This window comes from Bombina bombina, chromosome 5, assembly GCF_027579735.1.
Source record: "Bombina bombina isolate aBomBom1 chromosome 5, aBomBom1.pri, whole genome shotgun sequence".
In the NCBI taxonomy this organism is placed as follows: Eukaryota; Metazoa; Chordata; class Amphibia; order Anura; family Bombinatoridae; genus Bombina; species Bombina bombina.
Window position 1 is genome coordinate 39,947,243 of NC_069503.1, and position 72,089 is coordinate 40,019,331.

At 39.2% G+C, this 72,089-nt stretch overlaps 1 pseudogene; it reads right to left on the reverse strand.

Moving 5' to 3' along the window:
• Positions 1-21,826: 21,826 nt before the first annotated feature.
• Positions 21,827-40,241, reverse strand: LOC128659784 (gastrula zinc finger protein XlCGF26.1-like; annotated as a pseudogene).
• Positions 40,242-72,089: the final 31,848 nt, after the last annotated feature.

Consider the following 72,089-nt stretch of genomic DNA (forward strand, 5'->3'; position numbering starts at 1 on the left):
CAGAGATAATCTCTTTCAAGTCAGGGCCAAACAGCGTTTTCCCCTTGAAAGGAATGTTAAGTAGCTTGTTCTTGGAAGACGCATCAGCCGACCAAGATTTCAATCAAAGCGCTCTGCGCGCCACAATAGCAAACCCAGAATTCTTAGCCGCTAACCTAGCCAATTGCAAAGTGGCGTCTAGGGTGAAAGAATTAGCCAATTTGAGAGCATTGATTCTGTCCATAATCTCCTCAAAAGGAGGAGAATCACTATCGACCGCCTTTATCAGCTCATTGAACCAGAAACATGCGGCTGTAGCGACAGGGACAATGCATGAAATTGGTTGTAGAAGGTAACCCTGCTGAACAAACATCTTTTTAAGCAAACCTTCTAATTTTTTATCCATAGGATCTTTGAAAGCACAACTATCCTCTATGGGTATAGTGGTGCGTTTGTTTAAAGTGGAAACCGCTCCCTCGACCTTAGGGACTGTCTGCCATAAGTCCTTTCTGGGGTCGACCATAGGAAACAATTTTTTAAATATGGGGGGAGGGACGAAAGGAATACCGGGCCTTACCCATTCTTTATTAACAATGTCCGCCACCCGCTTGGGTATAGGAAAAGCTTCTGGGAGCCCCGGCACCTCTAGGAACTTGTCCATTTTACATAGTTTCTCTGGGATGACCAACTTGTCACAATCATCCAGAGTGGATAATACCTCCTTAAGCAGAATGCGGAGATGTTCCAACTTAAATTTAAATGCAATCACATCAGGTTCAGCTTGTTGAGAAATGTTCCCTGAATCAGTAATTTCTCCCTCAGACAAAACCTCCCTGGCCCCATCAGACTGGGTTAGGGGCCCTTCAGAAATATTATTATCAGCGTTGTCATGCTCTTCAGTATCTAAAACAGAGCAGTCGCGCTTACGCTGATAAGTGTTCATTTTGGCTAAAATGTTTTTGACAGAATTATCCATTACAGCCGTTAATTGTTGCATAGTAAGGAGTATTGGCGCGCTAGATGTACTAGGGGCCTCCTGAGTGGGCAAGACTCGTGTAGACGAAGGAGGGAATGATGCAGTACCATGCTTACTCCCCTCACTTGAGGAATCATCTTGGGCATCATTGTCATTGTCACATAAATCACATTTATTTAAATGAATAGGAATTCTGGCTTCCCCACATTCAGAACACAGTCTATCTGGTAGTTCAGACATGTTAAACAGGCATAAACTTGATAACAAAGTACAAAAAACGTTTTAAAATAAAACCGTTACTGTCACTTTAAATTTTAAACTGAACTCACTTGCGAAAAAACATGAAGGAATTGTTCAAAATTCACCAAATTTTCCCCACAGTGTCTTAAAGCCTTAAAAGTATTGCACACCAAATTTGGAAGCTTTAACCCTTAAAATAACGGAACCGGAGCCGTTTTGAACTTTAACCCCTTTACAGTCCCTGGTATCTGCTTTGCTGAGACCCAACCAAGCCCCAAGGGGAATACGATACCAAATGACGCCTTCAGAAAGTCTTTTCTAAGTATCAGAGCTCCTCTCACATGCGACTGCATGCCATGCCTCTCAAAAACAAGTGCGCAACACCGGCGCGAAAATGAGGCTCTGCCTATGCTTTGGGAAAGCCCCTAAAGAATAAGGTGTCTAAAACAGTGCCTGCCGATATTATTATATCAAAATACCCAGATAAAATGATTCCTCAAGGCTAAATATGTGTTAATAATCAATCGATTTAGCCCAGAAAAAGTCTACAGTCTTAATAAGCCCTTTTTGAAGCCCTTATTTACGATCGTAATAAACATGGCTTACCGGATCCCATAGGGAAAATGACAGCTTCCAGCATTACATCGTCTTGTTAGAATGTGTCATACCTCAAGCAGCAAGAGACTGCTCACTGTTCCCCCAACTGAAGTTAATTGCTCTCAACAGTCCTGTGTGGAACAGCCATGGATTTTAGTGACGGTTGCTAAAATCATTTTCCTCATACAAACAGAAATCTTCATCTCTTTTCTGTTTCTGAGTAAATAGTACATACCAGCACTATTTCAAAATAACAAACTCTTGATTGAATAATAAAAACTACAGTTAAACACTAAAAAACTCTAAGCCATCTCCGTGGAGATGTTGCCTGTACAACGGCAAAGAGAATGACTGGGGTAGGCGGAGCCTAGGAGGGATCATGTGACCAGCTTTGCTGGGCTCTTTGCCATTTCCTGTTGGGGAAGAGAATATCCCACAAGTAAGGATGACGCCGTGGACCGGACACACCTATGTTGGAGAAATATACTTTTTACCTCTGTAATTACCCTGTATCTAAGCCTCTGCAGGCTGCCTCCTTATCTGTTATAGAAATATACTTTTTACCTCTGTAATTACCCTGTATCTAATCTTCTGCAGGCTGCCTCCTTATCTGTTCTAGAATTATACTTTTTACCTCTGTAATTACCCTATATCTAATCTTCTGCAGGCTGCCTCCTTATCTGTTATAGAAATATACTTTTTACCTCTGTAATTACCCTGTATCTAATCTTCTGCAGGCTGCCTCCTTATCTGTTCTAGAATTATACTTTTTTACCTCTGTAATTACCCTGTATCTAAGCTTCTGCAGGCTGCCTCCTTATCTGTTATAGAAATATACTTTTTACCTCTGTAATTACCCTGTATCTAATCTTCTGCAGACTGCCTCCTTATCTGTTATAGAAATATACTTTTTACCTCTGTAATTACCCTGTATCTAAGCTTCTGCAGACTGCCTCCTTATCTGTTATAGAAATATACTTTTTACCTCTGTAATTACCTTGTATCTAATCTTCTGCAGGCTGCCTCCTTATCTGTTATAGAAATATACTTTTTACCTCTGTAATTACCCTGTATCTAAGCTTCTGCAGGCTGCCTCCTTATCTGTTATAGAAATATACTTTGTACCTCTGTAATTACCCTGTATCTAAGCTTCTGCAGGCTGCCTCCTTATCTGTTATAGAAATATACTTTTTACCTCTGTAATTACCTTGTATCTAATCTTCTGCAGGCTGCCTCCTTATCTGTTATAGAAATATACTTTTTACCTCTGTAATTACCCTGTATCTAAGCTTCTGCAGGCTGCCTCCTTATCTGTTATAGAAATATACTTTGTACCTCTGTAATTACCCTGTATCTAAGCTTCTGCAGGCTGCCTCCTTATCTGTTATAGAAATATACTTTTTACCTCTGTAATTACCCTGTATCTAATCTTCTGTAGGCTGCCTCCTTATCTGTTATAGAAATAACATAATTTATGTAAGAACTTACCTGATAAATTCATTTCTTTCATATTAACAAGAGTCCATGAGCTAGTGACGTATGGGATATACATTCCTACCAGGAGGGGCAAAGTTTCCCAAACCTTAAAATGCCTATAAATACACCCCTCACCACACCCACAAATCAGTTTAACGAATAGCCAAGAAGTGGGGTGATAAGAAAAAAAGTGCGAAGCATATAAAATAAGGAATTGGAATAATTGTGCTTTATACAAAAAAAATCATAACCACCACAAAAAAGGGTGGGCCTCATGGACTCTTGTTAATATGAAAGAAATGAATTTATCAGGTAAGTTCTTACATAAATTATGTTTTCTTTCATGTAATTAACAAGAGTCCATGAGCTAGTGACGTATGGGATAATGACTACCCAAGATGTGGATCTTTCCACACAAGAGTCACTAGAGAGGGAGGGATAAAATAAAGACAGCCAATTCCTGCTGAAAATAATCCACACCCAAAATAAAGTTTAACAAAAAACATAAGCAGAAGATTCAAACTGAAACCGCTGCCTGAAGAACTTTTCTACCAAAAACTGCTTCAGAAGAAGAAAATACATCAAAATGGTAGAATTTAGTAAAAATATGCAAAGAGGACCAAGTTGCTGCTTTGCAGATCTGGTCAACCGAAGCTTCATTCCTAAACGCCCAGGAAGTAGATACTGACCTAGTAGAATGAGCTGTAATTCTCTGAGGCGGAATTTTACCCGACTCAACATAGGCAAGATGAATTAAAGATTTCAACCAAGATGCCAAAGAAATGGCAGAAGCTTTCTGGCCTTTCCTAGAACCGGAAAAGATAACAAATAGACTAGAAGTCTTACAGAAAGATTTCGTAGCTTCAACATAATATTTCAAAGCTCTAACAACATCCAAAGAATGCAACGATTTCTCCTTAGAATTCTTAGGATTAGGACATAATGAAGGAACCACAATTTCTCTACTAATGTTGTTGGAATTCACAACTTTAGGTAAAATTCAAAAGAAGTTCGCAACACCGCCTTATCCTGATGAAGAATCAGAAAAGGAGACTCACAAGAAAGAGCAGATAATTCAGAAACTCTTCTGGCAGAAGAGATGGCCAAAAGGAACAAAACTTTCCAAGAAAGTAATTTAATATCCAATGAATGCATAGGTTCAAATGGAGGAGCTTGAAGAGCCCCCAGAACCAAATTCAAACTCCAAGGAGGAGAAATTGACTTAATGACAGGCTTTATACGACCCAAAGCTTGTACAAAACAATGAATATCAGGAAGAATAGCAATCTTTCTGTGAAAAAGAACAGAAAGAGCAGAGATTTGACCTTTCAAGGAACTTGCGGACAAACCCTTATCTAAACCATCCTGAAGAAATTGTAATATTCTCGGTATTCTAAAAGAATGCCAAGAAAAATGATGAGAAAGACACCAAGAAATATAAGTCTTCCAGACTCTATAATATATCTCTCTGGATACAGATTTACGAGCCTGTAACATAGTATTAATCACAGAGTCAGAGAAACCTCTTTGACCAAGAATCAAGCGTTCCATCTCCATACCTTTAAATTTAAGGATTTCAGATCCTGATGGAAAAAAGGACCTTGAGACAAAAGGTCTGGTCTTAACGGAAGAGTCCACGGTTGGCAAGAGGCCATCCGGACAAGATCCGCATACCAAAACCTGTGAGGCCATGCCGGAGCTACCAGCAGAACAAACGAGCATTCCTTCAGAATCTTGGAGATTACTCTTGGAAGAAGAACTAGAGGCGGAAAGATATAGGCAGGATGATACTTCCAAGGAAGTGAAAATGCATCCACTGCCTCCGCCTGAGGATCCCGGGATCTGGACAGATACCTGGGAAGTTTCTTGTTTAGATGAGAAGCCATCAGATCTATTTCTGGAAGTTCCCACATTTGAACAATCTGAAGAAATACCTCTGGGTGAAGAGACCATTCGCCCGGATGCAACGTTTGGCGACTGAGATAATCTGCTTTCCAATTGTCCATACCTGGGATATAAACCGCAGAGATTAGACAGGAGCTGGATTCCGCCCAAACCAAAATTCGAGATACTTCTTTCATAGCCAGAGGACTGTGAGTCCCTCCTTGATGATTGATGTATGCCACAGTTGTGACATTGTCTTATCTGAAAACAATGAACAACTCTCTCTTCAGAAGAGGCCAAGACTGAAGAGCTCTGAAAATTGCACGGAGTTCCAAAATATTGATCGGAAATCTCACCTCCTGAGATTCCCAAACCCCTTGTGCCGTCAGATACCCCCACACAGCTCCCCAACCTGTAAGACTTGTATCTGTTGAGATTATAGTCCAGGTCGGAAGAACAAAGAAGCCCCCTGAACTAAACGATGGTGATCTGTCCACCATGTCAGAGAGTGTCGTAAAATCGGTTTAAAGATATTAATTGAGATATCTTTGAGTAATCCCTGCACCATTGGTTCAGCATACAGAGCTGAAGAGGTCGCATGTGAAAACGAGCAAAGGAGATCGCATCTGATGCGGCAGTCCTAAGACCCAACATTTCCATGCATAAGGCTACCAAAGGGAATGATTGTGACTGAAGGTTTTGACAAGCTGATATCAATGTTAAACTTCTCTTGTCTGACAAGGACAGAGTCATAGACACTGAATTTATCTAGAAACCTAAAAAGGTTACCCTTGTCTGAGGAATCAATGAACTGATTGGTAAATTGATCCTCCAACCATGAACTTGAAGAAACAACACAAGTCGATTCGTATGAGATTCTTCGAAAATGAGAAGACTGAGCAAGTACCAAGATATCGTCCAAATAAGGAAATACCAAAACCCTATTCTCTGATTACAGAAAGAAGGGCACCGAGAACCTTTGAAAAAAATTCTTGGAACTGAGGCTAGGCCAAACAGTAGAGCCACAAAACTGGTAATGTTTGTCTAAAAAGAGAATCTCAGACACTAAAAGTGATCTGGATGAATCGGAATATGCAGATACACATCCTGTAAATCTATTGTAGACATATAATGCCCTTGCTAAACAAAAGGCAGGATAGTCCTACAGTAACCATCTTGAATGTTGGTATCCTAACATAACGATTCAATAATGATAGATCCAGAACTGGTCTGAAGGAATTGACCTTCTCTGGTACAATGAAGAGATAAAATAAAACCCCAGCCCCTGTTCCAGAACTGGAACTGGCATAAATACTCCAGCCAACTCTAGATCTGAAACACATTTCAGAAATGCTGAGCCTTGCTGTGTCAACTGGGACACGGGAAAGAAAAGAATCTCTTAGCAGGAGGCCTTAACTTGAAGCCAATTCTGTACCTTTCTGAAACAATGTTTCTGAAACCAGAGATTAAGAACGGAATTGATCCAAATTTCTTTGAAAAAAACGTAATCTGCCCCATACCAGCTGAGCTGGAATAAGGGCCGCACCTTCATAGATACTTAGGAGCTGGCTATAGGTTTCTATAAGGCTTGGATATATTCCAAACTGGAAATAGTTTCCAAACTGATACCGCTCCTGAGGATGAAGGATCAGGCTTTTGTTCCTTGTTGTGAGGAAAGGAACGAAATGATTATTTACCCTGGAAAGAAAGGGAAAGCAAAGTTGACTTAGAAGACATGTCAGCATTCCAAGTTTAATCCATAAAGCTTTTCTAGCTAAAATAGCTAGAGACATATACCTGACATCAACTCTAATGATATCAAAAGATGGTATCACCAATAAAATTATTAGCATGTTATAGAATAATAATAATGCTATAAAATTATGATCTGTTACTTGTTGCGCTAAAGCTTCTAACCAAAAAGTTGAAGCTGCAGCAACATCCGCTAAAAATATAGCAGGTCTAAGAAGATTACCTGAACATAAGTAAGCTTTTCTTAGAAAGGATTCAATTTTTCCTATCTAAAGGATCCTTAAATGAAGTACTATCTGCCATAGGAATAGTAGTACATTAGCAGGAGTAGAGACAGCCCCATAACCTTAGGGATTTTTGTCCCAAAAAACTCTAATCTGTCAGATGGCACAGGATATAATTTGCTTAAACGTCTAGAAGGAGTAAATAAATTACCCAAATTATTCCATTCCCTGGAAATTACTTCAGAAATAGCATCAGGGAGATAAAACACTTCTGGAATAACTACAGGAGATTTAAAAAACCTTATTTAAACGTTTACATTTAGTATCAAGAGGACCAGAATCCTCTATTTCTAATGCAAATAACACTTCTTTAAGTAAAGAACGAATAAATTCCATCTTGAACAAATACAAAGATTTATCAGCATCAACCTCTGAGACAGAAACCTCTGAACCAGAAGAACCATTATCAGTATCAGAATGATGATGTTCATTTAAAAATTCATCTGAAAAAAAGAGAAGTTTTAAAAGACTTTTATGTAAACTAGAAGGAGAAATAACAGACATAGCCTTCTTAATGGATTTAAAAAATAAAATCTCTTATGTTATCAGGAACACTCTGAAAATTAAATGTTGACGGACAGCAACAGGTAATGTAACAGTACTAAAGGAAATTTTATCTGCATTAATAAGTTTGACATGACATGCAATACAAATAACAGCTGGAGAAACAGATACCAAAAGTTTATAGCAGACTTAGCTTGGTAGCTCCAGCACTGTGCAGTGATTTTCCTGTAGTATCTTCTGACTCAGTTGCAACGTGGAACATCTTGCAATATGTAAAAGAAAAAAAACAACATATAAAGCAAAATTGATCAAATTCCTTAAATGACAGTTTCAGGAATGGGAAAAAAATGCCAGTGAACAAGCTTCTAGCAACCAGAAGCAATAAATAATGAGACTTAAATAATGTGGAGACAAAAATGACGCCCATATTTTTTAGCGCCAAAAAAGACGCCCACATTATTTGGCGCCTAAATGCTTTTGGCGCCAAAAATGACGCCACATCCGGAACGCCGACATCTTTGACGCAAAATAACGTCAAAAAATGACGCAACTTCCGGCGACACGTATGACGCCGGAAACGGAAAAGAATTTTTGCGCCAAAAAAGTCCGCGCCAAGAATGACGCAATAAAATGAAGCATTTTCAGCCCCCGCGAGCCTAACAGCCCACAGGGAAAAAAGTCAAATTTTTGAGGTAAGAAAAAATATGATAATTCAATGCATAATCCCAAATATGAAACTGACTGTCTGGAAATAAGGAAAGTTGAACATTCTGAGTCAAGGCAAATAAATGTTTGAATACATATATTTAGAACTTTATAAACAAAGCGCCCAACCATAGCTTAGAGTGTCACAGAAAATAAGACTTACTTACCCCAGGACACTCATCTACATGTTTGTAGAAAGCCAAACCAGTACTGAAACGAGAATCAGCAGAGGTAATGGTAAATATAAGAGTATATCGTCGATCTGAAAAGGGAGGTAAGAGATGAATCTCTACGACCAATAACAGAGAACCTACGAAATAGACCCCGTAGAAGGAGATCACTGCATTCAAATAGGCAATACTCTCCTCACATCCCTCTGACATTCACTGCACGCTGAGAGGAAAACCGGGCTCCAACTTGCTGCGGAGCGCATATCAACGTAGAATCTAGCACAAACTTACTTCACCACCTCCCTTGGAGGCAAAGTTTGTAAAACTGATTTGTGGGTGTGGTGAGGGGTGTATTTATAGGCATTTTAAGGTTTGGGAAACTTTGCCCCTCCTGGTAGGAATGTATATCCCATACGTCACTAGCTCATGGACTCTTGTTAATTACATGAAAGAAATACTTTTTACCTCTGTAATTACCCTGTATCTAAGCCTCTGCAGACTGCCTCCTTATCTGATATAGAATTATACTTTTTACCTCTGTAATTACCCTGTATCTAAGCTTCTGCAGGCTGCCTCCTTATCTGTTATAGAAATATACTTTTTACCTCTGTAATTACCCTGTATCTAATCTTCTGCAGGCTGCCTCCTTATCTGTTATAGAAATATACTTTTTACCTCTGTAATTACCCTGTATCTAATCTTCTGCAGGCTGCCTCCTTATCTGTTATAGAAATATACTTTTTACCTCTGTAATTACCCTGTATCTAAGCCTCTGCAGACTGCCCCTTATCTGTTATAGAAATATACTTTTTACCTCTGTAATTACCCTGTATCTAAGCTTGTGCAGGCTGCCTCCTTATCTGTTATAGAAATATACTTTTTACCTCTGTAATTACCCTGTATCTAAGCTTCTGCAGGCTGCCTCCTTATCTGTTATAGAAATATACTTTTTACCTCTGTAATTACCCTGTATCTAAGCCTCTGCAGACTGCCTCCTTATCTGTTATAGAAATATACTTTTTTACCTCTGTAATTACCTTGTATCTAAGCTTCTGCAGGCTGCCTCCTTATCTGTTATAGAAATATACTTTTACCTCTGTAATTACCCTGTATCTAAGCTTCTGCAGGCTGCCTCCTTATCTGTTATAGAAATATACTTTTTACCTCTGTAATTACCCTGTATCTAAGCTTCTGCAGACTGCCTCCTTATCTGTTATAGAAATATACTTTTTGCCTCTGTAATTACCCTGTATCTAAGCTTCTGCAGGCTGCTCCTTATCTGTTATAGAAATATACTTTTTACCTCTGTAATTACCCTGTATCTAAGCTTCTGCAGACTGCCTCCTTATCTGTTACAGAAATATACTTTTTACCTCTGTAATTACCCTGTATCTAAGCTTCTGCAGACTGCCTCCTTATCTGTTATAGAAATATACTTTTTACCTCTGTAATTACCCTGTATCTAAGCTTCTGCAGGCTGCCTCCTTATCTGTTATAGAAATATACTTTTTACCTCTGTAATTACCTTGTATCCAAGCTTCTGCAGGCTGCCTCTTTATCTCAGCTCTTTTAAAAGACTGGCATTTCAGGCAATTAGTGCTGACTCTTAAATAACTAAATAAAGGTAGAAACATACAAACACACAGACACACTCATACACTGAAACACACACACACACTCACCCATAAGGATTCACATATAGACACTCTAGCAGACACGCAAAGAAACACACTCAGACACAGAGACCCAAACAGACACTCAGCACTTGTTTACATTGACCTGACAAGTAATGAGGTAGACTACAGTTTTGTCACAAAAGGAGATTTACAAGGAAAAATATGGAGTAAGGAAGATGCCAACTAAATGATGACAACAGCATGCAGTGGCTGAAAGGAAGGGCCCTGAACTGACTAAACATTAAAGGTTAAATGGTGGATTAGGTGACTTCCGTAAAGGTCTCATTAGTCTCAAAGTCTGTAGAAAGATGGGAATAATCAGTAGTAAGATCAAAATGTCCTAAAAAGGAACAGACAATGGACACACACACACACACACACAAACTCAAACACAAACTTGCACATACACCCAAGGAAACACCAACAGAGACAGTCTCAGAAGACATACTCACACACACACTGAGACACCCACATAAAACACACAAAGACATACATACACACCCTCATTGAGATATCCACAGAAAACACACAAAGACATACACACATTCTCACAGAGACACCCACAGAAAATGCACAGACATACACACACCCTCACAGAGACACCCACAGAAAACACACACCCTCACAGAGACATCCACAGAAAACACGGACATACATACACACACACACAAACACCCTCACAGAGACATCCACAGAAAACACAGACATACACACCCACCCTCACAGAAGCATCCAGAGAAAATACACAAAGACAAACATACACACACCCTCGCAGAGACACCCATAGAAAACGCTCAAAGACATATGCACACACCCTCACAGACATCCACAGAAAATGCACAAAGACATACACACCCACAGAAAAAAAATACATACACTCTCATAGAGACACAAACCAAAGCACAAAGACATAAACACAGACACCCACAGAAACACTCACAGGAGCAAACATTTATGCACCTTGCATCCCCTAAATCAACAGTGTGTGACATGCATGATAAAAAAAATTGCAGAAATTAAGAGATCACTTTTTAAAAGAACCATATTTGTAAATGTGCAAACAAAAATAATTCTGTGAATTCAAAATTGTACATTAATGATCTGGGTAGATGGCTAGTTGAAGAAAAGTACTTTTAAAAGGTTGACATATATATATATATATATTTTTCCCATTTTCCCCAACCAAGAGCACCACTCAAATATAGTGTACAAATGTTCCCATCTGTCAGCTGTACTTATGGATTTCGAAAATGCTGTACTCTATATGGTCTTGGTGGAACCATAAGCTGTGGTACTCATACCATTAGATCTGTTTAAATGCAGGATTTAGGCTTGTTTGTAGGTATTTCAAAATTAAGTCAGCTGTACTGTAAACTGAACAATTTTAAGTTAACCTGTTTTATTAAACAATGAGCAATCTTAGTCTGAGAGTATATCATTTTATGCAGATGTAAAAATCTTAGATAAAATGCCTCCTTGCATCTGGAAATTCCTTGCATAAAGGGGCAGTAAACTGTGATGTTTTTATGGACCCCTGGCCCCACCATACAACTACTACCACACTGAAGTTACAATCCGAAATTGCACAAAGAAATAAAAAACATTTGCTAAGTAAGTCCAACCTCCTCTGCAAATGAAAGTGATCTACCGTCTGACTCACACACTGTACAAACAAAGTGCCAAGTCTCTCACACTGTAAATAGTGGTTTAGTGCACACTCAGAAATCCTCTCAAATGCTAATACTTTCCTCCTTGTAATAACATTTCCCATGCTCAATTAGCACTCTGCTGTAGTACCCACTGGTGGCTGACAAAAATTTTTTAAAAAACTAACACCATCTAGCTGTGAAAAACTGTCAAAGCATTCAGATAAGCGGTGGCCTACAAGGGCTTAGAAATTAGCATATGAGCCAACCTAGGTATAGCTTTCAACGAAGAATACCAAAAGAACAAAGCACATTTGTTGATAAAAGTAAATTAGAAAGTTCATTAAAATGACATGCCCTATATGAATTATGAAAGTTTAATTTGGACTTTACTATCCCTTTAAATAATCTCTCCACCCCAGAGACCTTTAGATATTTGGCACCATAATGTCCATCCTCAGTGTTTGTTTGTTTTACAATGACTTAGATTTTTCTATGTAAATCTGATAACCTTATTTCCCCTCTCACATGCTGTACATAGGCACAGTTATCTGTTGTACTTAAGTGGTCCATATCTGTGTATTAGCTCTTAGGAACCTAATATTATTCCGATAATCCAGTAGAGATTTGTTCACTATATTTTTATACAAAATTAGATATAAAAAATGCTTTGTATTTATACTTCAATTAACAATATTATTTATAAATAAGACAGAATATTTATATCTAAGGAAACACTTGCAGATATAGTATACATAGTGATTGTAATACCAAACCTCTTTTTCTATGGACTGAAAAGGTGAAGTAGGTAAGGAAAGGAAAGTATTCATAGCAACTTGACATTATATACCTTATAGTTAGATATAACTCCTGGATAAATAAATAAACCACTGCTGAACGGATATGTGATGCTGCTATGTGCACTTTCAGTTTTCAGGACTGAAAAATACAACATTTTTATAATAAATAAAGCAAATGACAGAGAACAGTCCTATGAATTACAGCTACTTTATTAGAAAGAAGGAAGCATTATCAGGACCATTCTTACGCATTTCGCTCATCAAGCGTTTTGTCAGACGTCTCTGATAAAGTCACAATAAGAGGTCACGATAATGCTGCATCTTTCTAATAAAGCCGCCTTAATCCATAGGACTGATCCCTGCTGTTTGTTTATTACAGTTTATATGTAGTGAATAGAGGAATCACTATAACAGTGGGGACCCTTTGTACCAATGAAGTGTTGGCTAACAGCTGCCGGAGGAAACCTAAAGCTACACAAGAAACTCGCTATGACCGGAAGTGACTAGTAGCGCAAGCGAGTGGGACGCTCTTTCTGCATACAGATCTGTAATTCAACCGGAGGCAAAAGGGAATAGTGAGTCAGTGAAGTTATTTCTATGTGTTTATTGCATTATTAGTCACTGTACGTATGTGACACACAGATAATATCCCGGCACACAGCCAATATAACAATACTATTAGACATTAAATAGTGAGTCAGTGAAGTTATTTCTATGTGTTTATTGCATTATTAGTCACTGTACGTATGTGACACACAGATAATATCCCGGCACACAGCCGATATAACAATACTATTAGACATTAAATAGTGAGTCAGTGAAGTTACCTCTATCTGTTTATTGCATTATTAGTCACTGTACATCTGTGACACACAGATAATATCCGGCACACAGCTGATATAACAATACTATTAGACATTAAATAGTGAGTGAGTGAAGTTACCTCTATGTGTATATTGCATTATTAGTCACTGTACGTCTGTGACACACAGATAATATCCCGGCACATAGCTGATATAACAATACTATTAGACATTAAATAGTGAGTGAGTGAAGTTACCTCTATGTGTTTATTGCATTATTAGTCACTGTACGTCTGTGACACACAGATAATATCCCGGCACACAGCTGATATAACAATACTATTAGACATTAAATAGTGAGTGAGTGAAGTTACCTCTATGTGTATATTGCATTATTAGTCACTGTACGTCTGTGACACACAGATAATATCCCGGCACATAGCTGATATAACAATACTATTAGACATTAAATAGTGAGTGAGTGAAGTTACCTCTATGTGTTTATTGCATTATTAGTAACTGTACGTCTGTGACACACAGATAATATCCCGGCACACAGCTGATATAACAATACAATTAGACATTAAATAGTGAGTGAGTGAAGTTACCTCTATGTGTTTATTGCATTATTAGTCACTGTACGTCTGTGACACACAGATAATATCCCAGCACACAGCTGATATAACAATACTATTAGACATTAAATAGTGAGTGAAGTTATTTCTATGTGTTTATTGCATTATTAGTCACTGTACGTTTGTGACACACAGATAATATCCCAGCACACAGCTGATATAACAATACTATTAGACATTAAATAGTGAGTGAAGTTATTTCTATGTGTTTATTGCATTATTAGTCACTGTACGTCTGTAACACACAGATAATAACCCGGCACACAGCTGATATAACAATATTATTAGACATTAAATAGTGAGTCAGTGAAGTTATTTCTGTGTGTTTATTGCATTATTAGTCACTGTACGTCTGTGACACACAGATAATATCCGGCACACAGCTGTTATAACAATATTATTAGACATTAAATAGTGAGTGAAGTTACCTCTATGTGTTTATTGCATTATTAGTCACTGCACGTTTGTGACACACAGATAATATCCCGGCACACAGCTGATATAACAATACCATTAGACAATAAATAGTGAGTCAGTGAAGTTACCTCTATGTGTTTATTGCATTATTAGTCACTGTACGTCTGTGACACACAGATAATATCCCGGCACACAGCTGATATAACAATACTATTAGACATTAAATAGGGAGTGAGTGAGTGAAGTTCTGTGTGTTTATTGCATTATTAGTCACTGTAAACTTGTGACACAAAGATAATATCCCGGCACACAGCTGATATAACAATACTATTAGACAATGAAAGTATACAGTAAAGTTGTTTTCCTAGGAATAATTAGTCAGTTTATATTACAGTCTCAAGCTGTTTACTGTCCCTTTAGTCAAATCTAGCTTTGTGCTATCTTGTTGTGAATCCTTGTGTAATGAAGATAACATTGTGACAAATCTAACAAGATATTGATTATCTAGATATAATTGCTATTGTCTCTGCTGTTAATTAAAGGGATATAAAGGGGCAAAAATATTTTAATATGTTAGATCAGTTTATTATTGTACCACTGATTGTTTATAACTATGTATTTAACTTCTGCAAAGTCAGCTATAGAGCAGCAATGTAATACTGGGAGCTAGCTGAGCATATCTGGTGAGCCAATGACAAGAGGCACATGTGTGTAACCACCAGTTCGCTCTCAGTAGTACATACACTTGATAACGGAAGTGAAATTAAAATGACACATTCTATCTGAATCATGAAAGTGTCATTTCCTATCCCTTTAAGTATGATTTAAGCAACATAAAATGTCTGTGTATAAAAAGTCTTGCTGGTGATTAATAATCTGGGTTGGTGTAGGTCGGGGGTTAATTTGATATTGTTTTATGTACTGTTAAAGAGACAGAAAAGGCAAAATTAAACTTAAATGGATTGGATAGAGCATGACATTTAAAACAACTTTCCAATTTACTTATATTATAATTTGTACTTAGTTCTCTTAGTATCCTTTGTTAAAGAGTAATCCTAGGTGAACTCAGGAGCGTGCATGTATCTTCAGACAGCAGAGTTCGCAAGAACATTTATAGCAATGTTATACATAGTTACAAACACTGCTGCACAGAGTGTCAAATATACGTGCACGCCCCTAAGCTCATATAATATCAGCCTCCTATGTTTATTCTTTAACAAAGGATACCAAAAGAACAAAGCAAATTAGATAATAGAAAGGAATTGGAAAGTTAGGTAAAAACATAATTTATGCTTACCTGATAAATTCCTTTCTTCTGTTGTGTGATCAGTCCACGTGTCATCATTACTTCTGGGATATTATCTGCTCCCCTACAGGAAGTGCAAGAGGATTCACCCAGCAGAGTTGCTATATAGCTCCTCCCCTCTACGTCACCTCCAGTCATTCGACCAAAGACCAACGAGAAAGGAGAAACCAAGGGTGTAGTGGTGACTGAATTATAATTTAAAAAATATGTACCTGCCTTAAAAAACAGGGCGGGCCGTGGACTGATCACACAACAGAAGAAAGGAATTTATCAGGTAAGCATAAATTATGTTTTCTTCTGTTATGTGTGATCAGTCCATGGGTCATCATTACTTCTGGGATACCAATACCAAAGCAAAAGTACACGGATGACGGGAGGGATAGGCAGGCTCATTATACAGAAGGAACCACTGCCTGAAGAACCTTTCTCCCAAAAATAGCCTCCGAAGAAGCAAAAGTGTCAAATTTGTAAAATTTGGAAAAAGTATGAAGCGAAGACCAAGTTGCAGCCTTGCAAATCTGTTCAACAGAGGCCTCATTCTTAAAGGCCCAAGTGGAAGCCACAGCTCTAGTGGAATGAGCTGTAATTCTTTCAGGAGGCTGCTGTCCAGCAGTCTCATAGGCTAAACGTATTATGCTACGAAGCCAAAAGGAGAGAGAGGTAGCAGAAGCTTTCTGACCTCTCCTCTGTCCAGAATAAACGACAAACAGGGAAGAAGTTTGGCGAAAATCTTTAGTTGCCTGCAAGTAGAACTTGAGGGCACGAACTACATCCAGATTGTGTAGAAGACGTTCCTTCTTTGAAGAAGGATTTGGACACAAGGATGGAACAACAATCTCTTGATTGATATTCCTGTTAGTGACTACCTTAGGTAAGAACCCAGGTTTAGTACGCAGAACTACCTTGTCTGAGTGAAAGATCAGATAAGGAGAATCACAATGTAGGGCTGATAACTCAGAGACTCTTCGAGCCGAGGAAATAGCCATTAAAAATAGAACTTTCCAAGATAACAATTTTATATCAATGGAATGAAGGGGTTCAAACGGAACACCCTGTAAAATGTTAAGAACTAAGTTTAAACTCCATGGCGGAGCAACAGTTTTAAACACAGGCTTGATCCTAGCTAAAGCCTGACAAAAGGCCTGGATGTCTGAATTTTCTGACAGACGCCTGTGTAACAAGATGGACAGAGCTGAGATCTGTCCCTTTAATGAGCTAGCCGATAAACCCTTTTCTAAACCTTCTTGTAGAAAAGACAATATCCTAGGAATCCTAACCTTACTCCAGGAGTAATCTTTGGATTCACACCAGTATAGGTATTTACGCCATATTTTATGGTAAATCTTTCTGGTAACAGGCTTCCTAGCCTGTATCAGGGTATCAATAACCGACTCAGAAAAACCACGTTTTGATAAAATCAAGCGTTCAATTTCCAAGCAGTCAGCTTCAGAGAAGTTAGACTTTGATGTTTGAATGGACCCTGAATCAGAAGGTCCTGTCTTAGAGGTAGAGACCAAGGCGGACAGGATGACATGTCCACTAGATCTGCATACCAAGTCCTGCGCGGCCATGCAGGCGCTATTAGAATCACTGATGCTCTCTCCTGTTTGATTTTGGCAATCAATCGAGGAAGCAGTGGGAAGGGTGGAAACACATAAGCCATCCTGAAGTTCCAAGGTGCTGTCAAAGCATCTATCAGAACCGCTCCCGGATCCCTGGATCTGGATCCGTAGCGAGGAAGTTTGGCGTTCTGGCGAGACGCCATGAGATCTATCTCTGGTTTGCCCCCAACGTCGAAGTATTTGGGCAAAGACCTCCGGATGAAGTTCCCACTCCCCTGGATGAAGAGTCTGGCGACTCAAGAAATCCGCCTCCCAGTTCTCCACTCCCGGGATGTGGATTGCTGACAGGTGGCAAGAGTGAGACTCTGCCCAGCGAATTATCTTTGATACTTCTATCATTGCTAGGGAGCTTCTTGTCCCTCCTTGATGGTTGATGTAAGCTACAGTCGTGATGTTGTCCGACTGAAACCTGATGAACCCCCGAGTCTTTAACTGGGGCCAAGCTAGAAGGGCATTGAGAACTGCTCTCAATTCCAGAATGTTTATTGGCAGGAGACTTTCCTCCTGACTCCATTGTCCCTGAGCCTTCAGAGAATTCCAGACAGCGCCCCAACCTAGAAGGCTGGCGTCTGTTGTTACAATTGTCCAGTCCGGCCTGCTGAACGGCATCCCCCTGGACAGATGTGGCCGAGAAAGCCACCATAGAAGAGAGTTTCTGGTCTCTTGATCCAGATTCAGAGTGGGGGACAAATCTGAGTAATCCCCATTCCACTGACTCAGCATGCACAATTGCAGCGGTCTGAGATGTAGGCGTGCAAAGGGAACTATGTCCATTGCTGCTACCATTAAGCCGATCACCTCCATGCATTGAGCTACTGACGGGAGTTGAATGGAATGAAGGACACGGCATGCATTTAGAAGCTTTGTTAATCTGTCTTCTGTCAGATAAATCTTCATTGCTACAGAATCTATAAGAGTCCCCAAGAATGGAACTCTTGTGAGAGGAAAGAGAGAACTCTTCTTTTCGTTCACTTTCCATCCATGCGACCTTAGAAATGCCAGAACTAACTCTGTATGAGACTTGGCAGTTTGAAAGCTTGAAGCTTGTATCAGAATGTCGTCTAGGTACGGAGCTACCGAAATTCCACGCGGTCTTAGTACCGCCAGAAGGGCACCCAGAACCTTTGTAAAGATTCTTGGAGCCGTAGCCAATCCGAATGGAAGGGCTACAAACTGGTAATGCCTGTTTAAGAAGGCAAACCTTAGATACCGGTAATGATCTTTGTGAATCGGTATGTGAAGGTAAGCATCCTTTAAATCCACTGTGGTCATGTACTGACCCTCTTGGATCATGGGTAAGATTGTCCGAATAGTTTCCATTTTGAACGATGGAACTCTTAGGAATTTGTTTAGGATCTTTAAATCCAAGATTGGCCTGAAAGTTCCCTCTTTTTTGGGAACCACAAACAGGTTTGAGTAAAACCCTTGTCCTTGTTCCGACCGCGGAACCGGATGGATCACTCCCATTAATAACAGATCTTGTACACAGCGTAGAAACGCGTCCTTCTTTATTTGGTTTGTTGACAACCTTGACAGATGAAATCTCCCTCTTGGGGGAGAGAATTTGAAGTCTAGAAGGTATCCCTGAGATATGATCTCTAGCGCCCAGGGATCCTGGACATCTCTTGCCCAAGCCTGGGCGAAGAGAGAAAGTCTGCCCCCCACTAGATCCGGTCCCGGATCGGGGGCCCTCGGTTCATGCTGTCTTTGGGGCAGCAGCAGGTTTACTGGCCTGCTTGCCCTTGTTCCAGGACTGGTTAGGCTTCCAGCCTTGTCTGTAACGAGCAACAGCTCCTCCCTGTTTTGGTGCAGTGGAAGTTGGCGCTGCTCCTGCTTTGAAATTCCGAAAGGGACGAAAATTAGACTGTCTAGCCTTAGCTTTGGCTTTGTCTTGAGGTAGAGCGTGGCCCTTACCTCCTGTAATGTCAGCAATAATTTCTTTCAAACCGGGCCCAAATAAAGTTTGCCCCTTGAAGGGTATATTAAGTAATTTGGACTTAGAAGTTACATCAGCCGACCAGGATTTTAGCCACAGCGCCCTACGTGCCTGAATGGCGAATCCTGAATTCTTAGCCGTAAGTTTGGTTAAATGTACTACGGCCTCCGAAATAAATGAATTAGCTAGTTTAAGGACTCTAAGCCTGTCCGTAATGTCGTCCAGCGTAGCTGAACTAAGGTTCTCTTCCAGAGACTCAATCCAAAATGCTGCCGCAGCCGTGATCGGCGCGATGCATGCAAGGGGTTGTAATATAAAACCTTGTTGAACAAACATTTTCTTAAGGTAACCCTCTAATTTTTTATCCATAGGATCTGAAAAAGCACAGCTATCCTCCACCGGGATAGTGGTACGCTTAGCTAAAGTAGAAACTGCTCCCTCCACCTTAGGGACCGTTTGCCATAAGTCCCGTGTGGTGGCGTCTATTGGAAACATCTTTCTAAATATTGGAGGGGGTGAGAACGGCACACCGGGTCTATCCCACTCCTTAGTAACAATTTCAGTTAATCTCTTAGGTATAGGAAAAACGTCAGTACTCGCCGGTACCGCAAAGTATTTATCCAACCTACACATTTTCTCTGGTATTGCAACAGTGTTACAATCGTTGAGAGCTGCTAAGACCTCCCCTAGTAAAACACGGAGGTTTTCCAATTTAAATTTAAAATTTGAAATATCTGAATCCAATCTGTTTGGATCAGAACCGTCACCTACAGAATGAAGCTCTCCGTCCTCATGCTCTGCAAGCTGTGACGCAGTATCAGACATGGCCCTAGAATTATCAGCGCACTCTGTTCTCACCCCAGAGTGATCACGCTTGCCTCTTAGTTCTGGTAATTTAGCCAAAACTTCAGTCATAACAGTAGCCATATCTTGTAATGTTATCTGTAATGGCTGCCCAGATGTACTAGGCGCCATAATATCACGCACCTCCCGGGCGGGAGATGCAGGTACTGACACGTGAGGCGAGTTAGTCGGCATAACTCTCCCCTCGCTGTTTGGTGAAATTTGTTCAATTTGTACAGATTGGCTTTTATTTAAAGTAGCATCAATACAGTTAGTACATAAATTTCTATTGGGCTCCACCTTGGCATTGGAACAAATGACACAGGTATCTTCCTCTGAATCAGACATGTTTAACACACTAGCAATAAACATGCAACTCGGTTGCAATTTTATTTAATAAAAACGTACTGTGCCTCAAGAAGCACTAAACGATTAAATGACAGTTGAAATAATGAACTGAAAAACAGTTATAGCATCACTCTTAACAAACAACACACTTTTTAGCAAAGGTTTGTTCCCATTAGTAAAATAACACTAATTAAATTTTAAACATAAAAATTACAGAGCAACGTTTTAAATCACAGTCACTATATAAGTCTCACAGCTCTGCTGAGAGAATCTACCTCCCTTCAAAGAAGTTTGAAGACCCCTGAGTTCTGTTAGAGATGAACCGGATCATGCAGAAAAACTGACTGGGAATTTTTGATGCGTAGCAAAGAGCGCCAAAAATGGCCCCTCCCTCTCACACACAGCAGTGAGAGAGAAACGAAACTGTCATAATTAACACAAGCAAACTGCCAAGTGGAAAAATAATGCCCAAATATTTATTCACTCAGTACCTCATTAATGCAAACGATTCTACATTCCAGCAAAAACGTTTAACATGAAAAATACCTATTAAAAGGTTTAATGTACTTTTACAGAGTAATTCCGGTGTAATACCATCTCCAGAATACTAAAGTGTAAAGCATACATACATGTTCATTATAACGGTATGGCAGGATTTTTTCATCAATTCCATTCAGAAAATAAAAACTGCTACATACCTCAATGCAGATTCAACTGCCCGCTGTCCCCTGATCTGAAGTTTTTACCTCCCTCAGACGGCCGAGAAACAGCAATATGATCTTAACTACTCCGGTTAAAATCATAAGAAAAACTCTGGTAGATTCTTCTTCAAACTCTGCCAGAGAGGTAATAACACGCTCCGGTGCTATTATAAAATAACAAACTTTTGATTGAAGTTCTAAAAACTAAGTATAATCACCATAGTCCTCTCACACCTCCTATCTAGTCTTTGGGTGCAAGAGAATGACTGGGGGTGACGTAGAGGGGAGGAGCTATATAGCAACTCTGCTGGGTGAATCCTCTTGCACTTCCTGTAGGGGAGCAGATAATATCCCAGAAGTAATGATGACCCGTGGACTGATCACACATAACAGAAGAAATTGCTGCTCTATCTGAATTATCAGCGTTTAACTTTCACTGTCAGATTTGGCTTCTGTATTTGATGATGTTTTCCTAATTTTTCTATGATATCCTGTTTTTAATTATACAAAAAACACAAAATACTGGTCTGGATTACAATCACTTTATTTGCATGAAAAAAACATTGTATATCATTATATAGTAAACAGCAGCATTACATGATATATGCACACATGGTATAAATATACCTAACACTTGTGCTCTTGATAGAAAGGGATTTATCAGACATATAATGTTCCCTTTATATATATACAGTATGTGTTATTATCAGTTCTTGTGGCTTCTAACTAACATGAAAACATCTAACAGACATAATATCAAGTTACAGAACATGACACACATATTACATACCCAGTATACATGTAGGTTATAGTAGCCATTTAAATTAAACTGATTATGATCACATGGCACACATATTACATACCCAGTATACATGTAGGTTATAGTAGCCATTTAAATTAAACTGATTATGATCACATGGCACACATATTACATACCCAGTATACATGTAGGTTATAGTAGCCGTTTAAATTAAACTTATTATGATCACGTATGTACCGGTTACTGATATTGTGTCTCATTAAATAAAATCAGTTTACCCTCAGTAATTCCTCTGGTATATAACATGTACAATGCTAAGCATCTATTGCTATAAGAAAAGGTTTATCCACATGATGTGCACATTAAATATATCCCCCAGATGTCAATCATTTGAGACTGATGTTCTTGTTTATTTAATTCTTTAACACTCTATTCATATAAAGACTCTTTATTCTGTAAATATAATTATTTCCTCCCCTATGTAAATCAAACGTACAACTCCTAAGACTGACATATTAATAAACAACACTGGGGGTGCTTTGGTGGTGAATGGTTGTGTAAACTGGTCAGTATGAGGACAGATCTGTATATTCCTGTGTGGTGTTTGGATTCTATCACATTGATATGAGAGAAACTGAGGTGCACATATATAGAGGAACAAAGGACAGCGGGATATCACTTCCAATCTGGGGCTTTTAAAACTGGGATTAAGAAAGTATTATTTACAATAACATATATTTTGATGCTTTTATTTAGAGAGTTTGTCCTCTTTAGGATAATTGTAAAGAGGTTTGTACACTGTGTATATAAAGTTTATTTGTGTGTAAATATTTGGCGTTTTTTGATACCCGATTTCAATAAAAACCCTTTTTCCACTTTCTAAACATGTGAAAGGTTTCTTCCCTTGTGAATCCTTTCATGTTTTCTCAGATTACTTATTTGTGTAAAACATTTTCCACAGTCTGTACATGTGAAAGGCTTTTCTCCTGTGTGATTCCTTTCATGAGTTTTCAGATGACCCATTTGTGTAAAACTTTTTCCACACTCTGTACATGTAAAAGGCTTTTCTCCTGTGTGAATTCTTTCATGAGTTTTCAGATGATTTTTTTTTATAAAACTTTTTCCACACTCTGTACACGTAAAAGGCTTTTCTCCTGTGTGACTCCTTTCATGAGTTTTCAGATATTTTTTTTTCTGTAAAACATTTTCCACACTCTGTACATGTGAAAGGCTTTTCTCCTGTGTGAATCCTTTCATGAGTTTTCAGATAATCCATTTGTGTAAAACATTTTCCACACTCTGTACATGTGAAAGGCTTTTCTCCTGTGTGAATCCTTTCATGAGTTTTCAGATAATCCATTTGTGTAAAACATTTTCCACAGTCTGTACATGTGAAAGGCTTTTCTCCTGTGTGATTCCTTTCATGAGTTTTCAGATGACCCATTTGTGTAAAACTTTTTCCACACTCTGTACATGTAAAAGGCTTTTCTCCTGTGTGAATTCTTTCATGAGTTTTCAGATGATTTTTTTTTATAAAACTTTTTCCACACTCTGTACACGTAAAAGGCTTTTCTCCTGTGTGACTCCTTTCATGAGTTTTCAGATATTTTTTTTTCTGTAAAACATTTTCCACACTCTGTACATGTGAAAGGCTTTTCTCCTGTGTGAATCCTTTCATGAGTTTTCAGATTACTCTTATGTGTAAAACATTTTCCACACTCTGTACATGTGAAAGGCTTTTCTCCTGTGTGAATCCTTTCATGAGTTTTCAGATAATCCATTTGTGTAAAATGTATTCCACACTCTGTACATGTGAAAGGCTTTTCTCCTGTGTGAATCCTTTCATGAGTTTTCAGATAATCCATTTGTGTAAAATTTATTCCACACTCTGTACATGTAAAAGGCTTTTCTCCTGTGTGAATTCTTTCATGACTTTTCAGATCACTTTTTTGTATAAAACTTGTTCCACACTCTGTACATGTGAAAGGCTTTTCTCCTCTGTGACTCCTTTCATGAGTTTTCAGGCTACTCTTATGTGTAAAACATTTTCCACACTCTGTACATGTGAATGGCTTTTCTCCTGTGTGAATCCTTTCATGAGTTTTCAAACTATATATTTGTGTAAAACATTTTCCACACTCTGTACATGTGAAAGGCTTTTCTCCTGTGTGAATCCTTTCATGAGCTTTCAGACTACTCTTATGTGTAAAACATTTTCCACACTCTGTACATGTGAAAGGCTTTTCCCCTGTGTGAATCCTTTCATGAGTTTTCAAACTATATATTTGTGTAAAACTTTTTCCACACTCTGTACATGTGAACGGGTTTTCTTCTGTGTGAATCTTTTTATGAATTTTCAGTTTACTCATTAGTGTAAAACATTTGCCGCACTCAGTACATGTGTGTTGTTTCTCACATTCTGTAGATTTGAAAGGTTTCTCCTTTGTATGAATCCTTTGGCTAGACTGTAGACTTTTCCCTTCTTTAATATATTTTGAAACCCCAGTAAATGTGTGTGGTTTATCATCTGGGATAATAATTTCATTAGATAAGGCATAAATGTTGTCCTCTTGTTTGATGACTAAATTACTCTCTGTACATAATGACTGCTGCCCAGTTCCTGCCAATTCACCATAGTCTTTTAATATCTTTTGTGATATTCGCAATGTTTGTGAATAGTCATTGGCATCTAAGATTTTTGGAGTTTGCTGTATCATTCTGATGCTTTCTGTAGTGAAGGAGGGATATACTATATTAAAGTGTTTGTCTCCATTAAAATAAATGGAATAAAGAAAAATAAGACGGTTTATTCATTATAATATAATCCATCTCAATAAAAAAAAAAAACATTTTTTATACTCAAAAATACCTTCTGTTTTGTATTATTAAATGTATTTACCTGTAAATCACAAATTAAAAATGGATGACATAGAATGTAAACATTACTACATCAAAGTAAACTAAATTACTGAGTTGTGGGTGTACTGTTACACACATGGGAACAAGATAGGCATACGTGCAGTTATGGTCTGTCTAAAAGGACAGAGGGGGAGTAGTATTTGTTACCCTCCTCCTCAGCTCAATGGATGTTGCTCCTTCTTTATAACGTCACTGACACAAATGTTCTTAAAGGGACAATAAACCCCACCATGTGACAGCTATCAGCCAATAACAGACTCATATTTTTATATAATATGTACTCCTGCATATGCTAAGTAGGAGTCAGAACCTCAGGTCATTTAAAACTCATATCTTTATCACAACAAAATACAGAACAATATTTTCTCATCATTACATAAAACACAACAGTGTGAGGCTGTTAATAAAGATTTATGTCAGGTTTTGTACATTACCATTTAGCAGAAGCTCTGTAAGTATGAAGTCTCTCTGGTTCCTCCTGTGATATCACTGAGTGTTACACAGATATTTATACTAATGTGGGAGTGTCACCTTTCTCTGTGTGACTCACATTTTTATATTCATTATAATATAATCCATCTCAATAAAAAAAAACATTTTTTATACTCAAAAATGCCTTCTGTTTTGTATTATTAAATGTATTTACCTGTAAATTACAAATTAAAAAAACAGAATTTATGCTTACCTGATAAATTACTTTCTCTTGCGGTGTATCCAGTCCACGGATTCATCCTTACTTGTGGGATATTCTCATTCCCTACAGGGAGTGGCAAAGAGAGCACACAGCAGAGCTGTCCATATAGCTCCCCCCCTAGCTCCACCCCCCAGTCATTCGACCAAAGGTTAGGAGAAAAGGAGAAACCATAGGGTGCAGTGGTGACTGTAGTTTAAATAAAACATTTTTAACCTGACTTAATTGCCAGGGCGGGCCGTGGACTGGATACACCACAAGAGAAAGTAATTTATCAGGTAAGCATAAATTCTGTTTTCTCTGGCAAGGTGTATCCAGTCCACGGATTCATCCTTACTTGTGGGATACCAATACCAAAGCTTTAGGACACGGATGAAGGGAGGGAACAAGACAGGTAACCTAAACGGAAGGCACCACTGCTTGCAAAACCTTTCTCCCAAAAATAGCCTCCGAAGAAGCAAAAGTATCGAATTTTTAAAATTTGGCAAAAGTATGCAGTGAAGACCAAGTCGCTGCCTTACAAATCTGTTCAACAGAAGCCTCATTCTTGAAAGCCCATGTGGAAGCCACAGCTCTGGTGGAATGAGCTGTAATTCGTTCAGGAGGCTGCTGCCCAGCAGTCTCATAAGCCAATCGGATGATGCTTTTCAGCCAGAAGGAAAGAGAGGTAGCAGTCGCTTTCTGACCTCTCCTCTTACCAGAATAGACAACAAACAAGGATGATGTTTGTCTGAAATCTTTAGTTGCTTGTAAATAGAATTTTAAGGCACGAACCACATCAAGATTGTGAAGCCGTTCCTTCTTTGAAGATGGATTAGGACACAGGGAAGGAACAATGATTTCCTGGTTAATATTCCTATTAGAAACAACTTTAGGAAGAAAACCAGGTTTGGTACGCAAAACTACCTTATCTGCATGGAACACCAGATAGGGTGAATTACACTGCAAAGCAGGAACTAGCTGACAAACCTTTCTCCAATCCTTCTTGGAGAAAAGACAATATCCTTGGAATCCTAATCTTACTCCACGAGTAACCCTTGGATTCACACCAACACAGATATTTCCGCCATATCTTATGATAAATTTTCCTGGTGACAGGCTTTCTGGCCTGGATCAGAGTATCTATAACTGATTCAGAGAAACCACGCTTAGATAGAATTAAGCGATCAATCTCCAAGCAGTCAGCCGCAGAGAAACTAGATTTGGATGCTTGAATGGACCCTGTATTAGAAGATCCTGCCTCGTTGGCAGTGTCCATGGTGGGACAGATGACATGTCCACTAGGTCTGCATACCAAGTCCTGCGTGGCCACGCAGGCGCTATCAGAATTACCGAAGCCTTCTCCTGTTTGATTCTGGCTACCAGACGAGGGAGAAGGGGAAACGGTGGAAAGACATAAGCCAGATTGAAGGACCAAGGCGCTACTAGAGCATCTATCAATGGCGCCTTGGGATCTCTGGACCTGGATCCGTAGAGAGGAAGTTTGGTGTTCTGACGGGACGCCATCAGATCCAATTCTGGAATGCCCCATAGCTGGGTCAGCTGAGCAAAAACCTCCGGGTGGAGTTCCCACTCCCCCGGGTGAAAAGTCTGACGACTCAGAAAATCCGCCTCCCAGTTGTCTACTCCTGGGATGTGAATTGCAGATAGATGGCAGGAGTGATCCTCCGCCCACCTGATTATTTTGGTTACTTCTTTCATCGCTAGGGAACTCTTTGTTCCCCCCTGATGATTGATGTACGCTACAGTCATGATGTTGTCCGACTGAAATCTGATGAATTTGGCCGCCGCTAGTTGAGGCCATGCCTGAAGCGTGTTGAATATCGCTCTCAGTTCCAAAATGTTTATCGGGAGAAGAGACTCTTCCCGAGACCATAGGCCCTGAGCTTTCAGGGAGTCCCAGACCGCACCCCAGCCTAACAGACTGGCGTCGGTCGTTACAATGATCCACTCCGGTCTGCGGAAGCACATTCCCTGAGACAGGTGATCCTGAGACAACCACCAGAGAAGAGAATCTCTGGTCTTCTGGTCCAGTTGTATTTGAGGAGAAAAATCTGCATAATCTCCATTCCATTGTTTGAGCATGCACAGTTGCAGTGGTCTGAGATGTATTCGAGCAAAAGGGACTACATCCATTGCCGCTACCATCAATCCGATTACCTCCATGCACTGAGCTACAGATGGCCGAGGAATGGAATGAAGAACTCGGCAAGTAGTTAAAAGCTTTAACTTTCTGACCTCCATCAGAAATATTTTCATTTCTACCGAGTCTATTAATGTTCCCAGAAAGGGAACCCTTGTGAGCGGGGACAGAGAACTTTTTTCGATGTTCACCTTCCACCCGTGAGACCTTAGAAAGGTCAGAACAATCTCCGTATGAGCCTTGGCTCTGGGAAAAAGACGATGCCTGTATTAAGATGTTGTCCAGATAAGGTGCTACTGCAATGCCCCGCGGTCTTAGACCCGCCAGAAGGGACCCTAGCACTTTTGTGAAAATTCTGGGAGCAGTGGCCAACCCGAAGGGAAGGGCAACGAACTGGTAATGCTTGTCCAGAAAGGCGAACCTTAGGAACTGATGATGATCTTTGTGGATAGGAATATGTAGTTACGCATCCTTTAGATCCATGGTAGTCATATATTGACCTTCCTGGATCATAGGTAAGATTGTTTGAATGGTCTCCATCTTGAATGATGGAACTCTGAGGAATTTGTTTAGAATTTTTAGATCCAGGATTGGCCTGAAAGTTCCTTCCTTTTTGGGAACCACAATCAGGTTTGAGTAAAAACCCAGTCCTTGTTCTGTAATTGGGACTGGATATATCACTCCCATCTTGAGTAGATCTTCTACACAGCGTAAGAACACCTCTTTCTTTGTCTGGTCTGAAGACAGACGAGAAATGTGGAACCTTCCCCTTGGAGGGGAGTCCTTGAATTCTAGAAGATATCCCTGAGTAACGATCTCTAATGCCCAGGGATTGGGAACATCTCTCGCCCAGGCCTGAGCGAAGAGAGAGAGTCTGCCCCCTACCAGATCCGGTCCCGGATCGGGGGCTACCACTTCATGCTGTCTTAGTAGCAGCTGCAGGCTTCTTGGCCTGTTTACCCTTGTTCCAGCCCTGCAAAGGCTTCCAGGTTGCCTTGGGCTGTGAAGAGTTACCCTCTTGCTTTGCGGTTGCAGAGGTTGAAGCATTTTAATTTGGACGACACGTCGGCCGACCATGACTTGAGCCAAAGCGCTCTGCACGCCATAATGGCGAAACCAGAATTTTTGTCCGCTAACTTAGCTAATTGCAAAGCGGCATCTGTGATAAAAGAATTAGCCAGTTTTAGAGCATTAATTCTATCCATGACTTCGTCATATGAAGTCTCCCTCTGGAGCGACTCCTCCAGAGCCTCAAACCAAAAAGCCGCTGCAGTAGTTACAGGAATAATACAGGCAATCGGTTGGAGAAGGAAATCTTGTTGAACAAATATTTTCTTTAGTAAACCTTCTAACTTTTTATCCATAGGATCTTTAAAAGCACAACTGTCTTCAATTGGGATGGTTGTGCGCTTGGCTAGTGTCGAAACTGCCTCCTCTACCTTAGGGACCATCTGCCACACGTCCCGCCTGGGATCAGTTACGGGGAACATTTTCTTAAAGATAGGGGGGGGACAAAAGGTACACCTGGTCTCTCCCATTCCCTAGCAACAAACTAGGACCACCATAGGGTCAAAATCATCCAGAGTTGATAAAACCTCCCTAAGCAGTACGCGGAGGTGTTCCAATTTAAATTTAAACGCTAGTGAATCTGATTCTGCCCACTGAGAAACCTTTCCTGAGTCAGAAATTTCTCCCTCCGACATCACCTCCCTCGCCCCTACTTCAGAGTGTTGTGAGGGTACATCAGATAAACCTCCCAAAGCTTCTGACTGCTCCTCATCTGTTCTTAAAACAGAGCTATCGTGCTTTTTAGGGAAAACTGGCAGTTTGGATAGAAAGGCCGCAAGGGAATTATCCATGACTGTCGCTAGTTGTTGCAATGTAATAGGTGCCAATGCACTAGAGGTACTAGGTATCGCTTGAGCAGGCGTAACTGGTGATGACACATGGGGAGAGGAAGGCGGACTATCCTCATTACCTTCAGTCAAAGAATCATCTAGGGCTATATTTTTAATTGACACAATATGATCTTTAAAGTGTATAGACACATTAGTGCACTTGGGACAAATTTTGAGTGGGGGTTCCACCATGGCTTCTGAACACATAGAACAAGGCCTTTCCTTAGTGTCAGACATGTTTAACAGATTAGTATTATACACAAGCAGGCTTGGAAAACACTTTAATCAATAAAAAACACAAATTGAAATAAACGGTACTGTGCCTTTAAGAAATAAAAAGCGCACACAATTTTACAAAACGGTGAAAAATGAACTAAATCTCTTGAAATTTTCACAGTATGTCCCTAATGCTTCGATATGATTGCACAACAAGTTTTAGCCTGATTAACCCTTTAATGCCCAAACCGGAGCAGTCTAAAGTCTACAACCGGTTATTAAACTACAGCACCTTGCCACAGCAGCCTGCTGTAGCCCTACCTGCCCTTAGGGATTAGTTTTGGGGAAAGCAAGCCTCTTGAAGTTCTCAAACAGTCTCTGGGCCCTCCATGTGAAGCAGCATGAACAATCTGTCAGAATTAACTGCGCAACTGAGGCGCGAAATTAGGCCCCTCCCACTCCACACAGTTGTGAGGCCTTCAGAATCCCAAAATAGGTGACTAAAATAATGCCATGTGGAAGAAAACCCCGTAATAAACACACCAAAAGTGTTTAAAAGTGTCTAAAATGAGTATTTAGTTAAATAAAATAATTGATTGCCCTGCAACAGTGTCAACCAGCCCATTGAGCCCTCTTAAATAAGCCTTTAGTTCTATACTGAGTCTCAGAAACATGGCTTACCCTTCCCACATGGGGATTCTTGTCAGTCTTCTAGCATTACCTTGTCTTGACTAGAAAAAAGATGACTGAAACATACCTCAATGCAGTTAAGCCTGCAAACTGTTCCCCCCAACTGAAGTTTTCTGGTACTCCTCAGTCCTGTGTGGGAACAGCAATGGATTTTAGTTACAACATGCTAAAATCATTTTCCTCTCAGCAGAATTCTTCATCACATTTCTGCCAGAGAGTAAATAGTACAAACCGGTACCATTTAAAAATAACAAACTTTTGATTGAAGATATAAAACTACAAATCTAACACCACATTCACTTTACCCTCCCGTAGAGAGGCCCTGCTGCCAGAGCCGGCAAAGAGAATGACTGGGGGGTGGAGCTAGGGGGGAGCTATATGGACAGCTCTGCTGTGTGCTCTCTTTGCCACTTACTGTAGGGAATGAGAATATCCCACAAGTAAGGATGAATCCGTGGACTGGATACACCTTGCAAGAGAAAAGGATGACATAGAATGTAAACATTACTACATCAAAGTAAACTAAATTACTGAGTTGTGGGTGTTACACACATGGAAACAAGATAGGCATAAGTGCAGTTATGGGTGTTCCATGAGCGAGTTGCAGGTTATGCAGGTGTTTTGAGTAATGAGACAAAGGAATCAGTCCAGCGCCAAAAAAGGCCAAGGGACAAATATACAAAACTGCCAATACTTGAAATGTGGATTTATTACAATCAAATACAGCGATATACAGTAAAACAGGAGTAAAAACAAAACAATGGCAATGGATGCCGAGCATATATTTAAAAAATGCAATAAAAGAAAATCAGTTTAAAACAATAAAATTGCTAGCAAAACAAAAATTGATATCAGCCTGACAAACTGGTTATCAACATAGAAGTCTTGGGTACATATTGGGTAAACCAAGCTATCTAAGCATACAGAGCGTAGGAGGCTGTGGGTTGTGGTTGTCTGTTATGGATCCATAGTGTGGTGTGCACCGTGGTAAAAATAAGGGAGATTCGTGTTGCGTGATGTGTAGCGTGATGTGAATGATCCAATGAAAGATCAGACCTGGGTGTGGATGCTTACAAATTACAACAACAATAAAAACAAAAATACAAAAATACAATGTGGCAAGTTACAACACAATAGAAATTTGTATAATGATGAAAAAACCTATAATTATGAAAAAAACATCATGAAAAAACCACAAAAAATGATGCTGAGTGGAGACTAAGACTCCAATACAAAAAGGTAGTGATCGATCCTGAAGACAAGTGAAAAGTCAATCAAAAAAAGGCAAATAAACAGTCAATTAGAAGATCAGAAAAAATTCAGAAAAATTTTCTTCAACAAAGGATGGTGGAGAACAAAGTTGATGTAAATAACAGTACAAAATTTTTTTTCCAAAAATCCAAAAAATTCCAAAAGTTCAAAACAATGAATAAAAAAGGTAAAAAGGGGGGGTGGCAGAAAATTTGGCCAATCCAAATAAAGGCACAGTGGTGTGCTAAAAGACAAAGTCAAACCACGACAAAGCAGAGTGAGGAAATAGGAATGTGGAAAATTTGAAAAATTGTAAAAATGTAAAAATATATAAAGGTGTGACAGGATAAATTCCAAGGATCCCAAAAAACTTTAGGCAATCAGCGGCTCTTAATGTCGTCCCTAGTAGATACCTGTAACCCAAAATAGCAACATAGCGTGATACAGTTTAAATTATAGTAGTAATCAAATGGAAAGATGCTTACCAAAGGGTCTACGCGTTTCGGTCCTCAATAGACCTTTTTCAAGACTGATCCAGTGGTAAGCAAAGCATCTTTAAATAGGGGTTTGCTGGATTACCCGGATGTGGCTTGCAAAACATTCCACTTCCGGTTCCGCTTAGTATTTTGAAATTAAAGTCCCTTATTTCTGAAATGTAGGGATGATCTATGAGCATAATTAGTGTTATATATGGTTTACTTCCATGGCCGTACTATCGGCAATGATAACTGCATATTTTTAAAAACTATCTGAGGTGGAAATCGAAAAGCCGTGACTTCACTTCCGGTTTAGGTACCGGATCGGCCCACCTCTGTGTTCAGTACATCAAGATAGATTAGAGTCTTGCAGTAGCAAACCAATTAGCAATGGTCAACTTCAAAACTCCTGACATTTGGGTATTGCCCAAAATTGGCTAATAAAATCTAATACAATATTGTGTGCATCTATTTGTGTATATATGTATTTTGTACCATTTCTGGAAATCAAAGTTGCTGGGAGTAAAATATTGTGGAGAGCATAATCAGTGTATAAATATTTCTATTAGTGAACTCGGCTAGTTTTGATATGTCTTCATAAGTATGTACGGTATATGTCATTATCGTTACACCATAGCCCATTTGTTATAGGCGGGGTGTATATAGCAATCTCTAACATAGTCAAAAAGGTCTAGGTAGCTGTTATTGATAAGTTTGATAAATGTGAATTTTTCTATAGGTATATTTTAGCCCTTATTGGTTCTTTTTGGGCTGTACTAACCGTCAAGAGGCGGTTATTTAGAGAAATGAGGGCAAATTGAACATTTTAGGTCAGAGTTAAGGGCAGACTGAACATTTTAGGTCCAAGTCTTCTCTATTGTTTTGAGGTTATCCTATACTTTAGTATGAGGTGATAGATTGATTTTTAGAGGTGGAGCAAGATATCGGATGTAATTTACATATAAAGAGACCGGGTGAATGTATAAAAACAGGGATTGATGAACTTATCGGGTTTGTATCAAACCCATAAATGGTTTATGTGTAAATAGCAATTTTATTATGTGGTCCTATCGTATCTAGAAAAAGTAGAAGATGATTGTTTAGATGTCCAGACTATCTTTAAAAATCTAGAGAAACTATTAGTGTCAGAGGTGAAGTATAAGGCAGATATATCATTCTTACGAAAATGCATTGAACTTAAAATCATACCTAAAGGCCTAATGGTCACTAAAGACTGCGCCTTTCCTATACATAAACCCAAATATTCCTCTAGATGGACAGAGGCTTTAGCCACTGCCTCAGTCACCCTAATGAGTATCATCATAGATTACAGGGATGAATTATTACATGATACTGACATGGAAATCAAGGAGGATGAGCAGATATTGATGAACTTAGAGAGCTCTGGTATTGACATTTCAGAAAAGAAACTAAACCTAGTCAAAAAAGTAACTAAAATAAGAGAGGATGTAATTACAAAAAAGACCAAAAAATTAAAGAGAGAATTAGACGAAAAAAGAGCTAGTGATAATGAATCAATTGAAACCACAGACCTCACACAGAATAGTGACCATATGGTAGGGAGCACATCAGCAAAACCTGATGATAATAGGGCATATGACAGACAACCAGAAGTTACAAATCAGAATATTCAGCAACCAGGGCAGAATAGGTTTCGCCCACAAAAAACACATATGAGTAGATTTCAGAAAGATAGGCTGTATTCAGAATACAGCCCCAACAGACCAGAATGGAAAAGAATAGACCATAGAGATAAATCTAATTATAGAAGGGAGGAACAGATGTACTGGGGATCACAACATTACAGATCCGAACCATATTATAAGCACTATGAAAGCCCCCGAAGGCCTTGGGAAAGGGCTCCATATCAGAAAGCCTCCAGACACAATTACAGAGATAGAGAACACTACGGTCATGCAAACTATCCATCATGGAACTTTAGAAGAGCCCCAAGACGCCACTATAGAGATGATAGGGGAAATTATCCCCAAAATTATTATGAGGACCAAAAACACGGAGGAGAACAAAACAACAATTACACCACTAGTTTGAGGCATGAGAGTTGGGAATATTCTGACATGCCAAGAAGAGATGGAGCACACGGAGAATATGAAAAAAGTTCTTATAAATCACACGATATGACGAACTACAGAAAAACTGATATGTCTGGCAGGCAGAACGAACATCCCAACAGAAGTTTGCCAAATCCTGATGGAAACTCAGGGACAACCCTAAACCAAATCGCCTCATCCTCACATTTTTTAAAAATGAACCAACCAGCAGTAAAGGACAAGAGAACAAATTAGGGGAAGAGACCCTTGAACCACCAACGAGACAAAAAAAGAAGATAAGAGGGAAATGTGGGGGCGCTAAAACAAAGAGAAATAAGACCCCAAAAACAAGCGATGGGGAAATTGATAATAAGGATCGCATACAAACGCCTACATCATCTCGTGGATCCGAAAAGAGGACCACTGGAGATGGAATCTTCAATCTTAGCTCATATGAAATAAAGAAAGAAGAGAAGGAAGTTCTGAAATATGGCCTCTCTTTTGCTCCGGCTAGAAGTATGGATAAATTCCAAACATTTATGAATACCAAAGATTTTATAAGGAAATTAACCTTAAAAAGGTACTTCCTAAAAACTGCTCTTGATACAACGATACCCAGGAGCTACACTTCAGCGGATGCTGAAGATCCATACATTCACACGGGACTTAAACCAAAGTCCAGCTTCTATCCTACCCACGCTAAAGGAAATGCTATTGATGCATTTGAAATTATGGTTACCAAAGACATCAGAGATGTCAAACAAAAGAGTTTGAAAAGGATCAAACACAACCTATCCAGACAACATATAGAGACCATCAGGAAACTCGAAGCAAACAACCAACTAACGATTAAGCCAGCCGACAAAGGTGGAGGCATCGTCATTCTCGACAGGGAGAAATACAATGCGGAGAACCAACGTCTCCTTGACGACCAAAAAACATATCTACATCTTAGGAATAACCCTGTGAAACAATATCAAGAGGAACTCAAGGAACTTCTCGAAACAGCCAAAACTTCTGGCATTTTGAACGAAAAAGAGCATAGATATCTAGATATAAAACACCCAGTGACACCTATAATATACCATCTACCCAAGATACACAAAACTCTGACAAACCCTCCCGGACGTCCAATAATTTCTGGAATCGGGTCACTTACAAGCAACTTGTCAGAATACGTTGATCAACATCTTCAGAAATACGTAAAGGCTCTCCCATCATATTTAAAAGATTCCACACAGGTTCTAAATATCCTGGAAGAGATCCCGTGGGAAGAAGGCTACATCATGGCCACCTGCGATGTAGCCGCCTTATACACCAGCATACCCCACAAAGAGGGACTTGAAGCAATAAAATGGTTCTTGGATAAGGATCCCCTGATGTTGGAAGAACAGGCGAAATTTATTATGAACAGCATCCAACATATTCTACAGCACAACTACTTTTGCAATGAAGGAAGATACTACCAACAAATCTGCGGTACAGCAATGGGGACCAGGTTCGCGCCCAGCTATGCCAACTTATATATGGGTAAATGGGAGAGTATATTCTGGGACTCCTGCCCAGCGAGCGCGGACCTGGTCCTCTACCGCAGATATATCGACGATATTCTCATCATCTGGAAAGGTCCAATACAAGACCTTATATACACAATTGAGATTATGAACAAAAATGTTCTAAATCTAAAGTTTACCCACACTTGGAGCCAAAAAGAAATAGTTTTCTTGGACTTAAAAATAGAAGTCCTTAATAACAAATGGGAAACGTCAACACATTTTAAAACAGTTGATAGTAACAACTATGTGCATTACAATAGTTGCCACCATGAAAAATGGATAAACAACATCCCCAAAAGTCAATTTCTAAGAGTCCGAAAAAATTGCTCGAATATCCAGATATGGGAGAAACAAGTGACCCGTCTAAAAGAAAAGTTTGTAGAACGAGGCTACAAGGAAGAAGATCTGAACCTCAAGATAGAGGAAGTAAGAAAGGTGGAAAGGAAAGACCTAACAAAATACAAAGAAAAGAAAAGATATGGGACAGAAGGAAGACTTAATGTACCAATGATCACAGAGTACAGCAGTAACCGATATATTATGGAAAATTTCTTCAAAAAACACTGGCATCTGCTAAAAGACGATGAGATCATTGGGAACCTACTCCCTGATCGACCAAATTTTGTATATAAAAAAACAAGCAACCTCAAAAACGTATTAGCTCCAAGCCTCCTCCGAAAGAAAAAAACAAAAACACATGACCTACAGGGAAAACCATTGAAAGGCTATTTCCCATGCCACTCTTGCAAAGCTTGCAAGAGAGGGATCAAGACCAAACAATTCCATTCATTCCAAACTGGAGAAGAATTTACAATTAAAGATCTTATCAGATGCAAAGACACAGGGGTCATCTATCTCATCGAATGCTCCTGTGGCCTCCAGTATGTTGGTCAGACTTCAAGAAGTCTCAGAGATAGGCTGAGAGAGCACACACTGCTGATCGAAAAACAAAATAAGGACACCATACTCTACAAACATTTTGCAGATAAACATAATGGCAAAATACAGGAGATGAGGTCCATGGGGATACAAAAAATAATTAAAAACTGGAGGGGAGGGGACTTCGAAAAAATCCTTCTCAGGGCAGAATCGAAATGGATTTTCCTTTTGGACTGCCTACACCCAAAAGGTCTAAACAATAGAGAGGACTTAGCCCACCTCTTCAACTAGTAATGAGAATCTACTCCTATGCCCATTCATGACTTAAATTATCTGTTAGGCCCGTTCTCTTCCCACACATATGAAAATTTCCAACTATAACTCAGCCGACTCTTAAGATAGGTAGTCAGGAATAAAGATAAATAGAAATCTCTTCTCTCTTAAAGGAACCCATACATAAGGATCAATGGTATATTACCTTAGGACCACATAATAAAATTGCTATTTACACATAAACCATTTATGGGTTTGATACAAACCCGATAAGTTCATCAATCCCTGTTTTTATACATTCACCCGGTCTCTTTATATGTAAATTACATCCGATATCTTGCTCCACCTCTAAAAATCAATCTATCACCTCATACTAAAGTATAGGATAACCTCAAAACAATAGAGAAGACTTGGACCTAAAATGTTCAGTCTGCCCTTAACTCTGACCTAAAATGTTCAATTTGCCCTCATTTCTCTAAATAACCGCCTCTTGACGGTTAGTACAGCCCAAAAAGAACCAATAAGGGCTAAAATATACCTATAGAAAAATTCACATTTATCAAACTTATCAATAACAGCTACCTAGACCTTTTTGACTATGTTAGAGATTGCTATATACACCCCGCCTATAACAAATGGGCTATGGTGTAACGATAATGACATATACCGTACATACTTATGAAGACATATCAAAACTAGCCGAGTTCACTAATAGAAATATTTATACACTGATTATGCTCTCCACAATATTTTACTCCCAGCAACTTTGATTTCCAGAAATGGTACAAAATACATATATACACAAATAGATGCACACAATATTGTATTAGATTTTATTAGCCAATTTTGGGCAATACCCAAATGTCAGGAGTTTTGAAGTTGACCATTGCTAATTGGTTTGCTACTGCAAGACTCTAATCTATCTTGATGTACTGAACACAGAGGTGGGCCGATCCGGTACCTAAACCGGAAGTGAAGTCACGGCTTTTCGATTTCCACCTCAGATAGTTTTTAAAAATATGCAGTTATCATTGCCGATAGTACGGCCATGGAAGTAAACCATATATAACACTAATTATGCTCATAGATCATCCCTACATTTCAGAAATAAGGGACTTTAATTTCAAAATACTAAGCGGAACCGGAAGTGGAATGTTTTGCAAGCCACATCCGGGTAATCCAGCAAACCCCTATTTAAAGATGCTTTGCTTACCACTGGATCAGTCTTGAAAAAGGTCTATTGAGGACCGAAACGCGTAGACCCTTTGGTAAGCATCTTTCCATTTGATTACTACTATAATTTAAACTGTATCACGCTATGTTGCTATTTTGGGTTACAGGTATCTACTAGGGACGACATTAAGAGCCGCTGATTGCCTAAAGTTTTTTGGGATCCTTGGAATTTATCCTGTCACACCTTTATATATTTTTACATTTTTACAATTTTTCAAATTTTCCACATTCCTATTTCCTCACTCTGCTTTGTCGTGGTTTGACTTTGTCTTTTAGCACACCACTGTGCCTTTATTTGGATTGGCCAAATTTTCTGCCACCCCCCCTTTTTACCTTTTTTATTCATTGTTTTGAACTTTTGGAATTTTTTGGATTTTTGGAAAAAAATTTTTGTACTGTTATTTACATCAACTTTGTTCTCCACCATCCTTTGTTGAAGAAAATTTTTCTGAATTTTTTCTGATCTTCTAATTGACTGTTTATTTGCCTTTTTTTGATTGACTTTTCACTTGTCTTCAGGATCGATCACTACCTTTTTGTATTGGAGTCTTAGTCTCCACTCAGCATCATTTTTTGTGGTTTTTTCATGATGTTTTTTTCATAATTATAGGTTTTTTCATCATTATACAAATTTCTATTGTGTTGTAACTTGCCACATTGTATTTTTGTATTTTTGTTTTTATTGTTGTTGTAATTTGTAAGCATCCACACCCAGGTCTGATCTTTCATTGGATCATTCACATCACGCTACACATCACGCAACACGAATCTCCCTTATTTTTACCACGGTGCACACCACACTATGGATCCATAACAGACAACCACAACCCACAGCCTCCTACGCTCTGTATGCTTAGATAGCTTGGTTTACCCAATATGTACCCAAGACTTCTATGTTGATAACCAGTTTGTCAGGCTGATATCAATTTTTGTTTTGCTAGCAATTTTATTGTTTTAAACTGATTTTCTTTTATTGCATTTTTTAAATATATGCTCGGCATCCATTGCCATTGTTTTGTTTTTACTCCTGTTTTACTGTATATCGCTGTATTTGATTGTAATAAATCCACATTTCAAGTATTGGCAGTTTTGTATATTTGTCCCTTGGCCTTTTTTGGCGCTGGACTGATTCCTTTGTCTCAGTAAACCCTTTTTTCTGGGGTAGGTTAGACCCCATTTTTTGGTCACAGCTTAGGGCACTCTTAGCGCTAGAATACCACTACTACTATATGTTTTGAGTAATGAACAATGTCAGGGGGTGAGGTTATGCAGTTGTTGGACATGGTCTGTCTAAAAGGACAGAGGGGGGAGTAGTATTTGTTACCCTCCTCCTCAGCTCAATGGATGTTGCTCCTTCTTTATAATTGTCACTGACACAAATGTTCTTAAAGGGACAATAAACCCCAGAAAATTATTTCATGATTGAAGTAGAGAATACAATTCTAAACAACATTCCAATTTACTTCTATTATCTAATTTGCTTCAGTCTTTAGATATCCTTTGTTGAAGAAATTGCAATGCACATGGGTGAGCCAATCACATGAGGCATCTATGTGCAGCAACCAATCAGCAGCTACTGAGCCTATCTAGATATGCTTTTCAGAAAAGTATAAAATTGCATGCTCCTTCTAAATCATGAAAGAAAAAAAAATGTGTTTCGTGTCCCTTTAAAGATGCAGATATAAATATAATAGCTTATATTTGTTTAATGAGTGATTTATTCTTTTTCCCAGTAATTAAAGTCAGCATAATATCTATTTTACTCACCTAACACATCTGAGTTCATGCTGATAACAGGCACTAATGTCTGTGCTCAGGAAGAAGGTTCCCTTATTCACTCCAGTTACATCAATACCCGATATCTCTCAGTGCTCTGGCCGTGTCTGTAAAAAGTATATTAAATGGTTTAGACAGATAATAATAAATAATGGTTCTGATTAGCTGTACGTATGTTATAATTAAAGGCACACATAACAATTCATATGATACAGATCAGCTGATTAGGTTATTACATATGTGCTATTGATTCAGCACAAGCATTTAGTACAGTTAGCTCTGTGGGTGTTATAATTACATTGCATGTGATACAGATCAGCTGTTTAGGTTATTACATATGTGCTATTGATTCAGCACAAGCATTTAGTACAGTTAGCTCTGTGGGTGTTATAATTACATTGCATGTGATACAGATCAGCTGTTTAGGTTATTACGTATGTGCTATTGATTCAGCACAAGCATTTAGTACAGTTAGCTCTGTGAGTGTTATAATTACATTGCATGTGATACAGATCAGCTGATTAGGTTATTACATATGTGCTATTGATTCAGCACAAGCATTTAGTACAGTTAGCTCTGTGGGTGTTATAATTACATTGCATGTGATACAGATCAGCTGATTAGGTTATTACATATGTGCTATTGATTCAGCACAAGCATTTAGTACAGTTAGCTCTGTGGGTGTTATAATTACATTGCATGTGATACAGATCAGCTGTTTAGGTTATTACATATGTGCTATTGATTCAGCACAAGCCTTTAGTACAGTTAGCTCTGTGAGTGTTATAATTACATTACATGTGATACAGATCAGCTGATTAGGTTATTACATATGTGCTATTGATTCAGCACAAGCATTTAGTACAGTTAGCTCTGTGGGTGTTATAATTACATTGCATGTGATACAGATCAGCTGTTTAGGTTATTACATATGTGCTATTGATTCAGCACAAGCATTTAGTACAGTTAGCTCTGTGGGTGTTATAATTACATTGCATGTGATACAGATCAGCTGTTTAGGTTATTACATATGTGCTATTGATTCAGCACAAGCATTTAGTACAGTTAGCTCTGTGGGTGTTATAATTACATTGCATGTGATACAGATCAGCTGTTTAGGTTATTACGTATATGCTATTGATTCAGCACAAGCATTTAGTACAGTTAGCTCTGTGGGTGTTATAATTACATTGCATGTGATACAGATCAGCTGTTTAGGTTATTACATATGTGCTATTGATTCAGCACAAGCATTTAGTACAGTTAGCTCTGTGAGTGTTATAATTACATTGCATGTGATACAGATCAGCTGATTAGGTTATTACATATGTGCTATTGATTCAGCACAAACATTTAGTACAGTTAGCTCTGTGGGTGTTATAATTGTCCCTTAAATATGAATCTTCCCAGATCTATACAACATAATGGTAGAAAATCTATTTAAGTGGGGCCATATCACAACTTTACAAATATATTATAATCTTTGTTTTCTGTCATTTATATGAAACAATATTTTCTCCTGAAAGAAATGTTTAAAATCAGTTGTTTAAATATAAGTTAAATTGGATACTGCAGTATTGGTATTGTACTTCCTACTAATTCTCACTGTCAGACATTTTGTCATGTGCTCCACCCCCAGTCCTTTAACTTCTCTTGGTCAATACTGAGTTGTCTTAAATCACACGGCAAGATAGGCACTAAAATGTTCATTTCAATTGTTATCTTAGATAGAGTTAGGAACAGAAAGATGTTTTAGTTTGCAAGGAGTGATAATATGAGATGTTCTTTTGGCAAATTCAGTCCATTTAAAAGAACATATTATATAGAATTACAAAACCATGGATGCATAATAAAAATACAATGCAATAAACTTACTATGACTTTAAAAAGAGCAGTAGATTGTTTTCTGATAAATGTAGTTCTGCACCTGTACCATGTGACAGCTATCAGCCAATAACAGACTCCTGTACCATGTGACAGCTATCAGCCAATAACAGACTCCTGTACCATGTGACAGCTATCAGCCAATAACAGACTCATATTTTTATATAATGTGATCTCCTGCATATGCTAAGTAGGGGCCGGAGCCTCAGGTCATTTAAAACTCAGTTTCTAATATGAAGTGAAATATTTTATCTTTATCATAACAAAATACAGAACAATATTTTCTCATCATTATATAAAACACAACAGTGTGAGGCTGTTAATAAAGATTTATGTCAGGTTTTGCACATTACCATTTAGCAGAAGCTCTGTAAGTATGAAGTCTCTCTGGTTCCTCCTGTGATATCACTGAGTGTTACACAGATATTTATACTAATGTGGGAGTGTCACCTTTCTCTGTGTGACTCACATGAGTACAACTTGTCAGTTGGGAGACAATGAGAGGGTCACACCTGGGCTTTTGTTCTCATATAGATGTCTATTGTCCCCTCTGGTGTCACATGAATACAGAGTCCCTGTCTCCCCCTCAGGGTCTGATTATCATATGGATAAGCAAGGAGGAAACAAACTGTTTATTTAAATGTGAGAGATGTTTCTGTTGTGTCCTAAAATATCTCAGGATACAGCATTATATTATGTGTTTATTGATGGACATTGTTATTTTAACAGAACGTAGTTGCAAACAGATGTATAATATTAACATTTTATTAGATACATATGAGATACAAAGCTGAGTAGTTTAATACTAATAATTTGATACTTTTATTATTTGTTTACCAACTGTATTATCTCATGTTTGAGCTAGTTTGAGAGGGTAAGAAGCAGTGATCTTATGATAATTTAAGGGTCAGTCTAGTCCAAAATAAACTTTCATGATGATGATACTTTGTTCTCTTGGAATTCTTAGTTGAAAGCTAAACCTAGGAGGTTCATATGCTAATTTCTAAGCCTTTGAAGGCTGCCACTTCTCTCAGGGCATTTTGACAGTTTTTCCCCACTAGGGGGAGTTAGTTCATGTTTGTTATATAGATAACACTCGCCTAGATTTAGAGTTCTGCGTTAGCCGTCAAAAGCAGCGTTAAGGGGTATTAATGCTGGTTTTTACCGCCCGCTGGTATTAAGAGTCAGTCAGGAAAGGGTCTAACACTCACTTTCCAGCCGTGACTTTTCCATACCGCAGATCCCCTTATGCCAATTGCGTATCCTATCTTTTCAATGGGATCTTTCTAACGCCGGTATTTAGTGTCTTGGCTGAAGTGAGCGTTAGAAATCTAACGACAAGACTCCAGCCGCAGAGAAAAGCCAGGAGTTAAGAGCTTTCTGGGCTAACGCCGGTTCATAAAGCTCTTAACTACTGTGCTCTAAAGTACACTAACACCCATAAACTACCTATGTACCCCTAAACCGAGGCCCCCCCACATCGCCGGGGGGCTGACCGCACACTGCCACCACTTACATTATCCCTATGTACCCCTAATCTGCTGCCCCTAACACCGCCGACCCCTATATAATATTTATTAGCCCGTAATCTGCCCCCCCAACGTCGCCGCTACCTACCTACAATTATTAACCCCTAATCTGCCGACCGGACCTCACCACTACTCTAATAAATGTATTAACCCCTAAAGCTAACTCTAGCCCTAACACTAACACCCCCTAAGTTAAATATAATTTAAATCTAACTAAATAAAATAAATCTTATTAAATAAATTATTCCTATTTAAAGCTAAATACTTACCTGTAAAATAAACCCTAATATAGCTACAATATAAATAAACTATTTAATAGTTACCTAGTTAAAATAATTACAAAAAATACCTGTAAAATAAATCCTAACCTAAGTTACAATTAAACCTAACACTACACTATCAATAAATAAATTTAATAAACTATCTACAATTATCTACAATTATATCAACTAAACTAAATTACAAAAAAGACAAACACTAAATTACAAAAAATAAAAAAAGATTACAAGAATTTTAAACTAATTACACCTACTCTAAGCCCCCTAAAAAAATAACAAAGCCCCCCAAAATAAAAAAATGCCCTACCCTATTCTAAAATAAAAATTGTAAAGCTCTTTTACCTTACCAGCCTTTTGCGGGGCATGCCCCAAAGAATTCTGCTCTTTTGCCTGTTAAAAAAAACATACAATCACCCCCCCCCCAACATTACAACCCACCACCCACATACCCCTAATCTAAATCAAAAAACCCCCCTTAAATAAACCTAACACTAAGCCCCTGAAGATCTCCCTACCTTGTCTTCACCACGCCGGGTATCACCGATCCGTCCAGAAGAGGGTCCGAAGTCTTCATCCTATCCGGCAAGAAGAGCTCCTCCAGAGGGTCCAAAGTCTTCATCCTATCCGGGCAGAAGAGGACATCCGGACCAGCAGACATCTTCATCCAGGCGGCATCTTCTATCTTCTTCCATCCGGCGCGGAGCGGGACCATCTTCAAGCAGCCGACGCGGAGCCATCCTTCTTCACCGACGGACTAACGACGAATGAAGGTTCCTTTAAGGGACGTCATCCAAGATGGCGTCCCTCGAATTCCGATTGGCTGATAGGATTCTATCAGCCAATCGGAATTAAGGTAGGAAAAATCTGATTGGCTGATTTTGGGGGGCTTTGTTATTTTTTTTAGGGGGCTTAGAGTAGGTGTAATTAGTTTAAAATTCTTGTAATCTTTTTTATTTTTTGTAATTTAGTTTTTTTTTGTAATTTAGTGGGTTTTTTTGTAATTTAGTTTAGTTGATATAATTGTAGATAATTGTAGATAGTTTATTAAATTTATTTATTGATAGTGTAGTGTTAGGTTTAATTGTAACTTAGGTTAGGATTTATTTTACAGGTAATTTTGTAATTATTTTAACTAGGTAACTATTAAATAGTTATTAACTATTTAATAGCTATTGTACCTGGTTAAAATAAATACAAAGTTGCCTGTAAAATAAATATTAATCCTAAAATAGCTACAATATAATTATTATTTATATTGTAGCTATATTAGGGTTTATTTTACAGGTAAGTATTTAGCTTTAAATAGGAATAATTTATTTAATAAGATTTATTTTATTTCGTTAGATTTAAATTATATTTAACTTAGAGGGGTGTTAGTGTTAGGGTTAGACTTATCTTTAGGGGTTAATACATTTATTAGAGTAGCGGTGAGGTCCGGTCAGCAGATTAGGGGTTAATAATTGTAGGTAGGTGGCGGCGACATTGGGGGTGGCAGATTAGGGGTTAATAAATATAATATAGGGGTCGGCGGTGTTAGGGGCAGCAGATTAGGGGTACATAGGGATAATGTAGGCTGCGGCGGTGTACGGAGCGGCAGATTAGGGGTTAATAATAATATGCAGGGGTCAGCGATAGAGGGGGCAGCAGATTAGTGGTTTATAAGTGTAAGGTTAGGGGTGTTTAGACTCAGGGTTCATGTTAGGGTGTTAGGTGCAGACTTAGGAAGTGTTTCCCCATAGGAAACAATGGGGCTGCGTTAGGAGCTGAACGCTGCTTTTTTGCAGGTGTTAGGTTTTTTTTTCAGCTCAAACTGCCCCATTGTTTCTTATGGGGAAATCGTGCATAAGCACGTTTTTGAAGCTGGCTGCGTCCGTAAGCACCGCTGGTATTTAGAGTTGAAGTGGCGGTAAATTATGCTATACGCTCCCTTTTTGGAGCCTAACGCAGCCCTTCAGAGAACTCTAAATACCAGCGATATTTAAAAGGTGCGGGGGGAAAAATACATGCGTAGCTAACGCACCCCTTTGGCTGCAGAACTCTAAATCTTGGCAACTGTGCTCATGCACAGCTCTGGTGGTGAGCCAGCTCTGATTGTCTAAAATGAATGTCTGTCAAAAGAACTGAAATAAGGGGGCAGTTTGCAGAAGCTTAGATACAAGGTAATCCCAAAGGGAAAAAGTGTATTTATATAACTGTGTTGGTTCTGCAAAGCTAGGAAACGTGCAATAAAGGGATTATCCTTTAAAACAATAAACATTCTGGTGTAGAATTTCCCTTTAAGATTGTGGTTGCAATTGTTTGATTTATTTAAACAGCCCCCCCCCCAAAAAAAAAAAGAATAAAATCTTAAGTTTCATGTCACTTTAAGAAAAATCAGCTGAGACAATAAACTTAGGAATTTGAACAGTTTGTCCCTAATACATTCTATTAAAGCAGGAATCTTTTGTAAGTAAAATACTGATTCATATTAAACAAACAGCAAAATGTATCCAGGCTTTATAGTGTGATTTAATAAGTACATCTGTGTGTAAATGTACCCAGGCTTTATAGTGTGATTTAATAAGTACATCTGTGTGTAAATGTACCCAGGCTTTATAGTGTGATTTAATAAGTACATCTGTGTGTAAATGTACCAAGGCTTTATAGTGTGATTTAATAAGTACATCTGTGTGTAAATGTACCCAGGCTTTATAGTGTGATTTAATAAGTACATCTGTGTGTAAATGTACCCAGGTTCTATAGTGTGATTTAATAAGTATATCTGTGTGTAAATGTACCCAGGCTTTATAGTGTGATTTAATAAGTACATATCTGTGTGTAAATGTACCCAGGTTTTATAGTGTGATTTAATAAGTACATATCTGTGTGTAAATGTCCCAGGCTTTATAGTGTGATTTAATAAGTACATATCTGTATGTAAATGTACCCAGGCTTTATAGTGTGATTTAATAAGTACATATCTGTATGTAAATGTACCCAGGCTTTATAGTGTGATTTAATAAGTACATATCTGTGTGTAAATGTACCCAGGCTTTATAGTGTAATTTAATAAGTACATATCTGTATGTAAATGTACCCAGGCTTTATAGTGTGATTTAATAAGTATACATCTGTGTGTAAATGTACCCAAGCTTTATAGTGTGATTTAATAAGTACATCTGTGTGTAAATGTATCCAGGCTTTATAGTGTGATTTAATAAGTACATCTGTGTGTAAATGTACCCTGGCTTTATAGTGGGATTTAATAAGTACATCTCTGTGTAAATGTACCCAGGCTTTATAGTGTGATTTAATAAGTACATCTGTGTGTAAATGTACCCAGGCTTTATAATGTGATTTAATAAGTACATCTGTGTGTAAATGTACCCAGGCTTTATAATGTGATTTAATAAGTATATATGTGTGTAAATGTACCCAGGCTTTATAGTGTGATTTAATAAGTACATCTGTGTGTAAATGTACCCAGGCTTTATAGTGTGATTTAATAAGTACATCTGTGTGTAAATGTACCCAGGCTTTATAGTGCGATTTAATAAGTACATCTGTGTGTAAATGTACCCAGGCTATATAGTGTGATTTAATAAGTACATCTGTGTGTAAATGTATCCAGGTTTTATAGTGTGATTTAATAAGTACACATCTGTGTGTAAATGTACCCAGGCTTTATAGTGTGATTTAATAAGTACATCTGTGTGTAAATGTATTCAGGCTTTATAGTGTGATTTAATAAGTACATCTGTGTGTAAATGTATCCAGGCTTTATAGTGTGATTTAATAAGTACATCTGTGTGTAAATGTGTCCAGGTTTTATAGTGTGATTTAATAAGTACATCTGTGTGTAAATGTACCCAGGCATTATAGTGTGATTTAATAAGTACATATCTGTATGTAAATGTACCCAGGCTTTATAGTGTGATTTAATAAGTACATATCTGTATGTAAATGTACCCAGGCTTTATAGTGTGATTTAATAAGTACATATCTGTATGTAAATGTACCCAGGCTTTATAGTGTGATTTAATAAGTACATCTGTGTGTAAATGTACCCAGGTTTATAGTGTGATTTAGTAAGTACATCTGTGTGTAAATGTATCCAGGCTTTATAGTGTGATTTACTAAGTACATCTATGTGTAAATGTATCCAGGCTTTATAGTGTGATTTAATAAGTACATATCTGTGTGTAAATGTACCCAGGCTTTATATTGTGATTTGATAAGTACATCTGTGTGTAAATGTACCCAGGCTTTATAATGTAATTTAATAAGTACATCTGTGTGTGTAAATGTACCCAGGCTTTATAGTGTGCTTTAATAAGTACATCTGTGTGTAAATGTACCCAGGTTTTATAGTGTGATTTAATAAGTACAGCTGTGTGTAAATGTACCCAGGCTTTATAGTGTGATTTAATAGGTACATCTGTGTGTAAATGTACCCAGGCTTTATAGTGTGATTTAATAAGTACATCTGTGTGTAAATGTATACAGGCATTATAGTGTGATTTAATAAGTACATATCTGTGTGTAACTGTACCCAGGCTTTATAGTGTGATTTAATAAGTACATCTGTGTGTAAATGTACCCAGGCTTTATAGTGTGATTTAATAAGTATCTGTGTGTAAATATATCCAGGCTTTATAGTGTGATTTAATAAGTACATCTGTGTGTAAATGTACCCAGGCTTTATAGTGTGATTTAATAAGTATCTGTGTGTAAATGTACCCAGGCTTTATAGTGTGATTTAATAAGTACATCTGTGTGTAAATGTACCCAGGCTTTATAGTGTGATTTAATAAGTACATCTGTGTGTAAATGTACCCAGGCTTTATAGTGTGATTTAATAAGTACATCTATGTGTAAATGTACCCAGGCTTTATAGTGTGATTTAATAAGTACATCTGTGTGTAAATGCACCCAGGCTTTATAGTGTGATTTAATAAGTACATCTGTGTGTAAATGTACCCAGGCTTTATAGTGTGATTTAATAAGTACATCTGTGTGTAAATGTACCTAGGCTTTATAGTGTGATTTAATACGTGCATCTGTGTGTAAATATATTCAGGCTCTATAGTGTGATTTAATAAGTACATATGTGTGTAAATGTACCCAGGCTTTATAGTGTGATTTAATAAGTACATCTGTGTGTAAATGTACTCAGGCTCTATAGTGTGATTTAATAAGTATATCTGTGTGTAAATGCACCCAGGCTTTATAGTGTGATTTAATAAGTACATATCTGTGTGTAAATGTACCCAGGCTTTATAGTGTGATTTAATAAGTACATCTGTGTGTAAATGCATCCAGGCTTTATAGTGTGATTTAATAAGTACATCTGTGTGTAAATGTACCCAGGCTTTATAGTGTGATTTAATAAGTACATCTGTGTGTAAATGTACCCAGGCTTTATAGTGTGATTTAATAAGTACATATGTGTGTAAATGCACCCAGGCTTTATAGTGTGATTTAATAAGTACATCTGTGTGTAAATGTACCCAGGCTTTATAGTGTGATTTAATAAGTACATCTGTGTGTAAATGTACCTAGGCTTTATAGTGTGATTTAATACGTGCATCTGTGTGTAAATATATTCAGGCTCTATCGTGTGATTTAATAAGTACATCTGTGTGTAAATGTACCCAGGCTTTATAGTGTGATTTAATAAGTACATCTGTGTGTAAATGTACTCAGGCTCTATAGTGTGATTTAATAAGTACATCTGTGTGTAAATGCACCCAGGCTTTATAGTGTGATTTAATAAGTACATATCTGTGTGTAAATGTACCCAGACTTTATAGTGTGATTTAATAAGTACATCTGTGTGTAAATGCATCCAGGCTTTATAGTGTGATTTAATAAGTACATCTGTGTGTAAATGTACCCAGGCTATATAGTGTGATTTAATAAGTACATCTGTGTGTAAATGTACCCAGGCTTTATAGTGTGATTTAATAAGTACATCTGTGTGTAAATGTACCCAGGCTTTATAGTGTGATTTAATAAGTACATCTGTGTGTAAGTTACAAAACATAATAAACAATGTGGCCACTCTCTGGTAAAACAAAAAGGGTTAATTTAAACAAAAATGGCTTCCAGTGAGAACCCTTTGCGCCAGCTAAAGGGTTAAAGCTGGAATGTTTCACGTGTCCCTTATATACACCATCTGCTGCTCTGTATATAAGTGGATGGAAGTGATGCACCGAAATGGAAATTCTGGACCGAAACTGAACCCAAAAATTTAGGATGCACTTTGTCAAAGATCAAAAAGTATTTTTTTCAGATTATAAAAAAAAAGAAGTTTTTTTTGCATAATTAGACTACTGAATGAATGAATCTGAATTGAAAAACTGCAAGCCAATGAAATAAAATAACCACACTTTTATTGAAAGTAACACACTACAATTGTACAGAAACATAAATTATGCTTACCTGATAATTTCCTTTCCTTCTGTATAGGGAGAGTCCACAGCTGCATTCCTTACTTGTGGGAAATAATACCCAAGCTCCAGAGGACACTGAATGCTAACGGGAGGGTAAAAGGAGAGGCGGACCCTAATCTGAGGGTACAACAGCCTGCAAAAGCGTTCTCCAGAAGGCAGCTTCAGCAGAAGCAAAAACCTCAAACTTGTATAATTTTGAAAACGTATGTACGGAAGACCAGGTAGTCGCCTTACAAAGTAGACCCCTATGTTTCCCAGAACCAATAACAAACAGATAATAAGTTTGTCTAAATTCCGTCATAGCCTGAAGAACTTCAAGACATGACTACATCCATATTATGCAGAAAACGTTCCTTCGATGAAGAAGGATTAGAACATAAGGAAGGAACCTTCTCTTCCTAATGAAGGTGCGATCTGACACAACCTTAGGAAGAAATCCTAACCTAGGACACCGAACGACCTTATCAGCAAGAAACACCAGGTAAGGAGGGATGCATTGCAAGGCAGCAAACACAGAGACTCTGTGCACAGAGAAATAATCAAAATAAATGAACCTTCCAAGATACAACATGATGTTAAAAATATTAAGGACAAGATTTAAACTCCCAGAAGGAGCATCAGGTTTAAACACCAACCTGATACTAGTCACAGTCTTAACCAAAGACTATACATCTGGAAGCTCAGCAAGCCTCTTGTGCAGTAAAACAGACAGGGTCAACACTGTCCCATCAAGGAACTAGCTAAGAGGCCCTTCTCCAGACCAACCTGGAGAAAGGAAAAATGCCTGGCAACCTTGAATCCTGTGCCAGGGCAAACCACGCTCTTCCAGATATAAGTAGGTCCTCCACACCTTATGATAGGTGTGACAAGTAACCGGCTTACATGAATGAGTATCATAACACTCTCAGGGAACCCTCTCTGAATAAGACAAAAACGTCAAACTCCTGCAGTTTTTAGTGAATCAGGTATGATGAAGAAAAGGCTATGTACCCGCAGGTCCCTGCAACAAGGAACCCTCCTGGAGTATAAGATGAAATCCCTGCTAAATCCAGGAAGCACCTTTTTTGCAGCAGCAATGGAGCAAGCAGTGTCATTGACACTCGCTACTGCTAGATTGATCCACCACTCAAGGAAGGAGTAGCAATTGCAGACAGGGAAAAATAAATTGAATCTCCAAGACACTGTTAATGCCTCCATTAGCTCCGCCTGAGGATCCCTGCACCTCAGCCAAACTGAGTACTTGTATCGAGACAAGACACCATCTGTCCAGCGTTTCCCTTCAATTTCAACATCCGAAATCCCTCAGATGAAGAGACCATATCCCCAAACAGGGAATGTCTGCAGATAACATCTGTCCCGGATGACCACACCCTGAGTGTGGATCGTTAACAACGAGCAATAGTGGGCCTCCGCCCACCCCAGATTGGGGACACTACCCTCATTGCTAGGGAGTCTCCCACCTCTCAGATGGATATCTGAACCACTGAGGAGAAATTAGTCTGGGTAGAATATATAAACTGGGACTAACCTAGTAGGATAAGCCTTCAGAGCAAAAAGGATTGCCCGAAGATCCATAGGTAAGTGGGAGGGCGCATTCCTCCTGAGCCCACAGGCCCCATGCCTTCTGGCACACCTTCTCCATCCTGATGGACTAGTGACCGAAGTCAACATTGCCTGGGATGCTCCTAAGAAGGATGTCCCTTGGAACAGGAGATCTGGACAAAGCCTAAAAAAGAATGAACTCTCAACCAGAGGTCTAAGGAAAACTGTTAAAATGGATTCAAAACAATGCCACTCTACTGCCTCAGCTTGCACAGAGCATTGGTCGGAGATGAGGCCTGGCAAAAGAATGAAGTCCATGATGGACACCATGAAAACAGTCACCACCAAACCTGAGCCAGTGTTGTCCAGAATGAGGTCTGGAGGGAACGACGTGGCGAAGCTATGTTCGCCACCATCTAGACAGAAAAATAGTTCTCATGTCTATGAAGGTTCACCCTGGTGTTTTATACCAGAGAACTCTGAACAAGGTTTCCTTCCATCCCTGAGGATCGAGGAAGACATGTGAAATACCCAAATGGTCTTCTTACAGACAAGACGATGATGGTTAAACCATAATTGTCCAGAAAGGAAAACTGCTGCATTATCTGGATACTTGCATTGCCAAGAATCCCTAGATCGTGAAAAGACCTGGACACGGTAGCTAGACTAAATAAAGGAGCAATGAACTGGAAGTGCATTGTCCAGTACGTCAACCTCAGGAACCAAAATGTCCCCTGCAAAAAAAAAGCAAAGGAATGATATCATTCATCAATAGTGGTCATACCCCGAGCTAGACGCTAGAACAAGCTTTAAGTAGTGAAGATCCCTTCTACGGGACCATGAAGAAAAGTATTGGTTTCCCAAACCCCCTTCTGCAATAGACATCGGGACAATTACTCTAAAAGAGTACAAACCTGCACCCACTCCAGAAAGGCTTCCTTCTCTCTATTTGTGAAGACAAGAAAAAGACAAGGAACCTGCCCCAGAGTGGATGAGACTTGAAGTCTCTAGGACCCAAGAATACTAATCGTCCCTAAGTCAAGCATCTAAAGGAGCTATAGTCAATCCCCACACGATACAGATAGGACCAGGAACGAGTCTAGCAAATTACACCTCATTAGAAAAGTGCTCCAGCAAGTGAAACAACATAATTTGTCAATAAATATCCTATGAGACATACTTATAAATAATGTGTTTCCTTCGTGTATCAAAGGGCTCTAGACTTCAGACAGTGCCTTACAGAACTGAACAGTAACGTCTGGTGGAAAAAGACCCCCTCCAGGTGGAGGATTAGTGGTGTGAGGGGAAGTTGTATGAGTAGGATCAGATGAATGTAGGAGACACACCACATGGGACGAAGCGTCCTTAGAGGTGAAAGGCTCAGTGGCATCTAACATCTCAACATTGGATGAAGAAAGCACATTATTGCGGCATATGGAACATAAATTGAATAGGCTGGTCTAACTGGGCCTCCTCACAATATACACAGGTATCAGATTCTGTAGTAGAGAAATCCCCCTCTAAAATCTCAGAATCCTCCATAACTCTTTACTTTTTTGTTTTGTTTAAACAAAGAATAAAACTGGCACCTATACACTCAATGGGTGGGGCACTCACCACCTTCTATGACCCAGACAGTGACAGGCCAAGTTGAAGGGTGGAGCCCAAAATGCGCATCGCCTGTTGTGACATCAGACGCCAGACTGAAGCCGATGCAAGCGGGTTTGCTTGAATTTTCTTGCGGAAGTATCCTGTTTCAAGTACTTCACCTCATTGAGGATTCTATCAGCTGGATTGCTGCCAAGTTACCTTTCGTATCCGGATGGAGTGGGTGAGATCGCTCATAGAGTGCAATTTAAGGGTACTCCCTTTGTGTTACCAGCGGACTTCGGTCCTGGAGTGCTGGCACTGTTTAAGTTTTCTTATACACATAAGAGAGAGTCTAAACCATTACACCATCTATTTACCTGGGTCGAGAAGTTGATGCTTAACAGGAACTGTCTATTTACAAGTTGGCATTACCCCTGCTTTTTCTTGCTGTTTAGCACATTGTCATGGGCATGAATTACACTGCATAAATTGCTGCATTTCCTTAAAAGTTGCCATTAACTGTGACACTTGCATGAACTGCTTTGCACTATCGCTTGCATCTCATTTTGCTTTAATCCCCTGCCTTGCTTATAAGCACATACACCTATTACAGTCTGGACTGGCTCTGAACTTTTTCTAAACTGGGGACGCCCAGTATGCTTTATGTTCTATGTTTGTTCTGCATGCATTTGTTCTGATTATGTCCTTTAATTTAGGATTCTGTGTATCTGTTATTCATATTTGTTCAATATATTCATTTACTTTGTTTTCACAGTTTTGTGTCACTAGTTTTATTTGACTTATCATTTTTTTGATCTGAGTGCGGAGACACCTATCTATATTCATGATATTTGTTTGAAGTAATGTGGCAGGAGTGTACCTCTGTCTCGGGCACTCACATAACTTGTTTGTAATCTTTTTTATTCCACTGTATTGGTGCGGATCTCTTCTAAGTATTTTGTATATTTGTACTCTGCCTTAGAGATTGAGCACCAATTAAATTGAATCATTTTGACTGCTGCTGGTATGGCATTTTTGCAACACACGCAGGAGTCTCCTAAGTTATTTGCATACTCTGAATTAGATGCATCCAGGATTGCTACGCTTTGTTTAGGCAATAGAGATTTTTTAAAGACTACTGAAGATGCAGACGAACCACAATCATTAGAGAAATTGTACCGTAAAAAAAACTAGTTTGGAATTACATGCTATTACTTTAGCTGAATACCATCGACTGAAATATATCCCAAGGGGTCTTAGATGTAATTTACATCCAACATTATTTATTATTATTATTTTATTATCAGGTATTTGTAAAGTGCCAACAGATTCCGCAGATGATTCTGAATTCTGTGACAAATGAGAGGGTATATTAAACAAATGTTCGAGTGATTTAATTATTTTAACTATTGAATACATTCAGAAAGAGATCCCAAAGGTACAGACTGACATTGATAGGATTGAGACTCAACTTAAATCCTTTAAACTAGAGGCAGACTTTAAGAAGTTAAAAAGTGACATCCTTGAATTAATCAATAAATTCAAAAAAGAAGTAGAAACTAAAAAAGCACAGAATTTTCAAAGAGATTCCACAGATTACTCTAGTAATAAAATATATAGGTGGAGGAACCCCAATTTTGTCCCATTTAGACGGGAGCGCAGAAGAGCACCTAGATACACTGACAACTCAGGGGACTCATCCTCAGATCAAGAATCTAGAAGTCCCTCCCCTGTAGGCCAGAATTCCAACAAACACAAACCAAAAGAAAAAAAGAGTACACAGAGGGGGGGAAGAGGAACAGGAAATCGCATGCAGACAAGACACAGCAAAATATAACAAAAGACTTAGTCATTAACATCTCCTCAGTATCTCTTGACCCCTTGACTACTTCAGTTTTACAAAAAGGATTATCCTTTATACCCACAGTAACCTCTAACTTCTTTAAAGGGCCATTATACACTAATTTTTTCTTTGCATAAATGTTTTGTAGATGATCTATTTATAAAGCCCATAAAGTTGTTGTTTTTTAAAAATGTATAGGTTTGCTTATTTTTAAATAACATTGCTCTGATTTTCAGACTCCTAACCAAGCCCCAAAGTTTTATTTTAATACCGTCAGCTACCTTCTCCAGCTTGCTCCTATTTGTGTAAAGGGTCTTTTCATATGCAAAAGAAGGGAGAGGGAGGGAGTGTCTTATTTCCCACTTGCAGTGGGCTTTCCAACTGCCTTTTCAACAGAACTAAACTGAAAGCTTCTAAGTAAGTTTTTAAACAGTTTTATACTGGATTTTTATATCAGTATCTGTGCATCTTATTCTTTATAGTAGTGTCTATTACATGCAGTTATATGAAAATGAGTGTATACTGTCCCTTTAAGATTGAAGCTGACCTTCAACGTTTTTTCAGAAATCTGAGGTTCAAAGCATTTTTTGCATCCCACCCACAATCCATTCGACATGAGGGTTTTGTTGACACTTTAAATGACTTTCACACACAAGTACGAGATTTAAGATCTAAGAGCACAGCCCATGCCCCATTAACTAACAACACGGTAGAATTCTTTATCACTTTAGTTAAAAAAGACTTTGAAAAGATGAAAAAGAAGGGTGTTAAATTGGGTACTCCCAATCTTACTATGGCTGAAAGGAAGGCTCTTGATGCCTTAAAAAACAGAAGTGACTTGTTAATCAAACCTGGGGATAAAGGCGGGTCTCTTGTGATAATGGACAAGGTTCAGTATATGACTGAAATTCACAATCAGTTGGAGGTGGAGGGAAACTATTTGAAACTTACATTCAACCCCACCAACAAATTTCAGACACATTTACAGTCCATTATCGATATGGCTTTAGAAAATTGTATTATCACCAAAAAACAAGCAGATTTTTTGGTCCAGAAAGACCCTGTAATACCGGTAATCTATTGCTTACCAAAAGTTCACAAATGCCTTAATAGTCCACCAGGGAGGCCAATTGTTGCAAGTACCAATTCCATTTTTCAACCCATTTTAATCTTTCTTGACAAATTATTACGTCCCTTACTTGATAATGTACTCTCATATTTGGAGGATACTTCGGACTTCTTACGTATTATTGAGAACTTCCAAGTTGGTAATGATTCTATCTTAGCAACCTTGGACATTAGAAGTCTTTACACATCGATACCACGCAAAGAGGGTTTGAAATGTATTAATAATCAATTGAATGACTCAGCTCTCTACTCACCTAGGGAACGTATATTCATTATGGACATGTTGGAAGCGGTGTTGACAAGAAACTATTTTCTCTTTGAGGACTCTTTATTTGCAGACGAAGGGTACGGCTATGGGGGCCAACATGGCCCCCACGTATGCAACCTTATATGTACACGAATTTGAGAAACTTTTTCTATACACCCATAATGCATTTAAGAAATATTGCAAATTTTGGAAAAGGTACATTGATGATGTGTTCATGATTTGGACAGGTGACACTAACTCCTTACTTATTGTCATTTACCAGTTTTCATCTGCCATGAAAGCCTTCCTTTCATCCAACTTCTTAGAGTTAAGAGGATAATTAATGATGAGACACGTCTGAATGACCAACTTAATGATTTCTTTCTCAGGTTTGAAAGTAGAGGCTATCCTCTTGATTTACTGGAAACACACAAACAAAAAGTAGATCTTATTCACAGTTAATCAAGAAATAAGCTAAAAAGAAAACGCTGACTGATAGAATTCCCTTTGTGGTAGCATATGGGTACCATATCCAGCCTCTTAAAAAAAAGTGTTCAAAAGACATTGGCCTTTGTTATCAGAAGATAGGATTTTATCCGATACTTTTAAAGATTTTCCCCTATTTTCCTATCGAAGAAACCGTAACCTAAGAGATACTCTAGTTAAGGCCGATGTGGGTCCTTGTCAGAGTAGAACAGCTGGGGAAGAAGTTATCAATGGCACTTTTCCTTGCAATAATTGTGTGCAGTGTAACTCGATCCAACCAGGTGATACGATTACTCATCCGAGATCCGGTAAACGTCTTTCTATCAAAGGCCACTTTACATGTGAATCTCAATTTGTAGTTTATGTTATCAAATGTCCGTGTGGTCTAGCCTATTTTGCCGAGACCACCAAAACCATTAAAGACAGGATAAAAAACATAAAACAGCGATAGGAAAATTGGATCCCTCAGCCCTCGTAGCTCATCACTTTACATTATTGGGACACAACAAAAGTCAGTTGAAATTCCAGGTTATAGATGGGGTGTGTCCTTTAAGGAGGGGTGGGAATGGACAAAAAAAATTATTTGAGAAGGAAGCTTTGTGGATTCATAAACTAGATTCCATGACTCCCTATGGATTGAATAGGGAAATAACTTGGGGTACATTTATTTAGTGGCTGTGCTTCATCCGCTTCTTATGCTCTCAGTCATGTTGTTCTGAGTGCAGAATCAACTTACTTTTTGCGTATGCATTTTTCACTATTTTTTTTATAAGGTTTGCAGTTTTTGAAAAATTGTGTAATTTTTTATTGTTGTCCTACTCATTTTTGGTTGTTCCTCTTTTTTTATTTTGGGATCCTGGAGGCACCTTTTCAGTATAGTTATCATTGTTGAAATAAAACAGCTAATATAAGCATAAGATACAATGTTTATAAAAAGGATAATTTCTATATAACAATGTTACAATTGTGCCCCTTATGTGTCAATATTCTTTGCTATAAATGTTTGGTTTACGCCTTACTATTTGCAGCCAAGGTACTAGCAATTCTGTCTATGAGCATATATTACACTTTTTTGCAAAGTTTTTGTCAGTTAATATGCCAACTTGAAGTATGCTAGACCTAGGCTATGATGCTGAGTAGGCGTTGTTCGAGTAGCCTTAAAAGAAGGAGGCTCTTCTGGAATGACAGGCCAAGTTGAAGGGCAGAGCCCAAAACGCACGTCGCCTGATGTGACATCAGACGCCAGACTGAAGCCGATGCAAGCGGGTTTGCTTGAATTTTCTTGCGGGAGTATCCTGTTTCAAGTACTTCACCTCATTGAGGATTCTATCAGCTGGATTGCTGCCAAGTTACCTTTTGTATCCGGACGGAGTGGGTGAGATCGCTCATAGAGCTCAACTTAAGGGTACTCCCTGTGTGTTACCAGCGGACTTCGGTCCTGGAGTGCTGGCGCTGTTTAAGTTTTCTTATACACATAGGAGAGAGTCTAAACTCTTACACCATCTATTTACCTGGGTCGAGAAGTTGATGCTTAACAGGAACTGTCTATTTACAAGTTGACATTACCCCTGCTTTTTCTTGCTGTTTAGCACGTTGTCATGGGCATGAATCACACTGCATAAATTGCTGCATTTCCTTAAAAGTTGCCATTAACTGTGACACTTGCATGAACTGCTTTGCACTATCGCTTGCATCTCATTTTGCTTTAATCCCCTGCCTTGCTTATAAGCACATACACCTATTACAGTCTGGACTGGCTCTGAACTTTTTCTAAACTGGGGACGCCCAGTATGCTTTATGTTATATGTTTGTTCTGCTTGTATTTGTTCTGATTATGTCCTTTAATTTAGGATTCTGTGTATCTGTTATTCATATTTGTTCAATATATTCATTTACTTTGTTTTCACAGTTTTGTGTCACTAGTTTTATTTGACTTTTCATTTTTTTGATCTGAGTGCGGAGACACCTATTTATATTCATTAATTTTTTTTGAGGTACTCTGTGGCAGGAGTGTACCTCTGTCTCGTTCACTCACATAACTTGTTTGTATTAATCTTTTTTATTCCATTGGTGTGGATCTCCTCTAAGTATATTATATATATATATATATATATATAGGCAGTATCAGTTATAGTGCACTCACTGTTCCTTAAGATGTCTGCCGGGGTGCTGCATGGAAGATATGTAGTGTTACGTTCAACCCCAAGTAAGGAAGAAACAGGCGCTTCACTCTCCGGTCTTTTGCATAGATTTTTATTCCTCACGAAAGTATATCACAGCATTCCCAAACGTTTCAACACCAATTGGTGTCTTTTTCAATGGGTGTTTGCCAAAATTCTTTGTCCCAAGAAAGCTCCTAAAACTATTCCCAACCGCTTACCTATAAATCCCCATATGTGCTATCGTCACTTTCGGTGCCACGGAGGCCGCTCCCGCTTGCGCTCGTCACAACTCATTCTCAGCCGCATGGCTAATTACCATAACTCCACCTGCGTGATGACGTATACACACACGCAGTACTCTTAGGCAATGCGCATATCGGGAGTTAGCAAGTCCGATAGCACTGGACTAACTGATAAAACCTGTGCTCTAAAAACACAAATATATCCATTATTAATAAAAAGTGTTAAAATAACACTATGCGAGACCCTTAATATATCCTGTTTACACAATGGACCTAATACTAAATCTATTATATATTGGTCACGTTCATCTAAGGGGTTCTATATTTACACATCATATTTATATTCTACATTCCCCCAAACTTCCGTGCTGGCATAACAACTATTCTATAGATAGTAGTATAAAAATGGAGTTATTGTTTAATGGGGAAACTTATCATAGTAACATTCATCCCTATTGAAGTAGATTAGAAACTTTTATAGGGCCGCAACAATACACTGTATCCTGGAGTTTCCTCGATTTGGAATATCCTTATCCCATCTAATATATACAAATGGATAATCCAGTCCTTTGAACCAGAGATGACCTAGATCAAACAATCCTAGACATCACCTCAAAGGAAAACATTAAAGTCCAATTGTACATTCAGTCCTTTCGGGGCCACTGTATCCAACCGGTAAATCCAAGAGGTTTCCACCTGGAGGAGTTTGGTATTTCTGTCTCCCCCTCTCTGTAGAGGGGGCACATGATCTATAAGTATTGTCCTTAGACTTGCAGCTGTGTGTCCTGCTTGGAGAAAATGCCGAGCCACTGGTTGATCCGACTCTCGTTTCTCAATCGCTAGCCTAATCGCATGGCGATGATTGGCCACCCTCTCACGAAAGGTGGTAGATTTTTGGCAAACACCCATTGAAAAAGACACCAATTGGTGTCGAAACGTTTGGGAATGCTGTGATATACTTTCGTGAGGAATAAAAATCTATGCAAAAGACCGAAGAGTGAAGCGTCTGTTTCTTCCTTACTTGGGGTTGAACGTAACACTACATATCTTCCACGCAGCACCCTGGCAGACATCTTAAGGAACAGTGAGTGCACTATAACTGATACTGCTTAAATACCTTTTAAGTTGCACCCTGCATATATCGTTGTATTTAATATTGATAACAACACATTGTGGCTAACACTGTAGGGTAACACTGTATTGTGAACGGTATATTATATATATATATATATATATATATATATATATATATATATATATATATATATATATACATATACATATATATATATATATATATATATATATATATATATATATATACACACACACACACACACATACACAATCACATACACAGTTACACATACATACATTTGTGTGTGTGTGTGTGTATAATATATTTATTTCTTTTTTTATTCTTTTTTAAACATATTTTCTTGACTGAAAATGAGCCCTGCTCTTATCCATGAATCCAATACAGGTATATAGCAGTGGGGTGGGGGGCTGCTCCTTTCAGAAAAGCTGTTGCTGATATCAAATACATTGTAGATGCAGTTAACCCAGCAGCTAGCTAGCAGAGGGGACTGCAGTTTTAGCCTTTTTGGCAGCCTTGGGGTTAACCGCCTCTGTTATGTATTTGAGAAGTTTCTCAGAGAGCAGGAGATTGTGTGGGAGGTTCCATAATGATTACATAACCTTCATTTCAGACTGCAGATGTCTCTAGAGGGAAATATAAGTAAGTGGCTTTCCCTCCTCTTCACATCTCCTGCATGGGCTCTGCTTTTAGACTTCTATAGATTGATCGGCTGCTACTGAGATCACAAACAGAAAGTGAAAGTAAAACAGCCATTTTACAAATGTGTGCTAAAAGCAACCACTAGATGGAGCTGGTTTGCAAGAAATCTAATACAAATCAATGCAGTACAGCCACATTTGAGGATTTTTTATTTTAGCAAAAAATTGTGTACTCTTGCGGTTCTTAAATCACTGTGATTAATCATGCAGCCCCAATATATATACACATACACATATACACACAGATTGTCATTGGCTCACCCCATGTGTTCAGTTAGAAACCAGTAGTGTGTAGTATCTTCTTCCTAAATCATGAATGAAAAATGTTTGCGTTTCAGGTAACTTTAATGATACTACACCAGCCGCTTATACTTCAGTGCATCACTAGGTACACTTAACACTACTCAGTAGGCACTACACCTGGGTTAACTCAAGCAGATTACATATAAAATATATTATATATTGATTCAGGCAATGACAGGAACTAAAAAGTACAGACCAGTGTGATTTTTCAATTGTATGGATCTAATTATTCCCTAGACCATGCACATGGACACTCACAGGTGGATTGTCTATGTATTTCTCTTTTTTGGGATCATCAATGTGAAATTAGGGTGAATAACACATTTATTTGAATGCACATCTATAGGGTTTCTGTGCTGCTGGGGAGCTCAGAATTTAAATCTGCAGGGAATGACAGCTCTAATCTTTGTGCTCACTGGAATTGAATTTATATTTTTTGTGTCAGAGTAAAATGCTTATTTGGGCTCTAGATATTTATCTGAACCCTGGGAAATGATGGATTCATTTTATGCAATTTGTTTCCTCTAATGATAGCACTTAAAGCAATCTTGATAGTTCTGATGGTTCTGTCTTCTAGAAAAAAACTTTAAAGGGATAGGAAACCCTACTTTTTTCTTTCAAGATATAGATAGAGCATGACATTTTAAAGAACTTTCTAATTTTACTTCTATTATTATTTTTCTTCATTCCCTTTGTATCTTTTGTTAAAAAGCAGCTTGTCCCTCTTTATATGACAATTAAAAATATGGTGGGGGAGGGGCATATGAGGTGGAAGGGGGCAGAGGAGGTAGGTAGGTGGAGCAAAAAGGGGGTGGGAGGGCCTGTCACACTTTTTGCCAGAGGCCTTGGTTGGTCTCAGTCTGCCCCTGTATATACATTTATACAAACTAATGTTATTGTCATAAAGGGCTTTGTCAGCTGTAAAACACAAAGACCTAAATCCCATTGAGGTGGTAAATTGTGAAAACTAAGTGATAAAAACATTTATCGCCATTAAAGTCTATGGAGAAGTTTTATGACACCAGCAGTTTCCAAAGTTTACCACCGCAAAGAAAACATGGCCAAAGTATGATCTGTTGGAACCATATAGAAAAAGCACTTAAATCTCTGCTTAAAGGGACAGTCTACTCCAGAATTTTTATATATTAAAAAATATAGATAATCCCTTTATTTACCATTCCCCAGTTTTGCATAACCAACACGGTTATATTAATATACTTTGTATCACTGTGATTACCTTGTATCTAAGCCTCTGCAGACTGCCCCCTATCTCAGATCTTTTGACAGACTTGTATTTTACCCAGTCAGTACTGACTCAAAAAACTCCACAGGATTGAGCACATTATCTAAATAACACACATGAACTAGCAGTGTCTTGCTGTAAAAAGTAATAAAAATGCACTAATAGATAAAAGATAGAGGCAAGAAATTAGCATATGTAACTATCTAGGTTTAGTTTTCAATAAAGAATACCAAGAGAACAAAGCAGATTTGATGATAAAAGTACATTTGAAACAGGGCTATTTTTACATTTCTGCGGTGTTTGTGTTTAGCTGTAACTTTACTCTTAGTCATTTACTGTACCCACACATATTATATACAATTTTTCTCGCCAATAAATGGACTTTCTAAAGATACCATTATTTTCATCACATCTTATAAAAGAAATTATGAAATGAAATAAATTTTAAAAAACACACACTTTTTCTAACTTTGACCCCCAAATCTGTTACACATCTACAACCACCAAAAACACCCATGCTAAATAGTTTCTAAATGTTGTCCTGAGTTTAGAAATACCCTGTGACAGACCTCTCTGTCAGTACTGGAAGGGTTAACTTTGTTCAGCTTTGAGAAACTATTTTCTGAAAACAGGTTTCCTGACATCAGCTATTGTTTACTGTAATTAAGTTTAAGTGATAAGCGTTCACATTGTTTAATCAGACTGCCAGGTGTCAAGAAGGACTCCCTTGTTTTCTTGTGTTTAATTGTTTATTTGGTTAAGTAATGTAATTCTATTGTATCCTGTAAAAGGGCGTCTTCCCTCTATCTAATGTACTATACTCTTCCAATCCCCCACCTAGGGAGTGTCAACCAGGTGGGAGACCTGCATAAATACTGGGCATATAGCCCTCAATAAAACACATTCTGTTTTACCTTCAAGATGGAGCTTGGTCTCGTGTTTGGGGGGGAATTAACTGTGTTTGTGTGTTGCTGATCCAGTATTCAGGGCATCTTTCCCCTGGTATTAACCCTTGATATCCGGGTTATACCATAACAACTGGTGGCAAGCGACGGGATGAACCTCATCGCCCAGAAGAGCTACCCTTAAAGACCTGCTAGAACAACGGGGCCGACAAGCCAGTAACCTTAGGAAGAGGGAGATTATTACAATATTGACCGAGATGGACGGAGTACCAGGGCCCGAAGGAACCAATGAGCCCAGCATATCAGACAGAACCCCCGAAGAAGCAAGCTTTGACCGGGCGGTTAAAATAAGACTGGCAGACTTACATACCCTTTTTTTTGCTTAAATGCTATGTTGATTCACAAATTTTTATTTTTTTAATATCTCCCCTATATCTACCACTGGTATCCTGCATTTATTGACACACAGTGGGCTAATTCTGAGAGCCAGTGAACTTGAGGTTGCTGGAGGCCCGCAGCGGGATCACACCCTCTGCCGCGCAACCGCTAAAAGATCCGGCACTACAGGGAGGTGATCGAGCTGCAGTCAACCACCGGAGCCGCTCCTAACTGAGCTTTGAGGAGCCAACAGCTGAGATTTGAATGACCGGTGAGATCCCTCACGGTAGTGCACGACCGGAGTCCCACAAACTGGCCTGCTTGCAAGCAGAGAGGAGAACACGCCACTGAGAGCCGGTTGAGAAGGAGACTACAGGGTTATAACCGCTCTTTAAGCAGGTACGATCAGCTGCTTACTGGGACATAATTGGGGCCACCCTGGGTACATATTGCCCTTAGCACCGCATTTGCATCAACTAACTGGTGCACAGGCAGAGGGGCTCACAGTTAAGGCGCGAGTCGCCATTTTACATACAATTGCACATACGCAACACCTTACCGCATGGCCCAGCCCTAGCTTATAAAATATTACACTGGATACAATATCAACCCATATTTAAGTGACTACAAGAAGATTCACCATTGAAACTACATATTATAACAGGGACTACTCATCTTCTGCAAAGCAATCTTTACTACTCACACCTTTTGCACCAAAGAGAGCCCTGAACTTTTATCTTTTGGAGAGACATTTGGCTGCACTGTAAATGATCCCATATAGAGACACTTTATAAAGCTGGATTTACAATAACACAATCTCTATTAGCTTCACTTCAATATACACGGTTCCTACTGAGACTCTGGTGCTAACCTCTTTGATACCAGCTCATAACCAAGCTAAATATAGGACCTGGGCCTATTGGGATCACATCTATTAGTAATGCGGTGTGTTATGTGTTGTAGCTGTGACACTTTCCTCCCAGCGCGGCCTTTACCAGCCTACATCTAATTCATCCCAAACTACTTTTCCAACATTAACAGCTGCTTACCCACTTGAATAAATAAAGAGGACACTAACACCTCTCACTAAGTTTGGACACCCTCCCCTCCTTTCCCGCTGCCCCTGGTGACAATCTCCTTCTCCCACTTCGCCCAAAAGGGGGCACTCCCCTGGGAGGGGGTCACACATAGACCCTGAATCTGCAGTGTTGACATTAGCATCCTGGGCACACCAAGGTTACTACAGTACAAGGCTAAAAATACCCCACAAGGGGTCTGAAACTACATACCTTATCAAGAATATCATAGGTGGCAAAAGGCTATATCTAGATTCTGAGCCCACCCTAGCATCATAAAGTGAGAGGCAAAGGACTACCTTGTAAAATTCAAAGACACTCTCCTAGGCCACAAATGTGCTGCTAATCGCACTGTTTGTGGGGAGGGGGAGATCTTAAGTCTCTGGATCCTGATACATATACATACTACTTTAGTCTAACTTGCAATTCCAATCTTCATCGTTATCTCCTCTGGTCTTGGCTTTAAACCCCGCTCACAGGCTGTGCCTTACACAGTTCTAAAATGGCACAGTCCAACAAAAGGAAACCAAAGCTATCAGATGGGCCCAAAAGGACTGCGGCGGATCACTTTAACCCTATGCTACTACCTACAAACGAAGATTCGCAGGACAGCTCAAGTACCTCTACACCAGGGTCAGACATGGTGGCCACCACCCTTCAGGATCTCCAAGATGCTGCCCCACCAACTGTAACACCTTCATTTATTCTATCATCCCTGCAATCTTTACTTGAGGCACACCACTCCTCTTTTCAATCCCAAATTACTGCCTCACTGGCAGAGATGCGATGAGATCTGACCTCTACTTCAGAAAGAGTGGACACAATTGAGAGGAAGCAGGAGGACATGGTAGTTGAACAAGCCAATGTCCTGGCATATGCGCAGAGTCTGGCGGAGCAGCTTATTATGTTGGAAAATAAAGTTGCTGATGCTGAAGACCGATCCCGCCGTAATAATCTACGTCTTAGGGGTATTCCTGAGAGTGTGGCCTCTAGTGACCTAGTCACTCACCTGTCCGAATTCTTCAATCTTCTGGCACCACCAGGGAATCTAAATGAGGGTCTCATTGACAGGGCCTAGAAGCTTAGCGACTGATAAACCAAGGGATGTCATTGTATGACTGCACTTTTACATGTATAAAGAGCGGCTTGTTAGAGCTTCCCTGTCCAAACCTATTTTGCCAGACCAGTTCAAGGACATCATAATCTTTGCTGATCTCTCTCATCATACCCTTCAACAGCGAAAGACTTTTGGTGCCTTCACGAAGTTCCTTAGAGCACACAACATAAAATATAGATGGGGTCATCCGACAAGACTGTTTGTTTTAAAAGATAACCAACAGCATATAGTCACCACAATTGAGCAAAGTCAAAGTCTTCTGCAGAGGTGGAGCTCTACATCCTCACATGACACCTCGCCCCAAAGCTCTCTGAATCCTTTGGTTCCACAATGGAGCCCACTCCCTCAAAGACTACTCAAGGACTCAGCTACACCCAGTCAAACCCAAGAGGAGGGTGCTGACTGAGCATGAGGCGCAGGGAAGGCAAAATGTCTACACACGCCTTTTCTTTCCACCCTTACATAAAAACTGCAAGTGACTTTCCTATTGATAGACTTTTTTCTTTGCTTTTGCTTTGATACACGCAAAGATCTCAATCCTAATGTATATGTGTCCCTTCCCTCTCTCCCCTTCTATTCCCCTTTTCTTCTCTCCCTCCTTCCCCCCCCCCTCCCTACCTTTCTTTTTCTTCTTTCCTGTCTTCCCCTCCTTTTACCTTATCCCCTCTTTTACTGATATATCCCTTCACACTTAAACTAAAAACTAGGAATGCACTTAAGTCTTTAGGAATGCATTTGTAAACAAGCCATTGCTGGTGTGCTATATTCTACCTAAATGGTGGGGTAGACACATACTAGCAACCTAATACTGAGTCTACTAACCATCAGTTGTGATGCCCTCTTATGAACTGTTATTTTAGTTATGTTATCTACTCTATAATTGAATTATATCTTAGGCGGTGTCTACTATAATGTATATGCCACCTTGGGTTGCATGCTCCCTTTCCCATAAACAGACTGTTGGCTTATCTGTCTTGAGATGGGCTTGTGCGCTACCTGCAATTTGCAGCGCTGGGAGGTATAGTGTTTCACAACTGGCATATTTGCTCTTTCTGTTCTATTCGTTAATATTTTGGTGAGGTTTCACAGCCATTAATCATTGAAGTTTCTAAGTTGCTCCTATTGCGACTGTTATTGTTATATTTATGTTTTGTGGATATTACTGCTGATTTACCTCCTATCTCTCACCCAACCCTTAGATTCTTTCCCCCTTTCCTTTTATTTTCCCTCACCTCTTCTTCTTTTATCCCCTTTTTAACTGATATACTCCCCTACATTCAAACTACGAAACAGGGATGTATGTAAGTTGTCTAAGATTATGTTTGTAAATATGCAACTGCTGATGTACTATATTTGGCCTGGAGAGTGGGGTAGCCACACTCCAGTACTTTACTGTCGGGTCCACCATTGGTTATGTTGTTTTACACATTGTTATCTTATATGTGCTATATGCTCTATATATGAACTACATCTGGGGCGATGCATATGGCAATGTCTCTGCCATTCTGTGCTACATGCTACCTTTGCCATTGTTGTGCTACTAAGCCTATCTATCCTAAGATTGGCTCGAGAGTTATCTGCAATTTGCAGTACCATGGAGGTGGGGTGTTGCACAGATGGCATATTTGTTATCCTCACTCTGATTGTTATTATTATGTTGATGTTTAATAGCCATTAATGTTGGTCTGGCACTTATAGCTCACATGCAGCCTTAACCTCATACCCCCACCCCTTCCCCCTCCCCCCCCCCATTTTAATAACTTTGTACTAGGTTCGTGATTGCTCCTTTTGTTTATGTATTTTCTATTGTAGTGTATCTTGCACTCCTCTTTTTTCCTTCTCTTCCACTCTCTCTTTCTCCTTCTCCTCTCTTTTCCCTTCTCTCTTTTTACTGCCCTCTCCCGGATCCGGAGACTGTATTTCCCCCTCCCCCCCCCCCCCCTCTTAAGTCACGTTCCTCCTTCTCTTAACTGTATATTTATCTCTCCAATGTTAAACTAATAACCTTTTGGCTACCCCCCCCCCCCCACTTAAAGTACTCTGGAAGCGTGTTCCAGAGGCTACACACGTGGTTTACCTTGTTTATATACCGCATCCTTTGTGCTCATTTTTTTTTATTCTTCTTCCTTGTTGTGTTTGTTTACCTTTACTCTTATCAGATACTGTTTGCACCATTGGTTTTATCTTTGACTTTTTGAGACTGTGCTGAGTTCTACCTATCTACCCTCCCCCCCCCCTTTTTTTTCCCTCCCTTTTCCGCTCCTCCACCTTATCAGCCCCCCAAACTACCCTCTTCTCCATAGTGAATTCCAACTCTTACTTGACAGCCCCTCTGGCTCCTGCCCGCAGGAGGAAGGCATACAAGTGAATCATGCCACTCTGCTGTGTAACCCACAATGTGAGGGAGCTCAACTCCCCGAATAAGCACAGTATCTGCCTTAGGTCTTTAGTAAAATCTGGAGCCCACCTTGTTTTCCTCCAGGAAACCCATTGGGTAAGGGGCGCAAGGGTGCCCATTCAATCTAAACTATACCCGATAATTGAGACTGCTAGCTTCACCCAGAAATCGAGAGGTACGGCTATTCTCGTTCATAAAGATGTCTCTTATGAGAGCATTTTTGTCGACTCTGACCCTCAGGGCAGATATTTGATTCTGGTTTGTAAGCTAGATGGGACTATTTATACACTGGCCTCCTATTATGGACCCAATAAGCAACATATTCGCTCATTACGTAAATTTCTCCAGAAACTAGAGACTTTACGTCAGGGCCTCCTGCTTCTCGCCGGTGATTTCAATATTATATGGGACCCCAACTTAGATAGGCGATCGGATACGAATCATAGATCAATTAAACCAGTGGCTGAACTGTCACACAAATTTCGGAATTTGATCTATCAGTTTAATCTGTTTGACATATGGCGTGCCCTTAATTCGACTGCTCGCAATTACACCTACTTCTCTTCGGTGCATCGCTCATACTCACGACTAGACTTTTTTTTTTGTGATCCGGGTCTCTTGGATGGCGTAACTCGTGCTTGGATTCCCCAATGCTCATGGTCAGACCACGACCCTGTGTATATTAATCTGCGCTCCTCTATGGAACTTCAACGTTCCTCAACGTGGCGCTTGCACCCCTATTTGTTCACAGCTCCTGGAACAGAAGCATCTATTGCCGGGGACCTTGCGGAATTTCTAACTTTAAACGACACTAACGAAGTAGACAACTTCACTTTGTGGGCCGCGTTAAAGGCGTATATCAGAGGGTCGTTTATAAAAATAGCGGCAGCCGAGAAAAAGCGTAAAGGGGACATTGTCCTACGGCGTCAGGGCCCAGATAATACAAGAAGACTCCTAAATGTCTATTTTGAGGTTCATGGATCGCATCTGCCCTGTGTCACCCTGTCGTTGGACACTGAAAAAGCCTTCGACAGGGTGAACTGGGAATATATGTTCGTCGTACTGCGACGATTCGGCCTCCCAGAGTCTTTTATCACGGCAATCACTGCGTTGTATTCTACTCCATCGGCAGTGGTCAAGGGCCTGGGATTCTGCTCCAAACCTTTCTTGATAACGAATGGCATGAGACAGGGGTGTCCACTGTCTCCACTCATATTTGCCCTTATGATGGAGCCCCTGGCCGAGGCTATCCGATCTTGTCCCCAGATTAAAGGGGTTTATATACATCATACAGAGCAGAAGACAGCTCTGTTTGCAGACGATTTAACAGTACTCATATCTGAGCCTCTCACATCTCTCCCCCATTTGTTCTCCCTGTTGGATAAATTTGCCCTGGTTAGTTATTATAAACTAAATGTTCTTAAAACGGAGGCTTACGCAATCAACATCTCGGAAGAGACTCTTAATACACTAAAAAGCACATACAAGTTCTTGTGGTCTACATCACATATCAAACATCTCGGGGTCTATTTATCCCATAGTGTATCGGAGATGATCGACTTGAATTTTACCCCCCTGTTGTCAGATGTCGAGAAATCTACCGACACGTGGAATGTTCCATCATTATCGTGGCTGGGTCGGATAGCAGCTTTTAAAATGAGCCTCCTCCCGAAACTTACTTATTTGTTTTGCTCCTTACCCATCCCAATTCCTAGATCTACAATTTATAAATTCCAACAACTGTGCAATAAATTCATATGGCGCAACAAGGTCCCGAGACTAGCTACCAACATCCTGCAGCAGCCCTTGTTGGCTGGCGGCTGCCCCCAATATTTTAAAATATCATGAAGCAGCCAGACTATCCCATGTGACCCAGTGGAACTCGGCGTTGGAGAGCCGGTGGGATGAGATTGAACAGGCATCCCTTCCAGCGGGGTATGCCCTGGGAGATCTGCTATGGATCCACAAGCACTCTAGGCCACCTGCCCTTTTGACTAACCCTATTATAAAATCGAATTTGAGATTTTGGGATAAAGTTCGTAACCTTCCGTCTATAGCACCTCGCCATCACACTCATTGCGAGGGTTGCTACTGTCACTACCAGATTCTCACCCTAACTTATGGCTTGCTTTGGGCTTAACCAAGATAGCAGACCTCTATGCAGGAGATAAATTACTCACCTATCAAAGTTTCCTTCGGAAGTTTAACCCACCCTCTCTCCTGCACTTTGAGTTTTGGAGACTACGTAGTCTCCTCATATCGTGGGGCTTTGATAGGGGTCCTCTGAGAACCAAAACCATCTGGGAGATAAGATGGGACTCTTCGTCCCCTCCTACCAGACTCCTATCTGTCTCATATCTTGTACTTATGAGTTCTCCGGTCTTTTACAAATCCCCCCCCAATACGGCACTGGGAATCTTCCTTTGCGGTCTCGCATGAACCACATCAATGGCGGGTTGCGGTCCAACTTACCAAAAAAGCTATACACTGTATCACTCTGTATGAGTTGTTTCTCAAGGTCGTGCTCCAATGGCATATGACTCCTATTCGCCTTTTTAAAATTTCGCCCGTTAACTCACCTAAGTGCTGGAGGGGATGTGAAGACTTGGAACTCCTCAACATATCTGGTGGTCTTGTCCACAGATCCAGCCGCACTGGCAGAAGGCAATCCAATATTGCTCTTCAGGGGGCATCCATTTACCCATGTCATCAAGTGCATGTCTGTTCATATTCTGCCCAGGCAGTTGGCCCTGCCTCAAAAATTGTTTTGTATTTACCTATTCTTAGCCGTTAAACTGGCGGTGTCCCGTATGTGGCTACAGCGTGTTTCACCCTCTTGGGAGCAAGTGACTGATATCTTAAATTTTGTAAGGAAAATGGAATCCTATGTCTCACACATTCATGGGTCAGAAGACCTCCAAATCAAAATCTGGGCATATGGCCCAGAGTAATTCTCGCTGTAAATATTACAGGGAACTCATGGACCCTTCACACTGCCCTACTCTAGTCTCTTCCGAACATTCTTACCCATTCCGGCCCCCTCCCTAGAATGAATCTGATTCCCCCTTGCCTTTTCCCTAAAACCCCCCCTCCCATATTCCCCACCCTTGGTTTTTTTTTTTCTCTTCCCTCTCCCCCTAACTGATAGCTAGGCACAGTCTTTATATGGTTTGATTAATATATCTGATTTGCAACATTGTATGATTATGCTTTGATGTTGGTAAGAACAGCCATGATATGACTTTTATATTATGTGAAAATGCTGCTCTATCTAGATAACTAGCAATATGCTTGCCTTCCTGTAGCATCTGACACTTAGCACTCCCATCTGGAGAGATGGGGGAAAAATTGGAGACCCACAGGCAACTAACTCT